General features: G+C 42.3%; 2 protein-coding genes and 1 long non-coding RNA gene across 4 annotated transcripts in view; 2 read left to right on the top strand and 1 right to left on the bottom strand.

The window, feature by feature from the left end:
- Positions 1-2,493: 2,493 nt before the first annotated feature.
- Positions 2,494-40,289, bottom strand: elapor2a (endosome-lysosome associated apoptosis and autophagy regulator family member 2a). The gene is made up of 22 exons (XM_052060238.1): positions 39,966-40,289; positions 34,712-34,832; positions 33,395-33,584; positions 31,895-32,042; positions 31,443-31,532; positions 30,686-30,791; positions 30,442-30,594; positions 11,718-11,806; positions 11,465-11,645; positions 11,248-11,376; positions 10,891-10,981; positions 10,711-10,813; positions 10,413-10,550; positions 9,730-9,993; positions 6,551-6,724; positions 5,778-5,964; positions 5,618-5,714; positions 5,027-5,128; positions 4,665-4,791; positions 4,020-4,198; positions 3,577-3,748; positions 2,494-2,972 (listed from the first exon to the last, which is right to left on the bottom strand). The coding sequence occupies exons 1-22, from the start codon at positions 40,101-40,103 to the stop codon at positions 2,904-2,906; spliced, it is 3,048 nt and encodes a 1,015-aa protein (XP_051916198.1). The 5' UTR covers positions 40,104-40,289; the 3' UTR covers positions 2,494-2,903.
- Positions 23,963-26,432, top strand: LOC127597346 (uncharacterized). Its single transcript, XR_007961633.1, has 3 exons — positions 23,963-24,012; positions 24,973-25,065; positions 26,338-26,432. It is a non-coding gene; the product is annotated as an uncharacterized LOC127597346 (long non-coding RNA).
- A 20,755-nt stretch (positions 40,290-61,044) lies between the features above and the next one.
- The window catches only part of fam107b (family with sequence similarity 107 member B), a 24,401-nt gene continuing 22,303 nt past the window's right edge, over positions 61,045-63,142 (top strand). The window contains exon 1 of one of the 2 annotated variants that reach the window (XM_052060330.1): positions 61,045-61,220. The gene's annotated coding sequence lies outside the window, so the exon portion shown is untranslated. The remainder of the gene's footprint in view (positions 61,221-63,142) is intronic. The other variant, XM_052060329.1, reaches the window with a different exon arrangement.

Below are 63,142 nucleotides of genomic sequence, written 5' to 3'. Positions count from 1 at the left end.
GGTAGTGTTTGGAATTGGTCACTTAGCACCACTGGCACTCAATGATACATTACAAGAATTTTTATGGAGGTCATTGTGTGTCAAGACTAAGTGACCTACATATTGTCTGTGTGTGTGTGTGTGTGTGTGTGTTTGTTTGTGGCTAGACACTATAAGTGTGTAAATGTGTTTATGTGTATGCGTGTGCACGTGTGTGCCTAAGTGTGCAACATGGTGCTGTCTGTGCTGGTAGATTCTGGAAAGCGCTCCCACAAGTCATGGTGCGCTTCTGTGCAAGCTCAAAGCATTGCATCGCATCGCACGCACACACACAAACACACACAACTGGCTTTGTGAGTGCAAGGCTCAGCAAAGATGCACCCCGCATGGATGCCGATGTTGCTCCAGACAACAGCATCCGGCGTGTCTATTCTGAGAAAACGGAATAAAATGGAGGATTCAGGAGGTGCATGGGGGGGATGACTGGCTGATGAGATCTTGGCTCAGTGAGCGAGGCTCCTAACGGGATACTTAACTCCTGTTATGCGTCTCACAATGATGGTGTGACCCCCCCCACAAATTCCCAGACAAGACAGAGAAGCACTTGGACGACATTGCGGATGCAGAATTCCACACTTAAAATTTCAACAGTTGATTAAAAAATTCAGACATAGTGAACATGACCATTGAGGGAATGGCTGATGAATTGACCGTAGTGTAACTCGGCTTGATCCCAAACTATTTGTATTAAATCTACCAACCAAGGTCTTTCAATTTGTGGATGAATTGTTTCACACTAACCACAAATGTGCTGCTTTTACTTTTGACTTCTTCTGCTTTTTCTCAATTAACAAATTGTGACAGCCTAAGAATGAAAGTGAATGACGGCACACTGATTGCCACCCAAAAGTTGTCGCATGTGCAGCGATTCTCACTATCAACTAAATTGGAGAAAAAATGCTGAGTGGCAAGTATGTAGATAGACACGTCTCTTCAGCAACATTGGCAGCCCCTCACCAGCCCTTTACTTACTCTCTCTCTCTCTCGCGCTCTCTCTCTCACACACACACACACACACACACACACACACACACACACACACACACACACACACACACACACACACAAACAGGGGCTCCATTCAGAGTGCATGTGAAGATGCCAGTGCGGCTGGCTCTAATCTGTTTCCTAAGTGACGGCACTCCAATTAAAGCAGTTGCTGGCGAGCTGACCACCCCGAGGACAACGTACTCTCTCCACCTTGCAAGACTCCCACAGCAAAAACAAAGGAGATTTGTTTTTGTTTTTAAGAAGAAATCTTGAAAAATAGTGAGACAAAGTGCGACAAAAATAAAGTTGATTAGCCTCCGAGCATAATTGTGTGTCATTTTTGTTACATTGTTGATGTTTTATGTTGTACAATGTGTTCCGTTGTATTATTATTTTATGTTAAATGTCTGGGAAAAAAAAAAGCTTAATATTAATTTTTGGAGGAATGTGGGGGGCAACACCAGTTTTTCCCCAAATTTGGGGTTAAACACCATAGTTTTAAAAAATGGGGGGATGAAATTAATAATAATGATAAAACAATCTATTTGTAATGGTCGTCAATCACACATGGATTTCTCCCTATCCACTTTTATCCTAAGAGTTTCCTCTGTTGCAGGGCGATTGCAATGAGGTTGGTTTTCCCTGGCCAGAGTGACCTCTGCCGGTAAATGACGTCATTACACAAACGTTGCCAAATATTAATTGATGAACTGAGTGTGGGAAGAAATTATAAGGACGTGATTTTCAGAGTAATGTTTTGTGAAATACACAAGCCTCATTTGGGCCAGTCATTATTTTCGTATTTTTTGGTGGGATGAATAAATTGTGTAATTCGTTCAGAAAAAAAGAAATCCAAATACATTTCAAAATCTATCCACGTTTGGCTTGTCCTCCTGTAAAATCGGTTTTGTTTTGTTTGTTTTGTAGAGTGCTTTTTAAAAAATATATATATTATATATATATATATACACACACATTCATACATACACACACACGATTCCATTTTTAGCACAGGAAATGTTCATTGGTTTCTAAATTATATGCCAAAACATTTGAATGCACAACATTTTTGTATCTGCAGGTGAAACCAGAAGTTCACTTACAGTAGGTTTTAAATATATTTCCATTTTTTATTGGCTATTGCCTTTAAACTATTCATAATTTGTTTGAATAACACAAACTCTTATTTTTATATATTTATACTAATTTAAAATGTATTTTATTACATAAATTGCTTTCCGTGGAAAGATTTGGGGAAAAAAAGTATAATTTTTTTAACTATAAAATTGCTTAACTGAATGACATTATTTTCTTCAAAATATTTTACTATCATACATAGTACATTTGTAGAATGTCTCTGTCGTTAAAAAAGTCAAACTAAAGTCAAAACAAAAACCAAATATTTTTGTTTATTGTATTTTCCAAGCCTCCAACAAGAATAAAAAGCAACCAACTGGGGTCCACTTATACATAAATAAGTCATAATTTATTTGAAGTACACAACCTCATTGTCCCTCTTGCTGTACAACAACTGGTGCAAAACAAAAACAATCACACACATGACGAGTGGCAACAAATGAGGTGGGCAGGGGAGTCGGAGGGTTGGGGGTCAAAACACAAAATCCCCACCTCATAGCGAAGTCCAGTAAAATACAGAAAATCACAAAATTACAACGTTCCCCAAGGTTACCCTGAGCTCTTACCCACCCGTATCCACTTCAAGGCCACTGTGTGTGTGTGTGTGTGTGTGTGTGTGTGTGTGTGTGTGCGCGCGCGCGCCCAGCAAAGCTCATCGAGGTGGGTGACTGGTTTAAAGGGGTCTTCACCAGTGGACAGCCTCCTGTTGGTCTCTCTCTGTTTATTTCTGCGATCTTTTAACTCCACACCAGGGCTTTGGAATGAGATGAGTTGAGCTGCATGTTTTCATATCTTTCTCCATTTTTCTGTATTTAAAAAAAGAAAAAAAACATTCAATTGGTCAAATAAAACAATCCGGTGTTCCCTGCTATAAGGTAGATTTTGTGAATAAAGTGTCGTGGAAATCTTTTTTGGTTTAAGGATAACACACACACACACACACACATATTATATATATATATATATATATATATATATATATATATATATATATATATATATATATATATATATATATATATATATATATATAATATATGAATTCACGCTGCGAGTTCAATAATCATGCTGTTCACATTTTGACAAATATTGCAATGTAGGTATTGCAAATACTGCAAAAAGTACTGAAACCTTCCACTTCAAAAGTTTAGAGAGGGTCAATCTTACTGACCTGTAAAGGTTTTATTGTATTTAGGGTTCATCCTAAAATTTTAACAAAAAATTGAATATCCAAAACCAATGTTCCTTGCCCCTGAGCTGCATGTGTGAGCAATTGCATCTGTCTTTTACCCTTCAGTTGCTCACCGTTGTCCTAGGAATGCTCAGTGAAGTTTGTGTGAATGATCCGACGCATGGAGAATTTGAGGGAACATTATCCTAAACTTATGAGTTTAGCATGTGGCAACTCACCTTAGATGCTATGGCTTTGAGTTTTCTGAGCAACGAGGGTTTGGAGTAGACCACATCATCGTCCATGTCGCCATCGTTCTCGCCCTCCATGACGGCGCAGCTGTCGGCACCTGGTATGTCACACTCCTTGCTGTTGGCGGACATGACCAGGCGGGAGTACTTATACTCCAACCTGCCGGGCAGACAATGCACAGTTAACACGGGAAGTAAACGGGAGTCATCGCAAAGCTCGGAAAAGGACGGGGGCAGATGGCACGGACTTAAAGGATTAAAAAAAGGCTGAAGAAAAAGCGGGCAAAAAAAGTCTCTTTATTAGGTAAAATGTGTACATTGTATATGAAAGGACAAACGGCATTTACATAAAGTGCGTCTATAAAAAGGGACACACCAACAGTATACACCGCAGGTGTGCAGACTAGATAAAATAGACAGAGATGGCGTACCGCTTATTCTTCTTCCAGAAGTAGCAGGTGAGCGAGACGAGCAGGACAGTAATGAAGGCGCCCACTCCGGCGCAGAGCTGCACCCAGAGGTCCAGCCCTTCGCACGGCATCGTCTCCTTGTTGGGCAAACTCACACCTCCCATGCAAACTTTGGGCTCTGTCCACACGTACAAAAGATCCTGCACACAAACGCACACCAATCACTCACGTCTGTCCCTTCAATCACAGGCATTGGGAACGACACCAAGTTGCGTTTCAATTACTGATGTACAAGACGCACCTCAAACCCAAATCAACTGTCCCCGTTGAAATGAATGGAGATGCTATTAAAGTTCCAGCCCCCCCCCCCCCAAAAAAAAATACACAAAAGTGTTTACAGTATGTTACAAGTTTTAAAAAGCACTTTAAAACGTGATTTGTTTGAAAACATGCAGTAATTACATACAGGGCTGGTGAGTCTTTAAATTAAGGTGTAAAGAGTACCGGTACTATAATTACTGATCCTTGCTCTATTTTGAAAAAGAACAATTCATAAATAATAAAAATAATAATAAAAATAAAATTTATAATTTTAAAAAATGGATGGAGTGTAAAAATAACAAGAAAGGAAAGGAAATATGATGAGACTGAAGGGACTCCACAAACCATTTGTCCCGCCTTGCAGGCTCCCTCAATGCGGTGATAGTCGCTCTTGGTGCATGTGGGACACGCCCCAGAACTCTCCCACAGGAAGTGAAAGGCGCAGCCATCGCATGTTCCCGCAGGACACGTACTGCAACAGATGTGTGACCGCACACAGGTGGATCATTTCTGGTATATTTATGGAAAGCGCTGGGCAATTTCGATGGGAAGTTAAGATGGAGAAATATTTGACATTTTCCAGATTACTGCGAAACGAGTGCCATTGTATTCCCGTAGAAGGCCTGAAAGGAATTTTGCAAACTTTGGTATCCATGAGCGCAGCAGTGGGAATCCGGCACATCAAACAGCGATGGCGACGCACTTACCTGGACACTGAGAGTTCCCCTTTGGCGCTTTTTGTGGGATTGCAGCGTACGGACACCACTGTGCTGCGGCCCATTTCGCAAGAAGAGGTGGGCTCCAAAGACCTGGGCAACAAATAAGACAAGCAAAAATCTGATTTCCGGTCAGTGCATTAGTACACCATACTTTTCACAATGTTATCAGTGAAAGTCAAATGTCTTGAATGATGATTCGAGCCATGTGCTCTACTTTTCTGATTGCATTTGTCCAAATTTTCATTACTATAGTTCAGCTGACAAAATGCCCAAAATGAAAATCAAAATGATTTTCAATTCATTAAAATAAAAGAAGGAATTAAATCCGAAAATGGTTTGCCAATATGTTTCAAATCTATATAATTTGCGATATTTTGATATTGAACTACGACAATAAATTAACTCTTTTGCTCTCGTGTTGCAAAATGTTTTTTTTCATGGTTGAACATGCAGGTCACAGAGACAAGTGCATTCCCATCATTACCAGATACTGTCTGGTATCTAGTATAATATACTTCTGCAAGGCCAGGAGGGATAAAACATTTTTTAAAATACAAATAATGTGATTAAAAGGCTTACCGAAAGTAGAAGTGGACATCTGGCACTTTCCTGGAGGAATGGGGGTATAGATCCGGTCTCGCCTTAATACCGGCATGTGTACTTTCCACCGTTGCGCCTGTTCCACATGACATCAGGTTTTAACATGTGAATCACGGCGATGGTGTTCTCTGTTGCTCACCGAGGAAGGTGTCAGCCAGGTTAATGGACTGTGAGGTGAGCGCCGTGTTGAAACCTCTCCCGCTGGCTGGGATTACGGTTGATTGGCAGATGAAGGTCTTGACAGTGTTACCACCATCACCGCGCTCGCTCAGAGAATCGCTGAGGGACAGATCGGTCACGTTGTCTTTGCACGAGGCCAGAAGATCCTTAAGAGAGGTGTGCATAGTAGATAATAACTCAGTCACTGCCATGAAAAAAAAAATTTCGGTTGCATGAAATCCTGATCAACTGTTCACTGCCACCTGTGGCACACATGTGGAAGAGGGTCTCGTCCAGCTCGTATGAGAATATCAAGCTTGCAAACCACTGTAATGATGAATATGTATGTAAGCAAGCACGTAAAATCACCATTTATCGAGTCCACGGGAAAACCCATCGAACGATACGTCGATATAGTGATTAATCGTGGCAGCCCTAATTCTGAGTTCAAAAGGGAGTTTTTGGAGCACATTTCTATGCAAATGACACTGCATTTGAGTTTTGTATTTTTGTTGTTGTTTTGAATGAGGACAACGGATGTGGCCTGACCGATCTCAATAAATAGACTTTTGAATCAATGAAAAAATTCTTTGTGGCCCATTGCGATCTTCATTTGAGTACTCCTGGACTATGTCACCCACTTTCAGAAAATATGAAGGTGCAGCACATCAGACTTTTTATTCAAACCCATGGGGACTGTCTGAAATTGTGAGGGGGATTCGCGAGCTTGTACGCACTGTCTTGTCCTCTCACCTGTCCTCCGCACAAGCTGATGTTGAACAGGTGGAAGTACTTGGTTCCTTTGGAGGTGAAGCTCGGCCCGTTCATCAGCGTTCCCACCGAGCCCAGCGGGCTGAAGTCAAAGGTCATGGTGACATTGCCGTCCGTGTGTGTGAAGTGACAGTCGCTGTAGCACAAGCGGTGGTCCTGGAACAGAATGTGAAGCACAAAGTACATGCGTCAATGGCAAAGGTGGATGAGTTGTGGTTATGCGAAGGGCTACAACAATTATTTTCATAATCAATGAATCTGTTGATTATCCATCCATCCATCCATCCATCATCTACCGCTTATCCGGGGCGGGGGCAACAGCTTTAGCAGGGAAGCCCAGATTTCCCTCTCCCTAGCTACTTCTTCCAGCTCTCCCCGGGGGATCCCGAGTCGTTCCCAGGCAAGCTGGGTGACATAGTCTCTCCAGCGTGTCCTGGGTCTTCCTCGGGGTCTCCTCCCGGTGGGACATGACCGGAACACCTCACCGGGGAGGCGCGCAGGAGGCATCCGAATCAGATGCCCAAGCCACCTCATCTGGCTCCTCTCGATGTGGAGGAGAAGCGGCTCGACTCTCAGCCCCTCCCGGATGACTGAGCTTCTCACCTCATCTCTAAGGGAGAGCCCGGACACCCTGCGGAGAAAACTCATTTCGGCCGCTTGTGTCCGGGATCTCGTTCTTTCGGTCACGACCCATAGCTCGTGACCATAGGTGAGGGTTGGGACGTAGATCGACCGGTAAATTAAGAGCTTTGCCCTTTGGCTCAGCTCCTTCTTCACCACGACAGACCGATACAACGTCCGCATCATGGCAGACGCTGCACCGATCCGCCTGTCGATCTCCCGCTCCCTCCTACCCCCACTCGTGAACAAGACCCCAAGATACTTGAACTCCTCCACTTGGGGTAAGATCTCCTCCCCGACCCGGAGGGGGCACTCCACCCTTTTCCGACTGAGGACCATGGTTTCAGATTTGGAGGTGCTGATTTTCATCCCAACCGCTTCACACTCGGCTGTGAAACGTTGCAGTGAGAGTTGGAGAGCCCCGTTTGAACGAGCCAACAGCACCACATCATCTGCAAAAAGAAGGGATGCAATACTGCGGCCCCCAAAATGAACCCCCTCAACGCTTCGGCTGCTCCTAGAAATTCTGTCCATAAAGGTTATGAACAGAATGGGCGACAAGGGGCAGCCTTGGCGGAGTCCTACCCCCACTGGAAACGATTAAGACTTACTGCCGGCAATGCGAACCAAACTCTGACATCGGTGGTATAGTGACCGAACCGCCCGTATCAGGGGGTTCGGTACCCCATACCCACGAAGCACCCCCCACAGAACTCCCCGAGGGACACGGTCAAACGCCTTCTCCAAGTCCACAAAACACATGTAGACTGGTTGGGCGAATTCCCACATACCCTCAAGGACCCTGTTAAGGGTGTAGAGCTGGTCCACTGTTCCACGGCCGGGACGAAAACCACACTGCTCCTCCTCAATCTGAGGCTCGACTTCCTGACGGACCCTCCTCTCCAGCACCCCTGAATAGACCTTACCATGGAGGCTGAGGAGTGTGATCCCTCTGTAGTTGGAACACACCCTTCGGTCCGGTCCCCCTTTTTAAAAAAGGGACTACCACCCCGGTCTGCCAATCCAGAGGCACTCTCCCTGTTGACCACGCGATGTTGCAGAGGCGTGTCAACCAGGACAGCCCCACAACATCCAGAGCCTTGAGGAACTCCGGGTGGATCTCATCCACCCCTGGGGCCTTGCCACCGAGGAGCTTTTTAACCACATCGGTGACTTCAACCACAGAGATAGGAGAGCCCACCTCAGAGTCCCCAGGCTCTGCTTCCTCCAAGGAAGGCGTGTTGGTGGAGTTGAGGAGGTCTTCGAAGTACTCTGCCACCGGTTCACAACATCCCGAGTCGAAGTCAGCAGCGCCCCATCCCCACTGTACACAGTGTTAGTGGTGCACTGCTTCCCCCTCCTGAGACGTCGGATGGTGGACCACCGAAGCCGCGGTCCGCTTGGCCAGTCGATACCCGTCAGCTGCCCCTGGGGTCCCACGGGCCATAAAGGCTCGATAGGACTCCTTCAGCTTGACGGCATCCCTTACTGCTGGTGTCCACCAGCGAGTACGGGGATTGCCGCCACGACAGGCACCAACCACCTTACGGCCACAACTCAGATTGGCCGCCTCAACAATAGAGGCACGGAACATGGTCCACTCGGACTCAATGTCCCCCGTCTCCCCCGGAACATGGGAAAAGCTCTGTCGGAGGTGGGAGTTGAAACTCCTTCTGACAGGGGATTCCGCCAGACGCTCCCAACAAACTCTCACTATACGTTTGGGTCTGCCAGGACGGACCGGCATCTTCCCCCACCATCGGAGCCTACTCACCACCAGGTGGTGATCAGTTGACAGCTCCGCCCCTCTCTTCATCCGAGTGTCCAGAACATGCGGCCGCAAATCCGATGATACAACTACAAAGTCGATCATCGAACTGCGCCCTAGGGTGTCCTGGTGCCAAGTGATTATTTGTTATCTGTTATCAATTATCTGTTGATTATTTTGTCAATTAATTGATGACTCCGATTAAAAACGTATGTGAATGTCCATTCCCTCATTCAAAAACAGAACATAATTTGAAATTGGCAGTGTGCGGATATAAATGAATGATAATTCAGTTTCTGGTTTGCTCCGTAAAAAGGCCAAAATGTTGACCAGTGTTTTTCAAAGTAAAAACAAATGTTTTATATTGATTCAATACAATGACTGAGAATGTCACAGTGGAGCAATGACATATTCTGAGGTTGCACTTCTACTGAATTTTTAGTGGCTTTTTTTAAGAGTCTTGGCTTGTATTCCGGTTAGAATGAAACCGAAAGACCAAACGAAAACGAAATGCTGTTTACATGTGACATGATCTCTCCCGATCTGCAGTTTACATGCGCCACTTATTTTACGTCTAGATTTTGTTGTTGGAGCTTTAAATCAGGTGAGCTTTGTTTTACGATTCACTGACTTCATCACTAATTATTATTGATTAAAATCAAATGTAGTGTAAATTATTTTTTGATCACCTCTAATTGTGTGCTTACTGTGAAAGCTTAAATTGTAACCCGACGTGTACACTGAATGTTTACATGAAGGGACAACCACCAACCTTGCTGCTCAGGCTGCCCGGTCCGCAAGGCTTGCAGGCGTCGGGTCCCAGTGTGGACTGGGGGAGCAGGTAGGTGTCGGGAGGGCACTCGATGCAGCGGCTGCTCTGCGGATCGATGTAGTGACCCGGCGGGCACGGCACACATGCCGAGCTGGACGGCTGCGTGCTAAGCGCACAGGCTCGACACTCGGACGACACCCCATCAACTGCGTTGCTCACCCAGATGGAGTAAATGCGTGCCACGTCGTGCACGTAGCGACGGACCTACGCAACGTACAACACACAAGTGTACATTAGGTTTGCGTGAATGGACGCACAGATGTGGGCCATGTATTTTTGCGAATGGACACGCATGTGTAAATCATGTTTATTGGAATGGATATTCATATGTATTACTGAAGGCTTGTGCACATGAATAAACAGATGGGTCATTGTGTGAACTATATATACAGTAGAGAGCGAGACAGAGAGAGAAAGAGAGGGAGTGAGATAGGGGTGGGGGAGTTACGATATATTATCCGCTTCATCGATGTATCAATGTGTCGGCCCCACAATCAAGCCACATTGACAGCTTGATTGCCAGTGAAATCCCAAGTCAACAATGTAGGACGATTTTGAGGCAGACACGCGACTGGGGAACTAAAGTGAGCCTTAGAAATTGATTCAGCACATGTACGACTTACATCTGTGGGCTGATTGGTCCTCTGGAACGCCCACGTGTAGGAAACCGAAGCATTTTTGGTCATGACGTGTGTATACGACTGTCTTGTTTTGCTGTTCTCCCATGACTCGACCACTGTGGTGCTCTTACGGTTCACATCCTGAAAAAAAAAATAAAAAAACGTGTGTGTAAAGATTTAGATGTGGGGGAGAGAGAGAAAAACAAACACACACACACAGACAGACAGACAGACAGACACAGTCAACAAAGCACAAAATATTGCCCGCCCGTGATCTACATTGTCAGGAGTTTCCCCTCACCATCATGAAGTATAATTCACAGTCAGCGCTGCACACCGTCTCAAACTCAAACGTAATCCGGCCAAACTCCGTGCCAGCATGTCTGTAAACGGACGTCGGAAGCCTGGTGCAAGTCAGAGGAAGAAAAAGAGTCAAGAGAAGAGGAGACGTGACAATGAGTGACAATAGCGACATGCTCACTTGAAGCCGGGAACATGGATGCTGAGGATGAGATAGTCATTATCCGAGCTTCCCGCGCTGCTCTGGATGTGATCGCGGGCCACTTCCCAGCCTGAAAGACGAGAAAAAGACACAATGAAGTTTTTGACTGGCTTCAAAATGCAAACCCATATTTTGATATTTTTTACTTCGCCAACATCCCCGCCCCCCAGCCCCTGACACATAATATGAATAAAATATTTCTGCTTGCCCGAGATTCAGAGCAGAAATGTCTACCACACATGCACCGTATTTCACCTTTAATTTATCTAAAAATTGGAAGATGATGCCCAACTGATTACTTTTGTCCAACTCAAAAAATGTATCTATTGTCTTCACCATTCATGCCGTCACACTTGGTGTTGCCCACGTTGAAGCAGGACGTCTTCATGTTAGCCGGAAGAACGTTCCACCATTTGTACTCAAAGTCTAGGGTGGGCTCGGTGCCTGCCGGGCATGGCTGACACGCTGGCGAGGGAAACAAAAATTAACAGATGAACAAAAATTGGAAGGGGCATGCTGAAGAAATTCAAGCGATGATGACAACGCTCTGTACGTTTCATGCCATCCGAGTAGGTCCCAGCGGGGCAGGGCAAGCAGACGGACGTGGCATTGTTATAGAAACCAGGGTTGCATGGAGGGCAAGGTTCTCGTTCGCCACCTGGGGGCAGCGCCTCGGCTCCGGTTATGTTCTCCAGGCAGATTTTGGGCTCGATCCACTTATATAGCACCTGCGTCTGCAGATAAAGGGGAACATGCGATGAGGATTTCCAGAAGGCAATTGGTTAAGGATCGCTAGGTTTCCTCACCTTCCCGTAGTTGTCGCACGCTGTGTGAATGCTGAAAAAGTCTTTCCTGGAACATGGAGGTCTGGTTTTACACGTTCCAGATCCTTCATCTGCAAAATAAAACAAGTAGTCAACATTGGCGTTCAATTCAAATCCTTCAGTGAATTCGTGTTGCTCATGTTTCTTAGCTGTATCGGAAAACAAAGTATTTTGGCATCACAAGTCACTTCTCAGCTTGTTTTTGTCGTTTTATATTTTGAGATGTAAAAAAAAAAAAAGGGACAAATATTCATTTCAAACCGTGATGTTTCTTATCACAAAAAGGTTGTTTGCTATGATTTCTGGACATAGACCAGTTATTTTGGTGAAAACAAAAGCATGTGAAAATTACAATGTTTGTTCTTGTGAAAGAAGACAGTCTACTATTTTCTTTTGGTAGGTTTTGTTTTGCATATCATAATGTCCCAGAACAAATATTTTGTGGATCTTCAATGTTAAAATGCTCAAAAAAGACTTGCAAGAGAGGGAATGATGTGTTAAAAATGTTTGGCAGTCAATGAGTTCAAGATGCAAAACCAGTCATGACTATCGGTCTCAGGTTTGATGAATCATGTTGCATCCACCCCTCCCAGATTGCGCAAAAATAAACGGCATTGCAAATTAGCGCGTTTTGGGAAACACAATCCTGGGCGCACCCAGTTAGTAGATCAGCTTACACATTTGCATGCATGAGAAATCAAGTTTGCACCCATTTTCACCTTTAGTAAATCAGACCAGACCCTGTGTGTGTGTGTGTGTGTGTGTGTGTGTGTGTGTGTGTGTGTGTGTGTGTGTGTGTGTGTGTGTGTGTGTGTGTGCGTGTGTGTGTGTGTGTGTGTGTGTGTGTGTGTTCTTGTACTCACTACATTGTGAGGACCGGCGTGAGTTTTTAACCAACGGAGTGAGGACATTTTGACGAAGTGAGGACATTTTGGCCGGTCCTCACTTTGACACCCTCTAAATCAACTCCAAAGTGTCCAAAACGGGTACCCTGTGCTTTTCCCCAAAGGTCCCCAGAATGGGTCCATGTTGAGAATTTTTCGCCGGGAATTCACACCCTTTTTGCTCTCTACTGCAGCTTCTGTCGAAATTCAGTACTGCACCAACTTCACACTTTTTGCTCTCTACTGCAGCTCGTGTCAAAATTTGGTACTGCAACAATTTCACACTTTTTGCTCTCTACTTCAACTAGTGTCGAAATTTGGTACTGGACCAAAATTATAAATGACAAATCCCCTTGCTGCTCTTTGAAGAGCCACCTTGAGAAATAGTTATTTAAGATAAGATATCCTTTATTCGTCCCACAATGGGGAAATTTACAGCCTCCAGCAGCAAGAATGTATGTAGAAAGAAGAAAGGAGAAAGAAAAAAAACCAAACATCTTTCAATTAAATACAATATGAACACAAATGGATAAAAAATGTTTTATCCATTTTATCCACAAATGGATAAAAATTATTATTTTGTGTTCATATTGCATTTAATTGAAAGATGTTTGTTGTTTTTTTCTCTTTCTTCTTTCTACATACATTCTTGCTGCTGGAGGCTGTAAATTTCCCCAGTGTGGGACGAATAAAGGATATCTTATCTTATCTTAAATGGATAAATCGCAGTACTATTTACAATTTTCCTTCACATCATTTAATTATTATTATTATTATGATTGTTATTTTTTATTCATCAGCCTGACAGCAGTCGGTAGGAACGAGCGTCGGTATCTCTCCTTCTTGCAGCGCGGGTGTAACAGTCTCTGGCTGAAGGAGCTACCAAGTGCTGTCAGGGCGGGCTGGAGGGTGTGGGAGGGACTGGCCATCATAGCTTTTTTTGTTTGTTTTTCAAAGACCTTTACAAGTTATGTGAATTCAATTTTTTTGTGAGGAATGTACAGTATTTTATTGAATGTGTTTGTTCTGAGTTTGTGTTGGACTCCTATTATTTCCATGTGATTTGGTTAAATGTATCCGATTAAAATTGGAAATGCAATTAATAACAGTACCCAAATTAAGTAAAGCCTCAGTCCTACCCAAAATCCACCATCATTTTTGCAAAACTTTAATTGTATTCAATAGAACGCAATGAAGGGACATAGAATTTTTTTCTTGTCTACATTACATTTTACATTGTCTAGATCCAAAAGTACTGTACTTAAACAAGTAGAAAAATGTATTACATCACAAAAGAGAGGTTCGAGGCTCGTTAAAGCCACTTTTCATCAGTTGTTTTTGTTGAGGCACAAATAAACGTTGCATTTAGCATAATTTTAAACTGTCTGACCATTACAATTGGACAAAGAAAATAGCACTTTAAAACGATCTGACATATCTCTTCAATGTGTACACATACAGTGAACAACTGTGACATCAGCTCAATGAAATGTAGAGTGAAACTGAAATGAACAGATTTAAACACTAACCTCGTGTACATAAATACAACACAAATCATCTGGTACTAAACAAAGACATAAATGCAGCTCGAAGTGTGACAAACAACGATAAACAAGGCGTTTTCGCGATTCTTTCAAATGCTAATTAGCTCGCTAGCACCGACCTAGCATCGTCGCTATGTTGTTAGCATTCATTTAGCATCATCGCTATGTCGTTAGCAGTACTGTACGCTGAGCTAGCGAGTTTCAATGACAACAATTGAAGAAAAACGATCTCCGAAACACATTTCTAAATAATTCTAAGCACAAGCAGACTTACAGCCATTGCTTTCGAAGGTGAAACGAAAGGAATATAACTCAGGAGGACCAGTTGCAACGACCACAATCGGGCTTTCTGGAACGATTAGTCTGCTACCAGCACGGCGTCTGCTACCCACAATGCACCGCGATAACTAAATGAATATTCTAAACACGATTTCTATTAATGAAATGGCCCGAAACTTTTACTGTGGGCAGAACACTTACATACAGGAGTTTATGAATAAAATGTGTGCGAGAATTGAAAGCCGTTGAGAGACGGCATCGTGTTTGCACATGGTGGCCAACTCCTGCTGAGTGCATCAAGCCGAATTAATCAAATATCTTATCATAAAATAACTTATCATGGGGATTGACAATAGGATGGCACATATTTTTATTTTATTGGATGGATTCTGGAGTTGGTGTGAATTCACAAATACTGCGAGAATTCAGCTTGCAGGCCTGGTTTTCCTTAGAAGAGGCTGTGAATCAGTCGCCAAATGTCCGTATGACCAATGTTCCCTCTAAATTGTGCTCGTGAGCAATTTTGCGTAGCTCTCGTGCTCCCAGCCGCACACAGTGATGCTGGCGCGCACAACGCGCAGCTGCAGGCAACATTGAAGGGGTGTTCACACGGCACACATTTGCTCCGGCCCTGCACCGATGTATTTTGTTGCGATATATTTTGCACCGCAGCAAAATGTGTGGAGCGTTCACACGAACAAAGCCGCTGAGCATGTCAGCACCGGCACAGCGTCGTGCAGCCCCACTTGCGTTCAAACGGCAGTTTCTGCAGCGGAGCAAAACGACAGAAAACAAATGAGCTGTCGTGTTGTTGTTTTTTTTAAACGTATACACAACTCAAGGACTACTGGACAGGCACGTCCTTCTCCTTCTCGGTCTCCGTGCCTTCTGCTCGAGAGTGACCGCCCCCGAAAAACGCAAATCAACAATGACTTCAATGACACTCAGAAAAGCAAACACGTAATGCGCCAAACAGAAAATCAGAGAGGAAATCACAAAATAAATTATATGGGGGTGGGGGGTTGTGAGCACACAACAAAGGAACAAACTACACAAACAACTCCGAGACAGTCCAGTCTCCTACAAAAGGAAAGATGTTACCAGCTAAGTCTTGTGTCGTTATTAAACAAACACATGCAGTCCGACAGAGCGTGAAAGCAACGCATTCTCGCCGTACGTAAACTCTTCACAAGCATTTGCTCTGGAGCAAATTTAACCCAGTTGCGTTCACACGTGCAAATTTACATCGGTGCTGCTGCGCAAACGAGCTTTTGCTCCGGAGCAAATTTTTAAACCACCTCCCTGTGGTGGATCAAATTTGGTCCGGTGTAAGCTGTTTTCCGGGGCTACGCCGGAGCTAATTTGCACGCGTGAACGCTCTACTGGGGCAGCCCCGGTGTAGCACCGGACCAAATTTTGCCGTGTGAACACCCCTTGAGACCGCTTAATTCACGAAAACCATATGTGGACATAGTTTACGAGCCCCTTAAATGAGCCTCTTTGTTTGTTTAAACCTCTTTCACACTTTTCGGTGGACAGGAGACTAGAAATGTTTGTGTTTAACTAAATGACATGCTTTCCATGATTAATGAGTAGGCAGTGTGGGACCATATTGCTACAGGTTGTATTGAGACTTGATTATTCTTGAAAAGACCCATGCTAAAATAAAAGTAACGAATGAGGGCTGGTATATATGTTACAACTCTCTATTCAGTGGTTTGATTTTTGCTTGTTTTGTAACATATCTGCTTCATGTAACTTGTGATCTCAGGTTTTAGACAGGTGTAACGCTTGTTTGATTTTGCTCACCGTGGTCCAAGTAATACTCAGGCAGTTTGTGTGAATGCTATTACAAATGGAAAATTAGAAGAAATATTGCTCATGACCTTGCTGCATGTCCACACGAATGACTCAAACTTAAATACTGTGGAATATTGCATGTTTCAAGTATGCCGACTCTAATCAGAATTTGAAAATGCTAGCTTAAAGCTCTTCTCATGGTCTCACCACCCGTGGGAGGGGTCAAAGGGGTCGGGTGCAATGCGAGCTGGGCGGCAGCCAAAGGCGGGGACCCTGGCGGTCCGATCCTTGGCTGCAGAAGCTAGCTCTTGGGACATGGAATGTCACCTCTCTGGCAGGGAAGGAGCCCGAACTGGTGTGTGAGGCAGAGAAGTTCCGACTGGATATAGTCGGACTTGCCTCCACACACAGCCTAGGTTCTGGACAGCTGAGCAACGCTGTCTTGGGTGGTGATCGAGGGGAGGTCAAGTTTGAGATAGTGAGTGATTGGAAAGAAAAGCCACCAGCTGTTATAGGTCTCAAAGGTCGCAAAGAGCCCTCATTTTGTGACTACTCTTGTTATGTATTTTGTTCATATACCTGTACTGTATACTGCCGTTTTTGTGTTATTTGTGTTGTTGGGGCATATATTTTTGCATTTTACTGCATGTGTTCTTACACATGTATTTTGTTAACATACTTGCATGTTCATAAAGGACGTGTACCATAGTCATGTCCCACATAAAGAAATTCTGTTATCAAGACTGATTGAGCAACGCAACCATGATTTCTACTAAAGAATACTTACTGTTGTTACTTATTGGATGCAAATCATAATGATCCAGTTGAAATGTCCAAATCAGAATGAAACAAATTGGATATGCTGGGAACACTTCTGCAATACAGTACCTAACTCATTTTTTCTTGCAAAGTGTTGTGGCTGGCTTCTGCGCAGCTCTGCTAATTGAAATGTAAACAAACTCATGTCTGGGGGGAGGGGTGCTGCAAAAACTTCGTTTTGGAGCAGGTAACAGCCGCTCCTCTTCATGGCCAATGACTAAGTCAATTATCAAAATTGCCACAGCCTTTTTGAACTTTGAGGTCTGCTGTGAAGGCGAGCATGATCAATTTTGAGCAACATCTACATACAGTATTTGAGTAACTAGGCTCACCAATGTCACATACTCCGCGCACACACAGTATATTTAAACTGACTTACAATTTTACAATTGTTTTTAAAGCAACATAATTCCAAACTCTAATATGGAATTTAGATGAAACAATTATTTACTTATTGAATGCAAGTCATATTTTCCAGTTTCAATGTCCAAAGCTGAATGAAATAAATTGGATATGCTGGGGACACTTCTGCAATACAGTACCTAACTCATTTTTTTCTTGCAAAGCGTTGTGGCTGGCTTCTGCGCAGCTCTGCTAATTGAAATGTAAACAAACTCATGTCTGGGGGGAGGGGTGCTGCAAAAACTTCGTTTTGGAGAAGGTAACAGCAGCTCCTCTTCATGGCCAATGACCAAGTCAATTATCAAAATTGCCACAGCCTTTTTGAACTTTGAGGTCTGATGTGAAGGAGAGCATGATAAATTTTGAACATTTACATACAGTATTTGAGTAACGAGGATCACCAATGTCACATACTCCTAAAATAATTACAGCAAATAAAATTATATATATGTTCACAAACACAACCGCACACACAGTATATTTAAACTGACTTAAAAATTTACAATTGTTTTTAAAGCAACATAATTCCAAACTCTAATATGGAATTTAATCGTTTCTTGGTTTCTTGGAATTGGAATTCTTTACTTATTGAATGCAAGTCATATTTTCCAGTTTCAATGTCCAAAGCACAATAAAATGAATTGGATTTTCTGGGGCCCTCCGTGAGTCGTCACCTTACCGTGGTGGAGGGGTTTGTGTGTTCCAATGATCCTAGAAGCTAAGTTGTCTGGGGCTTTATGCCCCTGGCAGGGTCACCCATGGCAAACAGGTTCTAGGTGAGGGGCCAGACAAAGCACGGCTCAAAGACCCCAATGATGAATACAATAAATGGATCTAGGTTTCCCTTGCCCGGACGCGGGTCACCGGGGCCCCCCTCTGGAGCCAAGCCTGGAGGTGGGGCTCGTTGGCAGGCGCCTGGTGGCCGGGCCTACACCCATGGGGCCCGGCCGGGCACAGCCCAAAGAGGCAACGTGGGTCCCCCTTCCCATGGGCTCACCACCCATGAGAGGGGCCAAAGGGGTCGGGTGCAATGTGAGCTGGGCGGCAGCCAAAGGCGGGGACCCTGGCGGTCCGATCCTCGGCTGCAGAAGCTAGCTCTTGGGACATGGAATGTCACCTCTCTGGCAGGGAAGGAGCCCGAGCTGGTGTGTGAGGCAGAAATTTCCGACTGGATATAGTCGGACTTGCCTCCACACACAGCCTGGGTTCTGGTACCAGTTCTCTCGAGAGGGGTTGGACTCTCTTTTACTCTGGAGTTGCTCACGGTGAGAGGCGCAGAGCAGGTGTGGGCATGCTCATTGACCCCCGGCTCAGTGCCTGTAAATTGGGGTTCACACCGGTGGACGAGAGGGTTGCATCCCTTCGTCTGCGGGTGGGGGGACGGGTCCTGACTGTTGTTTGTGCATATGCACCAAACAGCAGCTCAGCATACCCACCCTTTTTGGAGTCCTTGGAGGGTGTGCTGGAGAGTACTCCTGCTGGGGACTCCCTTGTTCTACTGGGGGACTTCAATGCTCACGTGGGCAATGACAGTGAGACCTGGAGGGGCGTGATTGGGAGGAACGGCCCCCCCGATCAGAACTCGAGTGGTGTTTTGTTATTGGACTTCTGTGCTCGTCACGGACTGTCCATAACGAACACCTTGTTCAAACATAAGGGTGTCCACATGTGCACTTGGCACCAGGACACCCTAGGCCGTAGTTCCATGATCGACCTTGTGGTCGTGTCATCGGATTTGCGGCCGCATGTTCTGGACACTCGGGCGAAGAGAGGGGCGGAGCTGTCAACTGATCACCACCTGGTGGTGAGTAGGCTCCGATGGTGGGGGAAGATGCCGGTCCGTCCTGGCAGACCCAAACGTATTGTGAGGGTTTGTTGGGAGCGTCTGGCGGAATCCCCTGTCAGAAGGAGTTTCAACTCCCACCTCCGACAGAGCTTTTCCCATGTTCCGGGGGAGACGGGGGATATTGAGTCCGAGTGGACCATGTTCCGTGCCTCTATTGTTGAGGCGGCCAATCTGAGTTGTGGCCGTAAGGTGGTTGGTGCCTGTCGTGGCGGCAACCCTCGTACTCGCTGGTGGACACCAGCAGTAAGGGATGCCGTCAAGCCGAAGAAGGAGTCTTATCGAGCCTTTATGGCCTGTGGGACCCCAGAGGCAGCTGACGGGTACCGACTGGCCAAGCGGAAGGCAGCTTTGGTGGTCGCCGAGGCAAAAACCCGAGCGTGGGAAGAGTTTGGTGAGGCCATGGAAGCCGACTTCCGGACGGCTTCGAGGAAATTCTGGTCCACCATCCGGCGTCTCAGGAGGGGGAAGCAGTGCACCACTAACACTGTGTACAGTGGGGATGGGGTGCTGCTGACTTCGACTCGGGACGTTGTGAACCGGTGGGCAGAGTACTTCGAAGACCTCCTCAACTCCACCAACACGCCTTCCTTGGAGGAAGCAGAGCCTGGGGACTCTGAGGTGGGCTCTCCTATCTCTGTGGTTGAAGTCACCGATGTGGTTAAAAAGCTCCTCAGTGACAAGGCCCGGAGTTCCTCAAGGCTCTGGATGTTGTGGGGCTGTCCTGGTTGACACGCCTCTGCAACATCGCGTGGTCAACAGGGAGAGTGCCTCTGGATTGGCAGACCGGGGTGGTAGTCCCTCTTTTTAAAAAGGGGGACCGGAGGGTGTGTTCCAACTACAGAGGGATCACACTCCTCAGCCTCCCTGGTAAGGTCTATTCAGGGGTGCTGGAGAGGAGGGTCCGCCAGGAAGTCGAGCCTCAGATTGAGGAGGAGCAGTGTGGTTTTCGTCCCGGCCGTGGAACAGTGGCCCAGCTCTACACCCTTCTACACCTAGCAGGGTTCTCGAGGGTATGTGGGAATTCGCCCAACCAGTCTACATTAGTTTTGTGGACTTGGAGAAGGCGTTTGACCATGTCCCTCGGGGAGTTCTGTGGGGGGTGCTTCGTGGGTATGGAGTACCGAACCCCCTGTCTCGGAGTTGTTTGTTCCTTTGTTGTTTGTTCACAACCCCCCGCCCCCCATAGAATTTATTTTGTGATTTCCTCTCTTGATTTTCAGTTTGGCGCATTAGTGTTTGCTTTTATGAGTGTCACTGAAGTCATCGTTCATTTACGTTTTCTTGGGTGGTCACTCTCGAGCAGAAGGCATGGAAACCGAGAAGGAGAAGGACGTGCCGGTCCAGTAGTCGCTTGAGTTGTGTATATACAGTACGTTTTAAAAAGAACCAACACGACAGCTCGTTTGTTTTCTGTCGTTTTGCTCCGCTGCAGAAACTGCCGTGTGAAGCGGCTTTTTACGTGTGAACACTCCACACAATTTGCTGCGGTGCAAAATATATCGCAACAAAATATATCGGTGCAGCGCCGGCGCAAATGTGTGCCGTGTGAACGGCACTTTAGTCAATCAGTTCCTACAACAGCAAATCGCAACCGGCCCCTTGCTAGGTTCTGATAACCTTCAATCTTGGCTCCGGCCTCCCTGTATGGAGTTTGCATGTTCTCCTGTGTGGGTTTTCTCCAGGTACTCCGGTTTCCTCCCACATTCCAAAAACATGCATGAAAGAATAATGGAACACTCTAAATTGTCCCTAGGTGTGAGTGTCAGTATGGATGGTTGTTCATCCATGCGTGTCCTTTTAGAACAGCTTTTCACATGGCTACACTGTAAAAATGAACTTTTGGTTTGAAAAAAAAAGATGTCTACATTAGAGATTGTGCAGGACAGCTGCGTCTTTGTCAGTGGCTAAGTACCCACTCGTTGATGAGTACCTAAGAATGCAATGGACAGTAATTAGGGTGTGACACATATTTGGTTTCTGGGGGGGGGGGGGGGGGGGACAAAGTGGAGACTCGCTTCGTTGACGCAAAGTTTCACATCAAGGTGAGGGGCCTGAAATTAGCGTCTTGTAGCCCGCGAGTGTGAGACGCCTGTATTAAATTAAGAAACATTTCACATCTTTTTGGAAAGGCAGGTTGGAAATATAGGTTGTTATTTCAGTATTATTGGATGACTACATTGATAAACTACAACTTGAGCCCTTCTGACAGTTTCGTGGTATATTGGTTTCAATGGCAGCACTGTTAAATGCTGGATGCGGAAGGGAGCCGGTCACCTTGTTGAAGTGAAGTTGTAGTCTTGGAAGTAGGAAAAATGGACAAACATAAATATGGAACAGCTTTGACAATATCCCAAACTGTAATAACCGAAGCAGAGCATTGCATACACAGTGTAGGCGTTTTATTTGTTTTAATTTCTTTGATTGATAAATTAATAACTAAAGTGTTTTGAAATGTTGTTACAATACTTTATGTAGTTTAGTAATTTTTGTGAATTTCTGTTTATGTTATATGAAACGTTAAAGTGAGAAGACCATGAAAGGGTTAATCATGTTTAAGTAGAGTTTTCGCTCCGAAGTTGCTGCTCTGCCCATCCCCCCGCTCTCCCCCTCGCATCAATTAAGAAGCGGTTGGCTTCAAAGGCTGGAGGAGCGTTGTCTTCACGCGATACTTTTCGGCGCACTCAAGCCATTTATATTTCTATACCGGGACAACCAACACCATTTGGCTTTTTGACGACATGGAGAAAACACGGAGAAGACTCGCCCCTAACCGGGAGCACCACCGTCAGAATGAGAATGCTCAGGTAAGTAATCACCCTTTCTTTGTCGAGAGACGGGTACCCGCGAATACGAGTGTCGTCGTAACAATCTGCGTACTGAGCACCGAAGGGCTTGTTACTCGCGGCGTACTGTAAACTCTAGGCCGATTTTAATTTAAAGCTGCTTTATGTAGTTTTTTTCTACACGAAGAAACAATGGCAAACTACGAACACAGCAATTTAGGAACAACGCACATGGCTTGCGCTCAGGCGGTTACGGCAAGGCCGCGTCGCGTTGAATTTATGTGGTTTATATTTCGGCAAAAATGAGACAGAAATTGTTAGTTTCTGTACTCATACCGAATTGAAATAAGTAGACAAATGAACCAGTGCTCTGGCTCGCTGTATTATATTAAACTAGACATGTTTAGTCTAGCCAGAAACCATTTTTTCTCGAGAAAAAATTATTTTTTAAATTAAATACCGAATGAATGAGGCGGATTGCAGGCCAACGCGAGCTGCTTTACTGTGTTTTTAAATGCCAGTTGCTTAATTTCACAGAGCATCCGAAGCGTGTATCCAACATGAGTTTTATCATCACAGGTTCAAATACTACTCTGTACCATTTTATTTATTACTATCATATTTTGAGTTAATTTACATAATCATATTCATTTTACTCTTTTTTTCTGCCTGTCAACTAAAATGTCCATAGATTTTTGCCCAGGTTTTATTTTAATAAATTATTTGTCTCTTTTCCATGAGACTAGAAAATGCATGCTGATTAACTCATACTTTGTTTTATTAATGGCGGTTTTAGTTCCATCTGGTCTACTTTCCATCCTGTGAAAATGTGTGACGACAAAACATTGTCGTATTTTCATGAATGCAAGTTGGAAGACAAGTGTTGAAAACATTGGCAAAGACAGATAAACTTTGTACAGAATTGCCGAGATCTAGCATAAAACTCTTTTTCACCATCTCAGTTGTCTACAAAATTAACAATTTTCCCTGTTTTTCCCTCTTCTGCCCTGATGTGTAGGCTCAAATGCGTAAAGCCCAACCATCAGGGCAACATACACCTCTTCTCAAAGAGAGGCCTGGTACTGAGACTCATTCCGGAGCCTTCTCCACAAGGTCAACACCATCATCATCATCAGAGGAGTCTGTGTCATCCGCCCAAAGTGGAGATGACCACAAACCAGCATTCAGTGAATGGAGGGGGTCCCGGTCGTCCAACAGCAGTGGATCAGAAAAGGACCACATTGATTTGCATGAAGCTAAGGCCCTCAAGGCAAAATGTAAATCAAAACAAAAAGGTATGAAATCGAAAGGAACAGAGAAGTTAAATGATGGCCAAAAAAGGAACTACCACCAATCTTCGTGGATGTGACTGCCTCAGAAAATACGCACAAGAGAGCAAGGCCAAAAACCCAGAACTGTTGAGGTCAACAAAATTAAGGAAGCATGTTGCTACCTTATGTCAGCTTCTCGACCTGAATAATCAGGAACTCGAGCAAGTTGCTCGTTTTATGGGACACGACATTGGAGTCCATTGTGAGTTTTATCGGGAGACCGATAAAACTTTCCAAGTGGCCAAGATTGCCAAACTACTGTTTGCGATGGAACGTGGGACAGAGTCGCTGAAGGGAAAGAGTCTGCAAACCCTGGAATGTGTTATCACTGGTATGTAAATTAATATATTTTTAAAGTCATCCCCTTCCATTTATTCTTTTCTCCCTCTGTCTTTGTTTCCACGACAGTGTGCATGTCTTTATCGGCATATTTTCTTTTACCTTCATATTTTAGTGTAAAATTATGTTTTCTGATTTCTGACTGTGAATATTTCAAAAGGAAGAGCACATGCAGCCACCTCAACCAAAGGTCTGAAAGGTGGCAAAAAGACAAGACCAGATCCAGGGAGACGACAGGAAGCTCAAGATGGTATGTAATAAAAATAACATTAGTAGTCATAGCAGGAAGAGGGATGCCAATATATGCTCTAGAGTTCATGCTTGAAATTAATATAGAAACCTTGAATCATTTCAAATTAATCACATTCAAACATTAGACCTAGTGTTGACCAAATGACCTACTTCTAAGTTACAACAATTTTTAGTTAGACACCAATTGATCCCAGTTGCCTCTGCCTCTGGCACCTTTAACCAGAACCTTTTTTTCAATGATAACAATAAGCAGACAAAAGCACACACATAGGTATGTCGAGTTATTTGGGGGGATGCTGCAGCAACTTGACAGGCAGCTGCCTCTCACTATCCTCATACGTGTGCTGTTCTGACACACATCTGTCTTGTGGATTAAAAGTAACGAACAATGATCAAAGACAGAACTTTTAATCAAAAAGGGAGTTAGTGATAACATGCGATCGATACCGTTCTAATACCGTTAAACTACAACTGATTAAAGCTGGTTAGCATGTCGACCTCACAGTGCAAAGGTGCAGGGTTCAATTCCGGTCCCAGTCTTCCTATGTGGCGTTTGCTTATTTTTCCCACCACATACCTGCGTGGGCTTACTCCAAGTACTTCGGTTTCCTCCCACATTCCCATAACATGCATGGCCGATTGAACACTCTAAATTGTCCCCAGGTGTGAGTTTGAGATGGTTGTCTCTGTGTGCCCTGCAATTGGCTGGCAACTTGTTCAGGGTGTCCCCCGCTGACCTCCCAAAGACAGCTGGGATAGGCTCCAGCATGCCCTGCGACTCTTGTGAAGATAAAGCGGATTGGAAAATGGATGGATGTTTAGTAATTCCTTTACCTTGACAGCTCTCATTTTCTCTGTGTCCAGACCATTTGCATAAATGAGAAAACCCTTTAATTCTCGGAGCAAGAGTGAATGTCTTCCATCCATATTTACATGGTGTAAATGTCATCTTTCACAGAATGAGAAGTGCCACATTCAGCTGTAGCAACGAGATCTGATGATGAAGATGATGGAGGCGGTAACAGTACCAACTTGGACACTGAAAACACAGGTAATGCTTTCAGTTTGACTTGGACCATCTGTCACTGCACCATTGCTATGTTTCTGAGATGTAAGGAATTTCATTTGAGTACCGTATTTTCACGACTATAAGGCGCCATTAAAAGTCTTAAATTTTCTCCAAAATGGACAGGACGCCTTATGGTGCGGAGCGTCCTTTATATGCGCCGAGTTCCAAAATCTGACTGACAGCCGACACGCTGTTTATATAGAGAAATGGCGGAAATGATGGTGGCCAGGCATGAAAGAAGTCGGCCAATCAGGGAAGGGTGGGCGTGTATATATACATATATGGAGAGGGAGAGAGAGAGAGAGAGGGAGAGAGAGGACAGACAAGCTAGTCCGCCAATGGTGAAGGGTGGGCGTGTAAGTGGACGCCTCAAGCCAGTACCAACACTTGTATAGAGTGTGGCAATGTGCATTGTTGCAAAACAACTCCGGTTTTGGTTTCTAAGAACCCCTGAAAATAAATTTGACAAAAAGACACGCCTACGAAGCTCAGTTCAAACTTAAAGCCACCGGTTATCTTTTGGCATGCGTGCCCATCTCACAGCAGCGGTGAAAAAACAAGTCAAGCAAATGAACTCTGAGCTTGCCGTTATTCCCGGAGGCTTGACTAAAGAACTCCAACCGCCACAATACGCAACAACGAGAGGGAACGCGGCGTTTTTGATGGATTACGGTACTTGCACAATTGTTCAATTCTTTCTACACACGCGCGCGCTGCCACCATGTTTCGCTCTGTTCTTTACTTTCAAATGTGGGAAAGCTTCACACGAGAGAAATGTTGACTTTGCTGTTGCTACTCCTTCTTTCCGCTCGACAATGCGTAGCAACTCACACTAGCATGTGATCCATTCAATGACAACTGAGATGTGCAGTCCTCTGCTTCTGATACAGAGGATGAGGACTTTGATGGATTTCTGGGTGATGATTGATCGATAAACATGAGAACATTGTACGATGGCTAAATAAAATACACCCGAACTCAGTTCTGCTTTCGTTGCCTTTTTAAAAACGTGTTTTTATCTTATCTGTATGTCTTGGCATGCTACCGTATGCTTCAAGCTAACGTGTTAGAGTGCGCGCATGCATGCCGTATGTTTAACCTGGCGTATGTTTTGCCACTGTAAAACTGCGCCCATTCGTACGATGCGTCCTGTGTATGTGTAAAATACAGAAATGTCACGCATTACTGAGACTGCGGCCATTAGTACGATGCGTCGAATAGTCGTGAAAATACGGTACATCATCTTGCTACAAGGCACCTACAAAAGGCCACCGAAGATGCAGTCAATTAAAGAAAGAAATTATGCTGATGACGACATGAGTGATGTTTCTGGCAGTGAATATGGCGATAATGTTTTTTGCCCGACTTGAATCCTCTTTTGCTGTATTATTGGCATATTTCTGAGATGCATGTGGAAAGAACTTTGATTCTATCAAAACATTATTTTATAGATGGAGGGGCGTGCCATAAGACATAAGACTGTCAAGAAAAAAAAGACAATGTTGGGAAGACATGGATTGGGTGAGTCTCTAACATTAGCACAAGTGACATGTTACAGACCTGGCATTAGTAAGATTTTTTTTCTTACTCTAAGTCAGGGGTGTCAAACTCATTTCACTCTGTCAAACTCAGCCCACATTGGCCTCGGTAGATGTTAAGTGGGCCGAGCCATTAAAATTATACCGTACTCTGCTATAAAGAAGCACAAGAACATTCGGAAATGTAGAAATTTAATGAACATATCTTTTTACAAAACATTTCATGAAGCACCTTAGATTTCCTTAGACAAATGTGCGATTGACTTTTATCATTCACATATATGCATCGCAACTGATTGTACAAGGGCACTAAACAAGTAATTGGTGTTGAAAAATACAGTGATGCACTTTTAGATTAAAGGAGATTTGTGAAGAAAGGAATTTTTAAGCCTTGTGCATATAAATTATAAATTTAATCCCTGCCTATACCTTACAAACTAAAGAGAGTGCCATTAAATGTGTAAAGAACAATGAATTCAAATGTCCTTGATAGCATCTGCTGTTTTGGGTCCGTCCGTCTCAGTGACAGACTTAGACTGCTGTTGTCTTCTTCTCAAAACAATGTGTCTTTCTACTCTGAAACGGTGTGTCCCCTAGCGGATACTCCATGAATTGCATGTTATTCAAAATTTTCGTTCCATGTCTTTTCTGCATTTTTTTCACTTTTAAATGATCCTGCGGGCCTGATCAAACCTGCTTGTCGGACGGTAACGGCCCGCCGGCCGTATGTTTGACACCCCCGCTCCAAGTCCTGATTGTTTTTTGTACATTCCAATATATCAGGAATTACAAATGTGTATCATCAAAGCATATTCACCCAAAGTTTATTATTATTATTTACAGTCTATGACGCATCTTTCACACATGGCCAAGAACAACCATCAACATCAAGGAGCGCCACCAAACGAAAGAGGATTGCAACACTTACACATGACGATGATGATGTTGAAGACAGCGGTGAGTCAGTGCATCGTCAACACAACTCAAAGTTTCATTACCATTATACTAACATGCCAACTTTCTTAGATGAAGAGGACAAAAAGACTGGACACAGATCTCTTGGGAAGAAGAAGACAGCAGTTCGAAAAGAACATAGTGAAGTTGGTAAGATGAATTTCTGTTGGATAGATCCGTATAACAATTTAAGAAACTCAAACAGCACAAGTCACTGTGACTTGCAGATGGAAAGACGAGTCGTTGAAGTGGTCTACTCAGTTGTAAAATTGTCTTCAATTTCTATTGTATAGCAATTTCTCTTACAGGGTTATGATATAATTTGGTTACAGTAACGCACTGATTGTAATTGAATCCAATTAAAAAAAAAATCTGACCAAAGAGAGATACAGTCGAACCTCTCGACAACGAAATCATGTTTGCAGCCAGAAATATTCACATTCACACCATCACTGAGCAGGAACTGATCCCACACAAGTCATGCGAGTATACCACTACACCACAGGTGTCAAAGTCAAGGCCCAGGGGCCGGATTTGGCCTGCCACATCATTTTATGTGGCCTGCAAAAGCAAATAAAGCATGTCGAATTCCATGAGGCTTGCTAAAGTCTGAACCAAAATCTCAAAATGTCATATGAAGTCCACAAGAACAATCATTATTTTTTACTTCTGATTTTAAAAGTAGTTATCCATCAATATGTTATGAGTGGTGTATGTAATGTGGAGGTGATTAAATATGTATATGGTCTCCCAAAATTCATAATGGCCCTCCAAGGGAAACCATAACTACAATGTGGCCCGTGCCAAAAATGAGTTGGTCACTCCTGCAATACACCATCAGCAACCAGAAGTTACATATTTGGTATCTGACATTTGAATGGATTGTAAAATAATGCATTTCACTGCAAACAAGGAAAACTGGTAATGCATACCGTATTAGATAATATTCACCACATATGTTGCTCTGAAATCGGCACAGTGGTTCAGGCTTTGATTTGTAGCTTCGAAACATGAATGTCAACAGTGCCGCCGGATTATCATTTATCGCGGCCTCGGTGTGTCATGGATTTTTTCAAACATATTCATAAAAAAAAAAGTGAAAATGCTGCAAAAGGTCCTCAAGAGGCAGTGAAAATAATCAAAACAACAGCGAGTCACATAGAGCAACATACAGGACTGTGTTTACTGTATTTCGTTATTTATACACTAACCTAACTTATACATGTTTAAATATATTAGTATATAGCATTAAGTGCTGTTAATTACTACAAACATGCATGTATACCAGTACATTTGGCCTTATAAATATTTATACTCATACCCCTGTTCATATACCTATATGGAGGGTGGGGGTGTTTTTGCTACTTAGCGGATTTTCGTTTATCGCGGGTGGTTTCGGTCCCCATTAACCCCGATAAACGAGGGATCACTGTACTTGCAAAGACTGTTTTTTCTGTATGTTCTTCACAATAGAAGGCTTCAGAAATAGAAAACAAAAGTTTGGGGCATGCTGGAGGCTATCCTAGCCGTCATTGGGCTGTAGTCAGAGTACACCCTTTAGTGGTTGCCACCCAATTGGGGGGCCCACATAGATAAACAAGACATTAAAGGCGGAGACTAGGCAAAAAACCCCACATTAATTTTAAGGATATTGAAAAATATTAAATAATGTAAAGAGCATAACACTCATGAATCATGCCTTGAGGGAAATTGCTGCTGAGGTGTTTTTAAGTCAACAAAGTTGCTTTAAACTAGATGCCTAAAACATGTTTTGAATCAATGCATTTTTGATAGTTTTTATTCTGGTCCTGTTATCAGTCAAGGCAGCGTTCAGATTTTAATACAACTTCAAGAATGTCTGTTTATATTCAACTAAACCACTAATAACCCTCTTTTTTTCCCTCCAGAATTGGAAACTAAAAAAAGGAAGAGACCCAGACTCCAAAGGAAAGGGCAGCAATTGATCGACACCTTTCAAAATTTGTAGCATTAAAGAAAGTTCCAAGGAAAGATGACTGCGTTAAGTGTCGTAGTCAAGCATCGCCAGACCTTGAAGACCGCACATGGAGAGATATTCCACAATGAAATTATTAAAAGATATGTAATTGGGGAAAAAAGCTTGAAGATGAAAGATGGAGAGAGGGAGAGACATAGGGGGAGATAGATGAAGGGAGAGAGGGAATGGGATGAGAGAGAGGGGAGAAAAGGAATAGAGTTTGAAAGCACAGTTATTTGGTAGGGTATATGTGGGTTCATGTGTCAGGTTGTGGCGCAGCAAGTTTTTTTAGTGTGCGTTTTGAAGGTTGAAGTTTTTCAGGTGTTCTTGTAAGTTTTGAATAAGAGTACTTTTGTTTGTCAAAAATAAATCATAAAGTCAAGTCAGCTTTTATTGTCAAATATGCTCTCTGTGTAATGTACAGCACAGATTAAAATACTTTCCTCTCTCAGCCACAGTGCAAACATGTGGCGTATTGAACACACAAATATCAGAACTAAATAAAACTAAATAAATGACAGTACCCTGTTAATGGTGATAAACTGTTTAAAAATAATATCTGATTATAAATTTACATCATTAAATGTTTAGTAAGGTGAACGGCACCTAATCTACTTCAAAATCATTAAGAACGCATGGCCAGTGCCCGGTCCTCACTTACTGTATCTAGTTAAAAACTTTTTCTTAACCTTTGGTGTTTTATTTAATCTAAAGGAATGTATTGCCTAAGGGCGCCCTCCTGTGTCTAGAAATGTGTCTTTTTCATTTCTTTTTCAAGCAGAAAGGGTGGTCCTCGCTTTGTAGGCCTTTTTACTCGGTCCTCACTGTGCAGCAAGTGCAGGAATGTGTGTGTGTGTGTGTGTCTCCAACCTGCATACTGCGTGGTCACGTCACAGGGGGAGCAGGAGCTCGCCCCGTGGCCCGAATAGGTGTCCCGGGGACAGGGCTCGCACGAAGAGGAGCCCGGCACTCGGCTGAATGTGCCCGGCTTACAAGGGAAACACTCCGACGTGTAGGCCACACCTGGAGATGGAGGAAAGAGATACAAGGGGAATGGATGAATCTTTGATGGAGTGATAATTGCAAGAGGAAAAGCTGAAAATAAAAGACAAACCTTCTATGTGGACATTTTTCAGCAAAACGGGTTTCACTGCTTTGTTGCCCAACGTGACGGCACTTGTCCTCCAGTACATGATGTTTGTCCCAGACTTAAGGTTGACCTGGTGAACATAGTACCCCACCCCCAAAAAAATAAGTAAAAATAACGAATGGGCCAAATTTGAACAAATATATTCTAGATAAACATGAAAAACAACTGAACAATTGCACTGAACAGTATTAAAAACAGTCAGCACAGTTTGATTCAATGATTCTTTTGGATACCACATGAGGGAGGCTACATAACACTTCCGGTACCACACTTTGAGATTTGCTGACTGCACCGAAAGATTATCCTGAACTGATTCTCCTGTGGTGTGGGGTGTATTAAAAGTGATTTATCCTCCCCAATCTGCTCGAAAATGGTCCAGTCCAACAATCGTAAATATTTACGATCGCAAATCCTGAAACAAGTTAGACCTTCTGACAATCTGGCCATATGTGACCATGCCCCCTCTCCCCTCTGATCAAAATCAGCAAAAAACGGATTATGGAATGTCTATAAAAGATCATCGATTTGTCTTGTGGTGTGTTTAGAGTGACTTTCCTAATGCGTGTTGTGAGAAGAAAGCGCCTTGAGCACACTAAACACTGTGAGAGGAGTATGCACACACATCAATGTTTTCCTGATCGTGTTATTGCCTTGTCTCCCATTCTAAAAATCAATTGAAATGTAAAAATTGGTGCACTTTTAAATGTACTTTTAATCTTACCGTGTGGGTGGCCCACTCTCCTTGGCTGGTGACCTTCAACCATTTAGTATCTGCGGCCTGATCCAGCTCTTGACACTGGTCATTCTGGATCTGCATTCAACACAATTACAATTAACTTTCACCGCAACCAATTACCACACTGGACACTTGATTAAAAAGCCTGTTATAAGTCTCGTCAAACTGAAGGTGTCAAAATTGCAAATGAACTTTTTGACAAGGCATTACACAGCTGATGGAGCTACTTTTATTTCGCTTTTTATTTAAATTTTACGTGTATACCTGTTTTAAAATTTGTTTTTGGTTGACAACGGCATGGCAGCGCGGCAAGGCCATGATTCGATTTTTTTTAACCCTCATCAACAAACGAGTTGGCCCACCTGTCCTTCATAAAAATCCATTGCGGCCCTTGAGCGCAAAAGTCTATGGACAGAATGTGTGCGTTTGCGACTCACAAAGAACTCAAAGATCAAGTTGTTGTCTGGGTACTGGTACTCAAAAGTGACGGATCCCTGCTTCTTCAGGTGGACCGAGTACACCAGTGAGACCGTGCACTCGTCCCGGTTGGACGCCAGATAGCTTCCCTGCGGCACCCAAGAAGAGCTGCGGGGGCATGAGGGCATGGCAGGTGAGAGATGAATAAATGAGTGAATTTTCACTGGATTAGAAATGGCACAGCTATAGATACAACCATAAATAAAACGTACCAGAAAATGCATCGACTGTTTAATATAGTCTGAATTTGGCACACTACTATATGTTGACCAAGGAAATGGGATGTATTTTTAATATGAAATGTCTATTTTCTTAACCAATCCAAGGGAAATTCATTTTAAAATATATTATGAATGCTGATATTGAATATGTGATTTCAAGTAAAGTGTCAAAGTAATTGTTTGAAAGCAGCATTTAAGCATGTACTCTAAGTCTCCTATTATGCTGCATTTTAAAAACTCCTGCAGTAAAGCTTACAAAACAGGAGAAAGTATTGTAATGATTTTTTTAAAAGTGTATTTTACTGGGCTTGCTTTTGTTGTGTTCTCAGTTTTACTGTGCATTTTCAAATTTCGGGATGTTTTTTTTTCTTCGAATTTTGCAACCACCAACATACCATCCCATTTTTTCTTTCTTGTATGACAAAAGAAATGTTCATGGGTCAATGTGACGCGCTCCCTGTTTAGGCATAAAAAAACAAAAGAGCATAGAGTAATAATTACTGTTCAGTCAGTTTTTTTACTATTTTTCCCCGGATTTCTAACCGGTTAATTTTATCCCACAATGTAACAGGGGTGAGAAATACAGAAGCCTCTGGGAAAAAATATTTACTATCATGGAAAACATTTATTTCATTAGTCCAATTCAAAACCTGACACGTAAATATCGTCATATTTTGGTTCACTACAGAGTGAAATATTTTGCCATGTTATTTTTGCATTATTTTGATGATCTAGAAATTTGAAAACAACTTGTACAGTAGAAATAATCATACAAAGAAATTAGGCGGCAGGAATTATGTTTAACGAATCTGGGCAGCAGACGAGCAATTTCTCTTTTTTTTATTGAACTGCAGTGATTCTGCATATACAGTATTTGTGTTTCTCCTTTTTGTGATTCACCTAATCGCAGATTTTTAGGGGGAACTATCCTCCCTTGTATGCTGAACAGCTCACCTACCACTTTGAGATTTATCGAAATGCGCATGTAGAGATCAGTGCTTTCAACTTAAAAACAACAACAAATTAAAAAAAGTCAGCAAGATATTTTTTTTCACTTTTCAAAGAGATCAGTTTGACCCACAACAGGTTTAAATATATCTATGTGGTGATCACAGAAGAGGCGTCTCATTTATGACATTTTCTTCAGTGCAAATGTGATATAATAGCTGCCGTTGTGTTTCATATAGGTACAGTACGTGTCACACGCCCACAGACAAACATGATGCACGTTTGCGTAACCTGTTGCATGTGAGGTCGCCGTCTCCGTGGGCGCCAATTTCTAGGGTGGTTGCTAGGCTACTGAATCCTGCCGGCATGGTTTCCCACTGGTCGAAACGGATGCCACTGCCCAGAGAATAGCTTCCGGCCGCGCAGCGGGTGCACTCTTGGGCCGACATCTCCAGGAACTCGCCGGCTTTGCACGAAAAGGCTACAAGCACCAACACAAAACAGGATGGGATGACAAATGGGATTTTTCACCATGACCTCACGCGTACTGCTGGGTGGCAAAAAGATTAGGATGCTCGTCGGCGTTCACTTCATTTTTAGTGCATTCATTAATAAATCTGTGCAATTGAGCGGAGAAACAGACATTGGAGGAAGTGAAGGAAGTGGAAGTGTTGAAGCAGCACAGGAAAAACCTGTTAGCAGTCTTGTCTAACAACTGGTCTCACCGCATTAGTGAGCTATTTAACAAGCTTTATTTCCCGCTTCCTGCTCCACTTATTTGACCTAAAAGATTTGATCATGTCCTGCATATGCCGTAATCTGCTGTGTTTATTTTTCCAAGTAAATAATGGCCTTCTTGGCTTGCCCGAAAAATGCAAATTTTTCTCAAATTCTTCTTGCAATGTTAACACTATTTTTCGAACATGTATCGTGAGTCGTGGCAACATTATGACTTTAATCTCCAACATGTTTCTTTTTTTAAGATCAAAAATGAACTCAAACTTTAAAACTTCAGTTACCTAATACTAGTAATACTACCAGTACTTTATTCTCATAATTTCATGACTGTAATCTTTTTTTTTTTTTATTTTGAGAATATATGGGTTTTCTCTCAAAAATACATCAATTAATTCTCATAATATTGGTTAAATGACCAATATGTTATTCTTGCAACATCATGGATCTTTTCTGAAAATCCATTTTTGTCTCACTAAAAACTAGAAAAACTTTTATTTCAAAAATGTGAATTTGTATTTGAAAATGGACAACAATTCTGTACTATAACAATTTCCAGTAAGTCTCGAAAATATATATGTCTTCTCATCTCAAAAACAAAGTTTGTTCTCCTAATATCTCGCCGATCACTTCATACGAATCAATAAATAGACAAATTCCTTTTTCAAATCTCCATTGTATGAGGAAAACAGCTACTCTTTTTAGTGCTGCGTTCATTGGCCTCTTGCTTTGGAGACGCTCCAAACAGTCTGTCGGGATGTGTTTTGGAAAATTCCGGGGTACCGATAAGGAGGTGCACACATGCGCACACACGCACACACACACACGGATCTAAAACAGATGGCCACAGAACAAAATATGCCAGCGACTTACTACAATCTGTGCCGCGCACCGGCTCGGGTAGGCCGACACAGGCCCCGGGGTTGCGCGGGATGGCTGCCCGCCACCGAGAGCCAGAACTGTGACACTCTGTGTACTCAAAGTAGTAGTCTTCCTGCAAGAAAAAAAAAAAATAAATTAGAAAAATAAATAACACCACAAATGAACATAACAGAGCATGTAAACCCCACAATATTTGGTATCATTGTCTGTTATGTTACAATAACGGTATACCAGCATTAAATATCAATATTCAGGATGGGACAAAATATGGATATGACATTATATGATCTGTCTATTATGATACAGTCTTGACTAACCGGCCTGAAACTTGTTATCATTATCTACCTGTTACAATACTGTACATCTACACCAGCATCGTCTCCCAGTATTAGGAATGCAACAAAATACCAACATTACAATACATCGCAGTGTTGTCTGTTGTGATACAGTGACAATATCAAATAAAACATGACGTACGGTGACGCGTCTGTTGGGACAAAATACTCATATTGAAACATATCTTATCATGATATACGGCATCATTGTTGTGATACTCCAACAGCGTTATCGCAGGTGCCTCTCAGGCTTGGCAAAGCAATAGGGTGAGATAGCACTCCTCCAATTGTGAACATGCATCTTTGACAAACATCAATTTTATTGCTAGTTATAAATGGCATCAGATGGGTCGTAGGTGCAAAATAACATTCATATAGGCTAAATCAATTGAAAATGTATTGAAGTCCTTTCTCAAAGACAGTTCAGTCTCAAAGACTGTTAAGGGTGGAGCTTATCAATACTGCAGTTTTTAAAAATTCAGCCCTAGGGCCACTTTAGTACCAGGGGTCATTATGCATCCCTCTCTCCATGCCCGCGTGGGTTTTATCCGGGTACTCCGGTTTCCTCCCACATTGCCAAAGCATGCATAGCAGGTTAATTGCAAACTCGATATTGTTCATAGGTGTGATTCTGAGTGTGAATGGTTGTTCGTCTACGTGTGCTCTGCGATTGGCTGGCAACCGGTTCAGAGTATCCCCTGCCGACTGCCCGAAGACAGCTAGGATTGGCTCCAGCACACCCACGACCCTCGTGAGGATAAAAGGACTCGAAAGTGAATGGATGGATTGGTTTTGTATTGATTGATAGACCCATGTACTGTATTTACTGTCAGTGTTTCATGTTTTATATAAAGAGAAGGAAATAATTTTTATGGTGCCGTTTCACATGTAATAAAATGATGAGATCATTATGACTTGTGTACAAAACTGTTAATATTTAGGGTACATGAAGGGAAAATCTATTTGCAAACAGCCAAATTGCAGACAATTTTTGCCAATGTTAGAACGGCTATAATTGGCCGATTTAATTGGCACACCAGCATCAAATATCAATATTGTTACTGTTTCACATGCATCAGAATTATCTTTACCATAAAATAGTATTTTTTAATGATTTTTTTCTCTTGGGGTTTAATGTGTCATTGCATTTTATAGATGTCATTTTGCTTTTGTGTCACTTTTCATCCGCTGAAAATATTGACAGCGTATGTGCTGAGTCAGTGTGACACAGTAAACAACAATCGCAATCACAGGCATGCAATGAAACTGCATAAAAACTGAACATGATTATTTTGGTAGACTGGACCTAAACAAGTATCTGGGATGTGTTGAATTTATCTGAAAGGAAAAGAGAATTTGCATTCCCTCCTCCACCCTTTGATGAAAGTGAGGCTGTAAGGTTTACTGAACAATAAAAGGTGAAGCAACTGTGTTTGCAACCTCAAAGCGCTGCCGCTGAGACAAACTCACGCTACAAGTAACGACCACTCCTTTTTGTGTATCTGGAAGCACAACATTCCGCCATCTGTTTTGATGGCCGCATTTTTTTTTTTTTGCACCGTCATTGACTTTAATTTGTTTGAGGCACAGGCAATTTGCTCTAAGGCTGCTAGGGAAGCTCAGCTACCCCTAAAATGTCAAAAAATAAGTGATCAAATTTATGTGTGTACATACAATTGTGTGGACATGTCATTGACTAAATATGCGTAACAACAAGCTCAACTTTTGTTCCGATTTAGCTTCTTAAGACTGGTTACGAGGAGACTCTTCTCATTCAATCCCGCAACTTCACTGTGCTTTGAACTGTGTGGACGCTGAGCATCTACAGCGCGGCCGCTGGGCGTCTCGAGAGTCCAGAGCCCGTTGTCCCAATGCATTGAAACGAGACGAGTCATTGGATAAATGCTCGTTTTGTCCCGCCCACTGGACGCTCAGCGTCTCTGGGAGTCTATGGACAGTGGGCGTGTATCGGCCGGCCCGGACGCTGAGCTTTTCTGCATGATGATTGGATAATCTGTCTGAGGCTGAATCTCTTTTTGATTGACAGCGAAATGAGCCAATCACCGATCTTTTAATGTAGGCATCCGTGGGAGCATCTTTCAATTCTTATTCTGTTCTAAGTTGAACTGGAGACTTCTTCTAATCATCTTAGTGAAACTCTCTTTGTTGAAAACGACTAGCAATGAATTAATATTTCATTTCTGGTGGGTTTTATTGGAGCTGCTGTAGCTGTAGGACACTAGTTAAGTCCCTGGAAAAGACGCCTTGTTGGTATGACAGGGTGGGTCACAGATAATTTTCTTGAAAAGGAATGGAGAGTAGAATTCACGTATAAACGGATACATTTTATGATGTCGGCCAAAATTGAACTTCCCCTCTATGACAGACCAGCATCCGCCACTGGTTTGAGGAGTATTTTGGCTACGTTGAAAAGGGTAGAAAAAAACGTTGTATTATTAATGTAAAATGTTGTGTATTTTAAAAGCATAGGACTCAATCTTGAAACCATGACATTGTTCTCATATTACAACTGTAACTTCTAAAACAAAAAAAATAAAACAGTTTCAAAATGCCTAACTTTCTCATAAATTGAAAAGAAATAGTCATAATAACAATAACATGTTAGTGCGTTTTTTTTAAATACCCCAAAAATATTCGTCTCAAAAATGTGAGTTTTTATCTTGATAATGTAAGACTTTTATCTTAAATTTACTCTAAAATTAATTTCTTCCAATTTATTCTCATAAAATGATCATATTAATTTCATAGTGTTACCTTTCTTCTATCTAAATTGGTCCTTTTTTTTAATGCGACTCTGCAACAGGGCTGATTGATTAATCGATTGAGTTTTTAGGGCAGGCCAAGTTTTCGTTGTTCAAATACAAAAAAAAAATCTTTCTCCATTTCTTAAAGGTTTCTGTACTTGAATGCAAGTGCGTCTCTGCTATCATGGACCATTTAAGTTGACTATATGGTAGCGAACATACGACCTACTGAACACTTTTCCTGTACAGTTTTCCTCAGTCATGTGGAATGTGTTCTGATTTGCAGCATTACCCAAAGAGGAAATAACAGTCCACAGCCATGTATGCTTTAAAGCACATTCATTGAAACCAAGGAGCATGAACATTTTTTCAATTGCTTCAAACGGAGACTACCACACCCCGAAAACGACCTTAAAACTGCATTTTGAATTTGTCTTTTGCTTTTCTTTTTCAGTGAAGGGATAGATAGATAGATAGATAGATAGATAGATAGATAGATAGATAGATAGATAGATAGATAGATAGATAGATAGATAGATAGATAGATAGATAGATAGATAGATAGATAGATAGATAGATAGATAGATAGATAGATAGATAGATAGATAGATAGATAGATAGATAGATAGATAGATAGATAGATAGATAGATAGATAGATAGATAGATAGATAGATAGATAGATAGATAGATAGATAGATAGATAGATAGATAGATAGATAGATAGATAGATAGATAGATAGATAGATAGATAGATAGATAGATAGATAGATAGATAGATAGACAGACTTTTAAAAGTATAAATTATAATATACTTTTATTTCAAGGCCAAAAATGCCCAACCCAAGCAAGAGTGATTGCCTTCAGGAATGCTGCCCTTCAATCTCAGGGACCAGAGTGACACCAGTAGGCTTCAGAGGAGGTGTTGAGCTGATCCAGAGCAGTTGGACAGGGAAAAACAGTGCATGCAGGAAACTGATAAGAGCACATTGGCCCAAATTCAACACACTGGAGCGAGGAAGCATTCATGAGTCATGTAATGGCAGTGGTGTCCAAATTATGGCAGAGGACCCATTTGGGGGCCAGTGCTGTTCATTTATCATCAGCCTGTGGCATATAACAAAAATGAACAAATGACATGGTCCGTGTCATTTGCCTCCATTGTACAAGAGAATTTACTTTCTACGGTAGATGGAAAGGCAAGAGATGTTTGCACACTCGTTTAATAGAGACCATTTCTGCGTTTGCAAAAATGCATCAAAGCTGCAGTATTTAGAACTAAAATAGTAACATTTTTATCCATAATGCCCTGATGAATAAGCATAATATCGAAAAAGCTTTTTTCAGTACCTTCTTATTTTCCTCAGCACAGATTGTTCTAAATTGCTCTAAATTGTCCCCAAGTGTGAGTGTGGGCGTGGATGGTTGTTCGTCTCTGTGTGCCCTGCGATTGGCTGGCAACTGATTCAGGGTGTCCCCCGCCTACTGCCCGAAGACAGCTGGGATAGGCTCCAGCACCACCCGCGACCCTAGTGAGGATCAAGTGGTTTGGAAAATGGCTGGATGGATCGATATATAAATATATATTTATAAAATTCCTGAGCACTTCTTTACCTACACTAACAAATTAGTTTTACTGTGATAAATACAGTGACCCTTCAACATTGTTTGTTTTTAACTAATTTGAGGCATTGCTCTGTCCATTTCTTGCCTTGACGAATACTGTTGTTTCCTAACATCCACGCAGAACGCTCACCCTTGCTTATGCAGGAAAAGAGAAATTGTTTTGGTGGGGCTGATATGAGTAAGGGTTATCCTGTATCTATTAATTTCAATAGGAAACATTTCTTTGAGATAAGAATGACTTGAGTTACACGCGTGGTCACAGAACGAATTACAGTCTTATCAAGACACCTTCATAGATTAAAGTGAAAAATGTCAGTGACCCTTGAGAGGAAAAAAATCTAGATACCCCTGTTGTTGTGATGATCAGGACTTCTCCTCGAGAAACCGGAAATAAGACGGTTTTTTTTTTCTCAAGGGATATTGGACGTCACACGCAGGCCAATCAGTGCACAACAGGCAATGAAAGGTGGGAATGTGTGAGGAATTAAGCGTGGAGCGTGAAACAAGTGCGCATCACTTACCTCCGTGCATGGCCGCTGTTTCTCGGCGCCGTCAATTATCGTCAGTTCGCAGCAGAGGAAGATGACGATGGCGAGGAGGGGATGTTTGATGTGGATGGTGCGAGCCGAGCTGGCAACGAACCGAGCCGGCGAGGGCATTGTTGAGCATCCAAAAAGCAAGAGCGATAAATAATCAACGTAAAATCAAATGTTTTTTTTTTTTTGGTTTAAATGGCATTCAAGCGCGTGTTTTTGTGGTCCGCCAATTTGTCAAGCTCGCCACCTGCGATTATCCACGGACAGTGCTCTCCCGCGGTGCTTCGCGTCTGTCAAGTTAAATAGGGAAAGTAGGACTTCCGAGTACGACTTTTCAACATAAAATATTTGAGGGGGTCCTTCTTTATTTTACACTAGCCGTGCCGTTTTTTTCTGGTTTCGTTGTATTATTGCAGTATCTATAACAATATTGAAAGTGGTATTGTAATTAAAAACGGTCTATTTTGTACTGTAATACAACCACGTATGCTTTATTTCGAAGGCAAAACGCTCACGCAATGTAGCGTGTTACCGGTTATGCTGCAGTGTCTGACTTTAATGTGTGACCAACCACAGTCGGGTGACGCTTCAAGTGACGTTGACAAAGGAAAAAAAAAACATAGAGTAATTATCTTACGGCGAACAATGCGGTATTGTCGTGATAATTTAAAGGAGATGATGCAACTCAAAATAAATATCGTAACAGACTCTTATCATCCTCATTTGGATAACATACCATCTAAAATAGTCCCTCGAGGTCTTTTTGCATGTGTGTGTGTGGGGGGGGGGGGGTAAATTTTTCATTGCAATATTCACGTTGACCACGAGACGTCGGACAAGTCCCACAAACAGCGACGAGGAGTAAGAGTAGTATTACTGTAGTAAGTGACAGGAGTAGAAGGTATCATTAGAAGCGTATGAATAGTGGCAGGATGACTGTACTTGTAAGGTAATTTAAGAATTGGAGGACATTTTACACCCCACCCATCAAATTTTAAATAATCCACATAGAAAATACTAAATCATGCAGTTTCTGAGTAGATTACATTTATTTGTCCAAGGACTAAATCAAAATAAATAAGACAAAAGAATGCTTGAAAATAGTTTTAAAAATACTAAATAAGTCTGGAGTACCTCTTAAAATTCAATTTTCTCTTGTCCCGCCCCCTAATGCCCAAATTGAATCTGAAATAAAACAGTTAAAATAAAATGTCAATTTCTTTTTTGGGATTATTGTTTTCATTGCTGTCTCTTGTAATTGTGGGAACATTTCTTTTCATGAACATCATCCTTCAAATAGGAATTATTATTAATGGAGAGTGTGTCCCACAACATGCCCACAACCCTGTTACCTTTTTAGCCTAACCTCAGATAGAAAAAAGAAAGACAAAAAGCAATGAATCACATTACATGATGGGATTGACATCATAAAACAATTTTCCAAAACAGAGGGTAGAGCCAAGGCATGTTGTCTTTTCTATTTTTCATATTTTTACAGCATAACATAGTTAGCCTTGAGTGAATCTCTCACTCTGCCTGATGCAAGCCTGTTGTGCATGAGATCAGAATATGACTTTTTTTCTATACTTATTTGCATACGCAAGTAGGTTTGTCCTCTGGGTCAGCAGTACCGGTAAAAGCTAGCGAAACAGCCAGCTTCTACTCCTGAAAGAAACCTAACATTTGTCAGGATTTGCAACCCAAGGGTAACAGTAGTATCCCCGGGAGTACAGTAGATCGCTGAATTTATCAATCAATCTTATCCTTTTGTTTTGCATTTTAGTTGAGTGACAGGCAATGTCTCCCAGCACTGTTGTCTCTTAACATCAGTATGAGTAAGTACCTTTTATGCATGACCTCCTGTGTATCTGTTATTGAAAAGCTACACTCCGTAATCGGGCCACCAAATGAGGAAAGCTCCATTCCGCTTCTGCTTTCTCTTTCTGCCGATCACTTACCTTGTCCGCCTGTAACTGAAGCCCCCTCGTCCGCCTCTGTATTCAACCATCTGTAACCTTACGATAACCTCTACGGTTTTTTTTTGTTTGTTTTTTTGCACTGCTCTGCAGTCAGATGAATCATTTATTAGCTCTGTCCAAATGCAGGGTAAGCATGTTATCAACTGACCCCAGATCGGATGGTAATTGGAGTGCCCCTCGCTCCATGTGTGGAACCACGTGACCTTGCCGGACTGTTCGAAGAGAACATGTACTACCCGATGGAGTAATAAGAAACATGTAAATGAAAACATGCACAAGTACGAACCAAGATCCTGAGAGGACATGACAAGGTGAAGGACGAGGGATTCTTGCTTGTGCGCTAGTGGTTGGGGATGTTCCTGATGAAACAAACTGAGAGAATTATATCAAGGTGATGGACTCAAGGGCATCTGGACCCCTATGAATGACAAATCCGCCAAGGAACTAGTGAGCAACTGCCCGTGAGAAAAACCTCATAGCCACTCGAGGACCACTCTGGCTTAACAAGCAAATGTAGAAACACACCTTTACTTTATTTATTTATTGTTTTGTATTTGGTAGGGATTATCATGTTCAGATTTGTGGGGAGGTGTAGCTTAACCCAGATGAATTTGGACAAAAGACAAACGACACCCTGAACTGCTTGCAAGATTTTAGCTGTTTTATTTGACGTATTTTTTGTTTTGTTTTAACACTACATGGAGCCTATACCAGGGAGGCAGACTACATTTTGGACTGGTCGCCGGTCAAGACAAGAAGTCAGGCAAGTGAACCGCAACACTAATGGTTGACAGACTTTTTAACACCATCACTACCAAAAGTAAAATATACTTGAGTAGTTGTGTTCGTCAAACATGAGAGAGGTTTTATTCCTAAAATATATATTTCCCGGTAATACATTCAGCCACGGTAACATGATACAGTTTGAATATTAACACTGTGCTTTAATATAGGTGGGAAAATATATATTTAGAATAGGTGAAATTAAAATGTGTTGCATATAAAAATTGAAGGAATTGGTAAAAATTAAATACAAATCTACTGTACCTGAAAGTTAAGTACAAATAAACTGTAAACTATAAAAAAATGCTGTGCTTGAAAAACAAGTACTGGACGTAAAAATAAAAATATTGATAAAATAAAAAAGAAAAGTTATAGAGTCTGGAAGCAAATCTACAAGCTTCTGTTTTGCTCCGCATAAGCTCAATGTTATAAATGTGTTTGGATTTTGAAATTGTACCTCAATAATTTTTTTAAAACAAGCCGTTCACCATGATTGCGAATGCTTTGTACTAAAAAGCTAAATACAACTGAATTGTATCAGCAGTGATTCTTTCGCATTTCATTAGAGGGAGCCTGCAAACCAATTATTTTACATCTACACGATCTTACATCTAACTGGAGTGTATCACAGCTGACATTGGATCAAGACACCCAGGACTGGTCTACAATCTGCCCGCTTGGAAGTCAGACAAGTGCACCATAACTCATTTTATTTTACTGTATTTTATTTACAGATGAGCTACTGGCACCGCTCTGTTAAAAAAGCACCTAGGTCCACTGGATCTGGCATCCAACTCCCATCATGCACGGACTTCCTTGCCCGTCCCTTGGCCATTGTTTGGGCTATGCATCTGACTCTAACACCGAGCCAGCTCTTGCACGAGAATCTGACGAGTGTCGAACTCGTGAGCCAAACCCTGTGACATCACAGCCCGATGCCCCTTCATCTCTGCAGAAGTCTCAAGGGACCACCGGCCGTTTCTGCACAAAAGAAACTACTCGAACGAATTCTATGTACAACCCTCAGGACAAAGAGGATAATCCGTTTTCCCTTTCCTCCAGCTCAGAGGAGGAGGAGGAGTTTTGTGCAGAAATGGAGCTCAGATTCTCTCATATCCCGAGACCTTCTATTATTTTGAGACACCCCAAGGTAAAAACCTGCCCCCCATCCTCTATGAGTCCTTTTGTAGTAATGTCACAGTTGATGGAATGCACTGAAATACACATTAACAATCTTAGATTTAGAGGTGCACAAGCTAAAAATATTCAGAAAATTGGGGAAAGGGTCTCAAGGTTTTTTCCTCAATATGAACCACAGTCTTTGCAAAGCCTTCTGATCCGAAAAAAACTGCAACATCCAGATTTTACAAGAATACTATAGTCCTGTACTGTATTTTAAATACAGTCCAGCAAATTAGGTATGCATGACATGTCCACAAGAGGGCGTTATACACCAAATGATGTCAGCCACTTGCTGAGGATGCTTTGTTGTCCATCTCAGCAAGGGGTTGCTCATCTCAGCAGGGCAGCAATACTACTCTGACGGTACTTAATAGTTGACATAAAAATGTAAGTAAGTATAAATACCCGGGGGGGGGGGGGCGGTAAATGTTGGAGTACTAATTCAACTCCTTTTGTGAGTACAGTATTAGTAGAGTTGCTGCCACTGCACCTGAGAAGAACAGTGTTTAGTTTTCCCTGACACTTTGTTTGGTGTAAACACCATCATGTCGTTTTTCCTAATCTGCACGTGTGCCTGCATGCAGGGAGGGATGACACATTATGTACCATAAAATGTGTCCACGGGGGATGATCAATAATGCTGATCAGCAGTGGGAAATGGCCGATGATGAGAATGGAGGAAGCAGTGCATGTTTTTTGAGAGGCAATCCTGGAAATTATGCCGGATGGGGAGGATGTCTCACTGCATCAGAATGGATGACTCAGTGGAAATAAAATGTGATTAGCGATAATTCGCATTTTCGTTGAACAAATCAGACTCAAATATGAAGAAGAGATTTGAACTTTAATATAGCTAGGGTCGTCAGGCAGGAAGGCGGGGTGGGGCGTGGACACGGGGTTTTTAAAGGCAGTTTTCGTCCCCCTGCACTTTTTTCTTCTATTCAAACCCAGTTACGAAACCAAAAAAATGATCCCTCAAGCTCTAGGACCACGCGGAAAACGCTTAGTTGGGCTGCATGGCTCCGTGATAGAGTGGTCCTCTCCCAACCCAGAGGTTACGGTACGTCATCAGTAGGTGAATGAGGATTAATTGTCTCAATGCATTGAGTGCGTGGTGGAAAAGCACATTGGTCTATACTGTGGATGACACTTGGCTGGCCCAATCACGTCGCTTAGACAATTTAAGGACTGAATTTAGATCACCAATGGACTGTGCACGGACCATTTATGTATTCGGGGTACAATATTCTGATAGTTTCCGGTGGCTAGTTGAACGCTAACTATAATATACTAACTGTCTCACGGAATTACATCAAGTTACAGTACTTCTTACTGATTGCTCCAGTGATTTAAGTGCCTGCGAAGCCATCAAAGCCACATATCTTTTTTTCATGTGCCATTTTCTGTTTCAGAGTACATGCGCGTGTACACAGACTTGCAAGGCTTCTTTTGACGTGCTCAACTCAATTTTGTTTATAGGGCATAAAAAAGAAATAGTGCAAACAGTAGAATTGAAAGCCTTTATCATCGTGTTCTATGATGCAGATTAGGTCTGAAAATAATTTGAATTGAACCACGTTTCAAGGAAATGCTTGAGGCATTTTTTCCTGCCTCGAGTGCCTGCTTATTTACATTTACTAGTGATGGGTCCAGCGACACCGATGCGATGGTGCCTGCGCCGGGCTCACAGACCAAACCACGTGTCGGTGCATGTGCCGCTTCATTACGTCACGTGATTGACACATGAACTGCACCGGCGCAGTTTAGACTGCATCGGCTGCGTTGACACAGTCCAGGCTGCTAATTGACACGTGAACTGCACCGGTGCAGTTTAGACTGCGTCGGCTGCTAGGCACAGTCCAAGCTGCGGCACTTAGTCCAGGGGCCGTCGACTCAGTGCAGGGGGCGTTGACGCAGCAAAAGCCCGCACAGTGTATCCTAAGGAAGTGCGTCTGGCGACACGATGCCGATTGCCGAGATAAGCTAGACCCCACCCTCGCTCGAATAAAAATATATGTTTGGGCAATACGGAAAACACTTATTATCAGAAAAAAATGTGTCCGTCTGACTTCTAGCGTCATGCCGGCTGTCATATAATAGGCTATTATGACGAAGTTCAATAACAAATAACGGTAATAGTAAAAACAATACTCTACTGTACTGTATATTGACATCAATGCTTGGGACGATTTTCTTTTGAAGTTGAAGGGTTGACTTGACTCTTTTTACAGACTCTAAATAAAAAAATCAGGCTAAAAAATACTTTTCCCGAGCAAACGCCACATTGAATTGCCTGACAAATCATTAAGCAACAAGATTATATAAGATCCACTTCAGGCTGAAAAATGTCTGTCGGTTGATGTTTGCCATTCACTTCAATTATCTAATGCTGTCGTTGACATCTTGCACAACGAATGCAGAATTGGTCTGGAAGGTTCAAAACTCCCGTGTGTGGCTGTGTGTGTGCTAATAGCTTTGTGCAAACTTTGCACTTATCACTGACGATTCATATGACTTGCATACTCATGCAATGGCTAAAACTGTAATCTGAAATCTGTCTATTCACAAGTCACAATGATAAGGTCAACACAAGAATGTCTGATATGAGAACACAATTCCTGAGTGTGACTTACAGGGCACACACGTTCACACGTACACACCCACTCTCACACACACACACACAAACACACGCACGCACACACACACACACACACACACACACACACACACACACACACACACACACACACACATGCGGGGAATAAACCATGACAAAGCAGGGCTATTTAGCAAACAGCAGTGTTGTTTTTTTTAACAAAGTGCTGAGAAGAATACAATCCTCCCCATTGGAACAGTCATATCAAAACATAGTGTTCTCATGCAAAACCACCTCAGTTACATGCAGACGTTTAGCAGGAAATCAGGTTGTTTAAGGACCATGGTATGCATGGGTACTCCTTACCATCATGTGTGTGTGTGTTTGTTTTTTATGTATTTACCCATTTGAAGGCATGTCTTTTTTTTACAAGTACTGCATACTAATACTGATCAAACATGCAATCTTATTTGATCAGAGTCTGTCTTGAGTTTTTCATGATTCTATCAAGTGGATTTGAAAAGAAATCACGTGATCACTTTCACATAGCTCAGTGTGTTCTGCATTTCATGCCAAAAGTCAGGTGGGATTGGTGCTGGACTTCTGTATGGATGATGGATGGATAAATGGATGAATCGGTGAATGGATGGATGGTGTGCTTGACTGGACAAATAAATGATGGATGGGTGATGATAGATTCAAAGATGGAACAGGCAAATGGATGTGCAAATGGTAGGATGACTGATGGGTGTCTTTTCCATTGAAAAACAATCAATTTCCTTTCCTTTGGAAATACTTTTAACAGTACCACCTCCACCGTGATTGCCACATGATGTGGCATGCTTCGGATCATTTACTTATATGTACCTACTTATCTCTTGCCGTCATTATTAAATTGACCTTGGTTTCATCAGTCCCAAAAAATCCCTTATTTTAAGGGATCATTATTCCCTGATGATGATGATGTGGCTGTTGTCTTTGTAAAAATTTTAACATTTAATTTTTATACAAATAGAAATAAAACCACGTCACTAATGTATTGCCCCTGCTACAATGCCCTTCTGGTGACTGACTTCAATCCCCTTTGTCTTCTCTTCCCACACATATTCCATTCCAGGAAACGGCATCTGACAGGACAACCTACATAGGAGAGACAGAGGATGGACTGTTATCAGGTATGGAAAGAAAACCCCAGCTTCCTCCTCTTTGCTCTTTTGCCCATGTCGGCTCTGATACAAGCTGGAAAAAGGTCCCTGCAGTGATGTTCTTTTGCCAATGGAAAAACAACTTGGATTTGATGCAAAGGGGAAAGTATACCAGAGGAAATAACAGGGTGACACACTCGTGACCTCTCATGTGTATGCGTGTTGAGCTGGCCGTTTCCATGACAAGTGTGCGCTCAAACCACAGAGTTAAGTGGGGGATTCATAATAATGTGATTGACAATGTGCGGCCATGAGTGCAAAATGGATATTAAAGCAAACCGACGGGATGGCGCAAAACAAAGATGCTTGCCCCAGCTGCTGGCAGCGTCTTGTTGTTGTCTTTTGTTTCGTGGCCTCTTTTGAGAGCAATAAATGATTTTGTGTGCTAGGGGGTTCAAATCATTCCTGCAAAAACAACCTGTACAAACAATACAGCACAATAGAAGAAGCGTTTTTGAAATTCTGTAATGGATTTACATTAGCAAAGGGGCCAATAGTAGCACACAAGGATAAGAACATCGCAAAAAAAATTGTATCCCAAAATATGATGCAGGCTACTGTCCATAAATATATATCATGCACAGCAATCAAATTAAATGAGCCGGAGAGCACTATTGTATGTAACGACCGTGCCTGAGTGATAAAAACTGTATAAGCTGATGTGAACGTGATCAAAAGGCAGCAATAATAGTCAACCGCATTCTCTTTACTAACTGCACGTGCACAATTAAGACGATTTAAGAAGCTTTGAATGTAGATAAAGTACGATATAAGTGCACATTTACCGGGTGAACAAATGACAGCCAGAATATGCGCAATTGTCTTATTTGAGCGCTGTACATGAATAAGAAAAACCACTGAGTTAATACAAAGGGGAACAAAAGGCAGCAATAAATGGCAGCTGCAATGTATGAACCGCCTGCATGTGAGGAATAAAAGGCAGCGGGAATAGCCAACATTGTATGTGTCACCTGCATGAGACTAATACAAGTTATATAATGAATATAGAATGGCAGCTCGACATTGATAATTGGATACTGTCAATAGATTTTCATTTGTGCAAAAGGCAGCAGGGATAGACAGCAGAATTGTATTTGTCAACTATACATGAGTAGAGAAAATTAAAGAGGCCCGATGTGATCAAAAGGCTGCTATATAGGCAGTGGCCTTGTTAGGTTTCGTTGTTTCTCTGTTATATTTAATGCAGTGCAGCCCCTTGCTCTAAAGCGAGGGGAAAAATGCTTAACCACACTCCTCGTTCTGCCAGTAATGCTTCACTGACCCGGCCCAGCATTTGAGATGCTTTTAAAGGATTAATACCTTTTAACTCTGCCACAAAGATGTCAACAAACAACAACAACAAGCAAAACGACACAATGCCCACCAAAGGAGCACAGTGAGTTTGACAATAGCGACCCTGAACAATGTGCGTTTCTCTGCCAAGTGTCCTAGGATGTACTGGGACAGTCAACGATTCTCACAGTGTCGTGTTACGCATGTTCCCTTGAGTATGTAAAAGAATCAATAATATTTTTTTATTTGACAAAGAAAAGATGCATACAATTAAAACCTCAATAAAATATAATATTCTATCTACTCTATACAAAAAACTTTTTTTTTTCCCTGAACCATCACCTAATGACGCTGGTGTCCTCTGCGAACGAAGTTTCTTGTCAAGGTGTGCAAACTGGCAACTGTTATTATTCATGACAGCATTTTCGGATCGGCCGTGGAGGGTGTACCCCATGGAGGTGGGCTTCGGGGAAGAATTAAGTCAAACTTTCCCTGATAAGATTTAAATGTAATATATTATGACCTATGAACAGGTGGTGGGATGGTCGTCTGGTTTGCACATCTGCCTCACAATGCAAAGGTCCATGGCCTTTCTGTGTGGAGTCTGCATGTTGTCCCATGCCTGCATGAGTTTTCTCCGGGTACTCTGGCTTCTTCCCACGTTATAAAAAGGGTATGTTGATTGAACAATCTAAAAAGCTGCTCATTTCTTGCTCTGTTAAGTCAGCCATGAATAGGCTAATTGTTAAGTGATATTTTCTGAGGTTGTAGTGGGCTTAAATTAGAGATGTACACATACATTTTGGGGGAGCTTGATCACCGTTATTTTGAAAATTGTACTAACATGATTTTCCTGATACATAAATGGGGCTTGTTAATTTAAAAAAAATTGATGATCCCGAGCTGATGATACCTTCAAGTTCAGGCTTAAAAAAAAGAAGAAAAGTACAAATGATGAGAGTTTTATATGTCTTATGTTTTTTTATAGAATCATTTGAGTTTTTGTCGTACATTTAAGTGAAAGGTTAAATCGAATTTAGACTACCGGTATATATTTTATATTTTTAGGAATAAAACTTCTTCCTTTTTTTCATGAGCACCTTGGTCTACATGCTAATGTATTTTAAATATTGGCTATGATGGTGGTTCTTTTGGAGCTACAGTAAATATAATATATATTTTTTTAGGTGGCACTGGGCGCAAAAAGTTTGACACTGCTGCCCTAATAAGTAGTGTGAGAGGAGCCCCGCCACAAGCGTGCACACACTTGACACACTGACCTTGATTTACTGCCACCAAAGAGCTTGTGTTGTAGCAAGGGCCTTTCTGCCCACAAAGTCCTGCTTATTCAGCTTTTTTATGAAAAAAAAAAAAAGCAGATGTCACAGGGACCTTTACTTGTTTTGTAAATCAGAGTTGTCACAAGGGGCGGCCCGGTAGTCCAGTGGCTAGCACGTCGGCTTCACAGTGCAGAGGTACCGGGTTCGATTCCAGCTCCGGCCTCCCTGTGTGGAGTTTGCATGTTCTCCCCGGGCCTGCGTGGGTTTTCTCCGGGTACTCCGGTTTCCTCCCACATTCCAAAAACATGCTTGGCAGGCTGATTGAACACTCCAAATTGTCCCTAGGTGTGAGTGTGAGTGCGAATGGTTGTTTGTTTCTGTGTGCCCTGCGATTGGCTGGCAACCGATTCAGGGTGTCCCCCGCCTACTGCCCGGAGACGGCTGGGATGGGCTCCAGCACCCCCCGCGACCCTAGTGAGGATCAAGCGGTACGGAAGATGAATGAATGAATGAATGAGTTGTCACAAGATAAAATTTAACAGTTGCTTTTGTCGAAGTGATTCCAAAATCCATCCATCAATCAGTCAATTTTCTGATTCGCTTTATCCTCATAAGGGTTGGGGGCATGCTGGAGCCTATCCCAGCTGTCTTCGGGCAGTAGGCAGGGTACACCCTGAACTGGTTTTAAAAACGTAACAAGTCTAATTTGACAAAATTAGTAGAAACCACATACACGGTAGCTGTTTTCTAATGTAGGAATACACATATACAGTAATTTAGTCAAATATCTGACAAAGTAAGATGTGGCTACCACTGATGGTTGAGTTGCATGAATGAAAATATAGGATGTTTTTTTTTATTCCGTGTTTTTCTTGAAAAGAGGGCAAAAAATAAATTGTCTGTTTCTCTAAAAAGTTTTTGCCTAAATTGTCTTCCAATTCTATAATGATCCATATATGAATTCTCCATTGTCACTCATTTTCTGGTGTGCCCCACATTGTTGACACCAATTGTAAAGAGCACAGCCACTTTATCTATATCTATATTTATATTGCACTTAATTGAACTATGTACATTGAAACTGAAACATTTATTTTTGTGAATGCTAACACTTTGTTTTTCTTCTTTCTACCCCACAACTTTGCTGCTGTAGACTGTAAATTTCCCCAGTATGGGACAAATAAAGGATATCTTATCTTATCTTTTTATTCCCCCCAAAAATACACATTAGATTCATTGAAAATTCTGAATTATCCATTGGTGATGTTCAGGGACAAAGTCAATGTATATGCATTTTTAATCTTTGTCTATATGTGACCCTCACCTGACTGGTGAGTAGCCCATTGTGTACCCATTCTCATGGCTAAAGTTAGATGAAATGGGCTCCTAATGAGGACATGTCCTATAGAGGATGGATGGATGGATGGATGGGGCAGGTGTACCAAATGACCTGTTTAGAGCAAATCCGGCTGAAGTGTAATCAAAACATCAAACATATTTCAATGTTGTGACATTTGCTAAGCATTTAAGTGCAAAACTTAGACAACATGCTTTCAACCGGCACCTTATGTGGCTGAAACTGGAGTCCATCTAGTTGGATATTTCATCCTTTACTGTATGGCAACTGAGCAATCTGCTCGCACTCCTGATGGCAGTCATTAAGACTAAGAAGAAAGGCTCGCCACTGTAAAGCTCGATAAATCAGCGCGGCCTGACCAGTAATAACAGCCTGCCCCGAGCAACAACATCCGAGGGCTGCTATTTAATTTGTGTATGCCGAGCTTTTGTGTGCTGTGAACTTAGCATACATGCAAATATCACATGCAGATGTAAGAAAAGAAACATAGGAGCGTGTGGTCTGTAATTTACTTCTCTGTGCTGCGCTGCAGGGCGTAGTCATTTGTACAGAAAACATCTGTGGCTTTTGTCACCTTTAGCACAGAGGTGTCAAACGTTGTCACTATTGTGTTGAAGTACAGATACTTGTGTAAAAAAACAAATAAAATAATAAAAAAAAAAAAAGACGCCTAAAAGCCTAAGTGCTGATAAAGATGTGGCCTGGAACTTTGAGCTAGCATGGCTGCTTTCGAGGGCCTCATTGTTGCCCATAAGTGCACACACATCTCACAGAGAAGAAAAGAGAACAAGTTTAAAAAATTAAAAAAAAAACCATCAAAAGTCTGCTGTGCCACCAAGCATGTAGACGGGGCTTCCCGTAAGCAAAACCGATTTAGAGTACCTCATTGTTGCGGTGTGAAAAAGCCCCTTGACGACCCAGAAGGATATATTTCAGTCTTGCATTTTTTGGGCTCAGAAATGTAGTTATGAGTAGGCATAAGCAATACACTTCACAAAATTCATGTTAATCCATGTTGTAGACATGCTATTTGACCGACAGTTGAGGGAGGCGTGGTTTCAGTGCATTCGGACACGATCCCAATGTCTGAGAGAGGGGAAAATGAGTTAAAATGTCATGATTTTGAAGCCTTCTTTTATTACTGGGGAATTTTTTGTGTCATTGTATTCATCAGTGTTGTTAACAACAGTCGTCTATCAGGTTTGCCAAATTTAGGAACTGTATTTCTTGTCACTTTACAGGATCTTAAAGTAAAATGTATAAAAATTAATTACGGTACTCAAGGAAAGTACAGATTCCTGGAACATCTACTTAAGTACAGAAACAGAGTATTTGTACTTGCCAACACTTCCTTTGTGTGAATAGCAGAATGTGTGAACACACTGCATATATAATGACGAAGACCACCGCTGGCGTCACAGTAATGTGAACAAGTAGTATGAGTGTGCATGAATGAGGAAAAAAAGGCAGGGCAGTGCATGGTCTCAGCGTCAGTGTCTGTCAGTGGCTAATGGAGCTGGAGAACAAGTCATCAATTCACAAGGGTACTCAGGGGGATGACATAGCACTGACCTCACAAACTTCATCTTGCCTGGCACGACCGCACATGTGGCATTAGCTCTTTGCTACGTGTGTCGCAGCTTTGTGTATACAATGTGTATGGATTTTCCCCATTGGAATGGGTGGAAATAGAAATATGTTCTGCCATCATTAAAGCTTTCTTTATTGTGCTTCAAAGAGACATGTTATGGAGAAAATTTAATTGTTTGTATTTGGGAGGCATGACTGGTTAGAACGCCCGCCTCGCAGTGGAGAGATGCAGGGTTCGATTCCAACGCCAGCCTTCCTGTGTGGAGTTTGCGTGCTCTCCCCGTGCCTGTTTGGGTTTTCTCCAGGTACTCCGGTTTCCTCCCACATTCCAAAAACATGCATGACAGGCTGATTGAACAATCTCAACTGTCCCTCTCCCTAGGTGTGATTGTGAGCGGGAATGGTTTTAAGTATACTACACCAGTACGTTAAAAAATGAAATAATGTACCCAGCCTACTGTCTGAGGATAGCTGGGATAGACTCCAGCACACCTGTGACCCTTGTGAGGATATTCACACACACACCTATACATAATAGACTCAAACTCGAGTTGTCATGGTAACCAGCGGTAGATGGGGGTCATTTGCATATGACACCCCCCTCTTCAAAACAGGTTAAACAAGTTAGCAAGAAACCTGGTTTCGAATTGCAAAAAAATAAAAATAAACAAATAAAAAATTCATTATACAGCTTTAAAATAAAATGGAAAAACAGTTAACACAACGTAAGCTTTGACGACAAGCAATAAACACATTAAACGCAAATCTTAACCCAAATATAAACTGGGTCGTCTATTATAAATACACTTTTGGAAATGACTGGGAGAACAAGCAGTTGGTTCAAGCGTAACTGGGACACGGTATGCAAATGATTGTGTCTTCAGGCATTTGTACGGCGCTGTGTGAATGGACATCCCAAAAAAAGATGGTAAGAAATAACAAGACCCTTTTATCTTTCTCGGGCTGAGACTGATTAGGCAGAATGGAGGCCCTCGTGGAATCCTTGTTTGTTCTTCCACGAACAACTGAATCACCTGAATAGAAAGTTTATAATTATGGTGTCACTGATGCTAGTTTCGTTGACCAATTTATGGCGTTTTGGTATGGCGTGTTAGAATTTAGCTAGCAGAATTTTGTGAGACAATGTTTATGATTTGGTTAAGTAGACAACATGTCATGCTTGTTTTATGTTTTGGTCACAACTCAAGACAAAATTCGGCCATGCAACGGCATGTCTCTTGAAAAACCTGTAAATCGCGTCACTCGTAAATGGAGGTACTGCATATCCGTTCTCTTTCTTGTTTGATGCCATGCCCAGAGTTTTGTTGTCATGTGCCTTGGCTCAGCAAGGGTAATCACTGTTTTAACGGTCACAACCATGATCCCCAGAAAGACATTCTGATGCGCCCCCTAACAACAGTTTCAACAATTGATATGAAATTGGATCGACATTTCTTTCATGACAGGAAAATTCTTAAGGACCTATGCCAGAAAAAAAATTAAACCTTGTCCATTCTGGCCTGAAATTTTTGATCCAACGAAATTGTATGATTGCCGTTCTTCAACTTCAGAACTTCCAATGTATGCTTTTGGATCATAACAAAATAACATCTGCATTCTACCAGTGGCCAGCTCACAACACTCCAGCAGTGAAAGCATTTCTATAAGCTGCTTGTCTGAATCAAAATTGGATCTTCTTCAGTCACAAGCAGCATTCTTAGCCTCTCAGCAGTCACGAAGCGGGTAAAAAATAACATCCAAATGACAGACAAGGCCGACTGGCTTATTTTCATTCATTCATTCATTCATCTTCCGTACCGCTTGATCCTCACTAGGGTCGCGGGGGGTGCTGGAGCCCATCCCAGCCGTCACCGGGCAGTTGGCGGGGGACAGCCTGAATCGGTTGTCAGCCAATCGCAGGGCACACAGAGACAAACAACCACACCCACACTCACAACGAGGGACAATTTAGAGCGCCCAATCAGCCTGCCATGCATGTTTTTTGGAATGTGGGAGAAAACCGGAGCACCCGGAGAAAACCCACGCAGGGAGGCCGGAGCTGGAATCGAACCCGGTACCTCTGCACTGTGAAGCCGACGTGCTAACCACTGGACTACCGGGCCGCCCTGGCTTATTTTAGTTTTATTTTTTCTTAATCATTGGGTTGATCAAGGCCATGCAAACAACCTATCAACACCCTCTTTTTCATGCAGCAAACAAAATTGGATGAGCACCAATCTTTTATTTTCCACTTTCTCAGATGTCACAAAATGTGAAATCCATCCATCCATTTTCCGAACCGCTTGATCCTCACTAGGGTCGCGGGGGTGCTGGAGCCTATCACAGCCGTCTTCGGACAGTAGGCGGGGGACACCCTGAATCAGTTGCCAGCCAATCACAGGGCACACAGAGACGAACAACCATCCACGCCTACACTCACACCTAGGGACAATTTAGAACGTCCAAACAGCCTGCCATGCATGTTTTGGGAATGTGGGAGAAAAAAAACGGAGCACTCTGAGAAAACCCACACAGGAGAACATGCAAACTCCACACAGGGAGGAGCTGGAATCGAACCCGGTACCTCTGCACTGTGAAGCCAACGTGCTAACCACTGGACTACCGGGCCACCCAAAATGTGAAATTAAAAAATGAATATTGGCTTTTTTGAAAAAACAGCCAACAATGCTTACACATGGCAGCATATGGTGGGTGTAAAACAGAAACAGTCATCTCAAAGTAGGTCGGGTGTGTGGGGGCGGGTGGACGTTGTTTATGTACAGTGCAATTTTGTGCAATTATGAACATTTACTCCTTTTCCTATGGTGGCACATGCTCGACCAAGCCGCTTATTAATTGCAGCTTAATGATAGAAAAATAAGTTCTCATCAATCGCTTCATTCATGATAGTATAAATGATGAAAAGATGAATCTACTATTACAAATGAAAGAACAGGCATTTCTTATTATAGGTGTGAGTACACGGCATTGCACACCTCCATTTTGAGTGACCGACACACGACAAAAATGTTGGTCAAGTCCTTCACTGTTAATCAAAGACAAATAATAATAATAGAATAAGTGCAATTTGTACTGAAATTTTAAAAATGAAAAGCTGGTATTGATGGAAACGTGGAGCTTCCAATGTGGAGTGAAAATACTGGATGGTGACTGGCGAATCCGTTCAAACATACTTGAGTATACATTCAAACGTATTTAAATACTGTATGTTCAAACGTACTCGAAAGTACGTTCGAACATATTCGCAAGTACATTCGAACGTACTTGTAAGCTAAGTCCTACAAATGTAGCATTTTCTGATAATGCCAGAGGGTATTGAGTTGTGCATATGTGAGTCAATAAAAATATGTTTTGTTTTTTAGCATTTGGCCTACACTACCAGTACGTTCAAAAATGAAATAAATAAACATTGGTAATTCACAACAAATATTTTTTTCCCCCATAATGCCACGGGCTATTGATCTTTACGTTATCATGACGCGCATTGCAAGTGACCTATTTGGCAGCAAAACATCAGAATTGTGTCACTTGAACCATGTGGTGCAAATCCCCATGATGTTTTGCAGATAACCACCACATCCTGTCGAAAACGCTGAAAGGAAAAAAAAACAAACAAGAAGCCCCCCCATGTGCGAGACCCCATATATGCATACACATGTGCACACACGAGAACTGTGGGAAAACAAATGATAACACAAACATCTGTCTCCGACATTAGGCGCTCCGAGGTGGGAGGGGCTGCAAAAAGTCCAATTCCAGGTCATGACATCCAGGGAGGACCCTCACTGCTCCCCCCATACACATACATATACTGCATCCACGCCCCCTCCCACATACAGTATATTGTATACACAGGAAGAGGCAACAACACAGTCATGTACAGTCATGGCTCTCTTTCCTTTGTAGACTTTGTCTATTTGTCAGGTTGTGCGTGGGTGAGATAAAGCAAAAGTAGGGCTCAATTGATGTGGATTTTTTTAGACCGATGGTGATTCTAATATTGGGAAGAGAAAAATTTTGATAGCCGATTAATCAGCTGATGAACAAAGAAAATATATAATGCATAAAATACCTTCCTTTTTGCCCCTTAACACTTCTAACAATAAAAAAAATGAATTACAGGCAGAACATTTGACTGGTTTACCGGACGGGGAGGTGTTTAAACATGGTTATCTTTGTTTTAAAAATAAAAATCTGCAAAAAAAAAAAAAATCAATACTTTTTACAATACTCAATCAACCATTTAATTGATGAACCAATTATTTAAAAAGACACATTTATTTAAAAAATAAGACATACATTTTAATCAACCAACCTTTTATGAAAACAACTGTAAAAGGCTTCAAATAGTACAGAACTTTTTAGATGGTAAATATTCACTCGGTCATACTTGGCTCACTTGTCTTGAGTTATGGGTAATGATCACCTTTAGTCACAAAGAAACTAGTGAAGTAGTGAAGCAGAAAACCACAAGAGAAACCGTGGAAGTAGCACAGTGGCTCTGGGAGGAATTTTGAGTATTTTATACAACTGTAAAAAGCTTGCTCAAAACAGTTCCGGGTGTGTCTCAACACACACAGCGTTGAATCTCGGGTCTACATCACAGCTGCACCTACTAAAAGAGGTACAGAAGTTCTCTGTAATCATGTGAAACGGAAACCGCAGCAGTCAACGCTGGAGAGCTTGCCTCACTTGAAGAAGTGAACACTTCCCATTACGCCTTGATCACAGTTTGGCCAGTGAAAGTTTTATTCACCCAATTCTGTCTTCAACTGAATGTTTTGACCCACACCATTCATTTTCTCTCTCTCACACACACGCACACACGCACACACGCACACACGCACACACGCACACACGCACACGCACACACACACACGCACACACACACACGCACACACACACACACACAAAAACACACACACACATCTGTTTCCTGTGTAGTGGGAGGCTGACTCTGTTGCAGGTCCTTGGTGGGGATTGTCACCTATGTCAAAGATGACCCCTCTTGTGACTCATCCCATTGTTCAACTCTGTGCTCCTATTAGTCACACGCTCCTAAATTATGAGAGGGTCTTCAAGGACACTTCACTTAACAACAACGCCCTCGCCTCTGTGTCTTATTTTAGTCATTTCCAGTAATTCTTGGAAGTTTTTAGCGGCAGCTTGAATGGAGGCAGAGGCCCAGCGTGTTATTCTTCCAGGAAATAAGCAGGGCAACATACACCATCAAAATCAAGGTTTCTACAGAGCGGATTTAACAGAAGGGTGGTGGATAAGTAGATCCAGTGACCCTTCTTTACTAAGAAGATTACTCTTCATCACAAAGAATACTCGGGATATTTCGTCTGCACCAAGCAGCTGACCGGGCCCGTGTAATTAAAGGAGAAGAGTGATCACGCTGATCTGCTATAATCAAAGAAGTGAATGACGGATGAACACTACCGCTTGTGTTAACGCAGGGGTGTAAACCCTTGGGCACACACAGCAAGCACCTGTTTTGAAAAACAGATTTTTGTTGTTGCTGTTTTCAACAATAATGGGTTTGAAACCCATCATGTAAATGGATTTATTCAGCTCAAGCCTCAGCAGTACATTCATATATTAGATAAATATCTAATTTTTCAAAACATATATTTTGCTGTGTTTTGTGCAACCTTAGGCAATGAAAAAAACATCATCCAATATCCGAGCCACTTATTCTCACAAGGGTTGCTGGCGTGCTGGAGCCGTCTTCGGGCAGTAAATAGGGTACACCCTGAACTGGTTGCCAGTCAATCGCAGGGCATACATAGACAAACAACCATTCAGACTCACAGTCGCACATAAGGACAATTTAGACTAGAGTTTTCAATTAACCTACCATGCCTGTTTATGTAATATGGCAGGAAACCCGAGTACCCGAAAAAACCCACGCGGGGTCAGGAAGAACATGCAAACTCCACACAGGAAGGTGGGAGGCCGGTTTCGGATCCAGGACTTCATTACTATGAGGCGGACATGCTTACCAGTCGAACACTGTGCTGCCCCCTAAAAAAAAAAAAACATTTCCAAAATAGTGTTGAGTCATGCAGACTTTTGTAATTAAAGTAAAATTTCATCCTTGTGTTTGAATACTAACTTTACAGTTACTCTAATTAAAAAAACATGGTGTCACTGCTAATTTAGAGTTTTTGCGCAAGCATACATGCTAGTTTTCTTAGTTGCTATTCAAATTGATCAACATCATTCTCCGCAATGCAATGAGAGAAAGGAGTATTACTACATTGTTTTCTGATCATATGGGTTCAATGGTTGCATTGGTTTGAGTGACATATTCAAGAGTACATAATAGCTATCTTAGCTGCTGTGTTGACTGGTTAACAACAAACTTAGCTAAAAAAAAAAGTTGACATAAGTCAGTCTTGATAATATGAATAACAGCACTGCATTGGTTTGAGTGACACACTCAATTGCAGCCGAAATCATTGACAAAAGAATATGAAAAATGAAAATGATCGGAGCAATTAGCTTGTTGATGTCGCTTCTGCTAAATCATTTGGTACGGAAGCTCAACTGTTTTTCTCTTCCTCTAGATCAGGGGTGCCCAAACTTTTTGGATCAAAGATCTACTTTTCGATCAACTAACCTCCCGGGATCTACCCTTACTGGGGCACGCACACACACGCACACACACACTCACACACACACGCGTGCACGCCATGATGAGAAACAGCCTGAAACGGAGGCATGCAACGCCCTTTTGCAACCTGTTAACTATCGTAGCTCACACGTACCGTTTTAAAGTGCTTCCCTGGGCCCTCCTCGATTCCTATTCTTTGCTCGTGCCCTCGTGAATTGTACACGAAGCAAACTCTGAATGAGAATCATGACGATAAAAGACAGAGCGCAACAGCTCTGATCACAAGCTGCAATTGCAAATTGCTGAGCGCTAACAACTTCCGGTGACGTAATAACACGCCACTGTAAATGTAAGATTTACCTGCTTTATTTTATTTTAAAAAATACAATAAAATGTTTGTATTGTAATAAGTCCCAAATGTGCCCACTCACAAAACAAATTCAGTAGCGCTCCCTGGAAAGTAAGGGAAAAAAAACAAACTCTGACACTTATTTTCACCGATTGACATGAAATTCAGTTTACTTGTCTTTCATAAAAGGCTGCACAAAAAAGGTCCATGGACCCATGCATAAAACTGAACAGAAAGGCAGCAATTTTGGTTTGAAGCAACCATTTTTGATGAATTCCAAGGCTCATACTTTGACAAACTGCAATCTAGGCAATTCGCCCAAAAAACTTCAATCATAAGCAGGTATTTTAACCTGTGTCTTTTAACCTACTGAGCCAAGGCATATAAATGACATTCGAACAGTACACCATCAAATGAAGATGTCACAAAAAGTACAAAAATAATTATCTGATAAAGGGAATTACTTTTGTTCCCAATGTATGAATAGCAACAGGTATTTTTACACTTAATTGTACCGTCACCATCTAGTGAAATGTGATATCATCATGAAGAGGTCAACAGTGGGATTTTGTCTCCCTTTTTTCGACATTACTTCTTACAATGTGTTGTCATATCAGCTTATTTTAATTAAATAAGGAATTAAAAGCACACATCGCTGTTAAAAGTTTAAAAAACAATCAAGTGAGGTGGATAGTTGAAAAATAACGAATCGCGTTGTTGGTTACATCCCACTTCTGTGTGAAGAGTCTCGAGAGAAAGAGGAGGCCCTCTTGTGACGTCACTCAGCCCCTCCCATAGTTTTGAAATTTACATATCTTGTGGTTCCCGGCTGAGTGTGCGTATGGACCGTTTGAGCAGTTTCCAAAAGACGAGAAGACACACCTCGAAGCCAACCGGTGACCGTGAGATGCGCTGTTTTTGACCGTTTCACCACTTTTTTTTGTACACAGCTGGAAGCAGTGGTGACGGCGTTTGACTTTGTGGTGAGTGAGTGTCTCTCTGAATGTGTGTGTGAGTGCAGGTCTGGGTCTCGTGCTGGTTTGAGGTTGCGTTCATGAGCGTCCTGTAACAAAAGCAGCCCGATTGTGATTGAGCGTCAAGGGTTGGTGTTTTTGTGTGGGGGACGCGGGGAGGTCATTAAGTGTAGCATACCACACATGAGTAAAACAAGACGCGGGAAAAATGAAGGCAAATTTCAAAATGCAAACTCTTTTGTTGTCCTTGTGCTGTGGCGTTATAATAAGCGAACGGGACAGGAGATGTACCGTGACGTGTAGTTTACACACACACACACACACGCACACACACACACTCGCACATTACAATCGTACGTTTGTATACTTTCGTCACTTGTCTCACTTTGCGACATTTAAATTGATCGAAATCGTTTACTTCAACAACGTACTCTTGATCTTAGCGTGCCTTTCACAGCCTTTGTATCGTACATTAAACGATGACACGTGCAAATGTATATGATTCACGGTGATGTTCTAGATTGAAGATTTTCTTTCGAGTTAAAGACAACTCAACGAATGGGTATGAGTGCATTGCACATTGTGCTGTCATCAGGCCAACAGTATAAAGCAAGTATATGTTACAAGAAATCTGTTAAGGTATACTCACATTTTAGTCAAACTTTAACCAAAAAGAGTTATGCAAACATTTGGGGTGAAATTGGACAGTGTTTCAAAGATGGCCTGATCCAAGTAGCGGTGAAAGCGCTAATTTAGCCAACTTTCTGAGGTGGTCAGGTGTGACAGCCACGAGTGACAGCCGGTGTCCTGTCCTGCCCTCGTCCTGTGCAGTCGAGGAGCTGTCCTAGCGATCTGCGAGTTGAAGGCGCCCTAACATGTGTTAGCCATTTGCAGTTGCTTTGCTAAAGGATTTACATGTGTTTTCTGATCTTTGAACCCCCTCCCCTCTCTTTTCTTTCCGTCTCTTGTTTCCCATAAGGGCCGATGCTGTCAGGCGTGTTTTTGTTGCGAACGTTACAACTGGAATGCTCATATGGTTGTTGTGCTCGAAGGAATTTCACTGTGAATGAAATACACTGGTTTGCCGTTCTTGACGGGCCTACATGTCCATTAGTGGTTCTGGGTCATCTCTCGGGATATATCATTACTGAGTTGGCAGTATGTATTTTGACCTAGAAGAAGCTCTGTATTTGGATAAGGATTTGGGTGTGTGTCCATGAGGGTTGACTGCATGTTTGTGTGTGTGTGTGTGTATATATTTGATGTATATACTGTATATTTGATGGCATTACTTGAAAACAGTCCTGTCGGTCTGTCTGTGGGTGAAAAGTGTGTGCCTCAGCAGAATGTGCTGTTCCTCAAGACTTACACTACTTGAGAGATTGTTGAGTTTTGTGCTCGGGCCGTGTTGTTGGTGCATTTCAAAGAATGCCTTGTAGTACTTTGAAAGTGACGTCGTGAGCTGCTTTCAAGAATGACCCTTCAGGACTTCACCTTAAAGGAGACATTTTATGCAGTCTTCTCACAATTTAAACCATTTCCCTGGTGTCTTAGGCTACATTGACACTGCAGGGCGCCATGCCCAATTCAGATTTTTTTGTTTGAGCCAACCTTTCTATGTACTCTCCCACGCTGCAAAAATAAATGCAACTTCTAATGTGAACGGAACAGCCCCGACATAAGAATGACGCGGAAGGAGTTAGAAATATTTTGGGGAATAAATGCTCTTCGATCTCCTCAAATAAATGCTCTTCGATCTCCTCATTTCCCAACATTTCAAGGAGATATTGACTGAAGATAACATCACGTCATTGCAGCGCGTAAGGAATGAACTGTCTGCGTGGCAGAATCACTGCTATCACCATAAATGTCCACTTAACTCATTCACTTCCAAAGAGTCTTTTCAGACTTGGTCCAGAATTGGCTGGTAC

The sequence above is a fragment of the Hippocampus zosterae genome, chromosome 3 (genome assembly GCF_025434085.1).
Source record: "Hippocampus zosterae strain Florida chromosome 3, ASM2543408v3, whole genome shotgun sequence".
In the NCBI taxonomy this organism is placed as follows: Eukaryota; Metazoa; Chordata; class Actinopteri; order Syngnathiformes; family Syngnathidae; genus Hippocampus; species Hippocampus zosterae.
The sequence above is the reverse complement of the archived record's forward strand: the minus strand, read 5'-3'. Positions and strand labels throughout refer to the sequence as shown.

What these genes read in the sequence shown, in the direction of transcription:
- elapor2a (XM_052060238.1), bottom strand. Translation starts at nt 40,103, where the DNA reads ATGCCCTCGCCGGCTCGGTTCGTTGCCAGCTCGGCTCGCACCATCCAC. An exon ending in GGTGCGCGGCACAGATTGTA is followed by an intron (nt 33,585 to 34,711) that starts GTAAGTCGCTGG and finishes TGGTGCTTGTAG; the next exon opens with CCTTTTCGTGCAAAGCCGGC. An exon ending in ATCCATGTTCCCGGCTTCAA is followed by an intron (nt 10,814 to 10,890) that starts GTGAGCATGTCG and finishes GACTTGCACCAG; the next exon opens with GCTTCCGACGTCCGTTTACA.